This window comes from Pelophylax lessonae (assembly GCF_965119305.1).
Source record: "Pelophylax lessonae genome assembly, chromosome: 9".
NCBI lineage: Eukaryota > Metazoa > Chordata > Amphibia > Anura > Ranidae > Pelophylax > Pelophylax lessonae.
The window spans coordinates 250874388-250946476 of record NC_138776.1 but is presented as its reverse complement, the minus strand read 5'-3'; the positions used below and the strand labels follow the sequence as shown (position 1 = coordinate 250946476).

At 42.8% G+C, this 72089-nt stretch overlaps 1 protein-coding gene, 2 long non-coding RNA genes and 1 pseudogene across 4 annotated transcripts; all 4 read right to left on the bottom strand.

Moving 5' to 3' along the window:
* Positions 1 to 43440: 43440 nt before the first annotated feature.
* Positions 43441 to 48746, bottom strand: LOC309563375 (pulmonary surfactant-associated protein D-like; the record flags this gene model as incomplete). The annotated part of the gene is made up of 3 exons (XM_082267769.1): positions 43441 to 43883; positions 46859 to 47060; positions 48717 to 48746. The coding sequence occupies 3 exons, from the start codon at positions 48744 to 48746 to the stop codon at positions 43486 to 43488; spliced, it is 630 nt and encodes a 209-aa protein (XP_082123895.1). The 3' UTR covers positions 43441 to 43485.
* A 459-nt stretch (positions 48747 to 49205) lies between these two features.
* Positions 49206 to 53159, bottom strand: LOC309563001. Its single transcript, XR_014225649.1, has 2 exons — positions 52868 to 53159; positions 49206 to 49245 (listed from the first exon to the last, which is right to left on the bottom strand). It is a non-coding gene; the product is annotated as an uncharacterized lncRNA (long non-coding RNA).
* Positions 53160 to 53173: 14 nt separating this feature from the next.
* LOC309563029 lies at positions 53174 to 56161 on the bottom strand. The gene is made up of 3 exons (XR_014225690.1): positions 56038 to 56161; positions 55912 to 55957; positions 53174 to 53336 (listed from the first exon to the last, which is right to left on the bottom strand). It is a non-coding gene; the product is annotated as an uncharacterized lncRNA (long non-coding RNA).
* Positions 56162 to 64046: 7885 nt separating this feature from the next.
* LOC309562867 (large ribosomal subunit protein uL13-like) lies at positions 64047 to 64871 on the bottom strand (annotated as a pseudogene). The gene has a single exon. The product of its transcript is annotated as a large ribosomal subunit protein uL13-like (transcript).
* Positions 64872 to 72089: the final 7218 nt, after the last annotated feature.

Genomic DNA, 72089 nt, shown 5'->3' with positions numbered 1-72089 from the left:
ATGCCATGTGTATATGTGAAATGACACCCCAAAATACATTCTGCTGCTTCTCCTGAGTACAGGGATACCACATGTGTGAGACTTTTTGGGAGCCTATCTTTGTACGGGACCCCGAAAACCAATCACCACCTTCAGGTTTTCTAATGGCGTAAATTGTGCATTTTACCTCTGCACTACCTGTCACAGTTTCAGAGGCCCTGAAATTTCAAGATAGCACAAGCCCCCCAACCCCAAATGACCCCATTTTTGCAAAGTAGACACTTCAAGCTATTTGCTGAGAGGCATGGTGAGTCCATGGAATATTTTATATTTTGCCACAAGTTTCGGGAAAATAATTTTTTTTTTGTTTTGTTTTTTTACACAAAGTTGTCACAAAGTTGTCACTCCGAAACTGTGATAGGTAGTGAGGAGTGAAAACAACAATTTACGCCCTTAGAAAGCCTGAAGGTGGTGATTGATTTTTGGGGTCCTGGACGCGGCTAGACTACAAAAAAGTCTCACACATGGGGTATCCCCATACTCAGGAAAAGCAGCAGAATATATTTTGGGGTGTCATTTCACATATACCCATGGCATGTGTGAGCAATATATCATTTAGTGACAACTTTGTGTAAAAAAACAAAAAAAAAATAATAATTTTCCCGGAATTTGTGGCAAAATATAAAATATTCCATGGACTCACCATGCCTCTCAGCAAATAGCTTGGAGTGTCTACTTTGCAAAATTAGGTCATTTGGGGGGGGGGGGTTGTGCTATCTTGAAATTTCAGGGCCTCCTGATAGGTAGTGAGAAAATGCAATGAAAAATATACGCCCTTTGAAATTCTGAAGGTGGTGATTTGTTTTCGGGGTCCCGTACACAGCTAGGCTCCCAAAAAGTCTCACACATGTGGTATCCCTGTACTCAGGAGAAGCAGCAGAATATATTTTGGGGTGTAATTACACATATACCCATGGCATGCGTGAGCAATATATCATTTCAATGACAACTTTGTGTAAAAAACAATTTTTTTTTTAGTCATTTTTCAAACACCTTTGACAAAAAAATTAAATATTCAATGAGCTCAACATGCCTCTCAGGACATTCCTTAGGATGTCTACTTTCCAAAAAGTGGTAATTTGGGGAGGGGGGGGGGGGTTGTACTGCCCTGCCATTTTAGCACTTCATGAAATGAGATAGGCAGTCAGAAAGTAAAAGCTGCATAAATTCCAGTATTTACACCATAGTTTGTAGACACTATAACTTTTGCGCAAACCAATAAAAATACGCTCATTGAGATTTTTTTTTGTCAAAGACATGTAGCTCAATACATTTTGGCCAAAATATATGACAGAGTATATTGGATATTTTTTAAAAGACAAAGTTGAAAATGTCATTTTTTCTCAAAACGTTCGCTCTTTTTTTATTAATAAATCGCAAAAAATAAAAAGCCCAGAGGTGATCAAATACCACCAAAAGAAAGCTCCGTTTGTGGGAAAAAAAGGACGTAAATTTTTTTTGGGTACAGCATTGCATGACCGCGCAATTGTCAGCTAAAGTCATGCAGTGCCAAGTTGAAAAAAGGGGCCTGGTCATTGAGCAGCCAAATCCTTCCGGGCTTAAGTGGTTAAGCTTGCCGCACTAATTTTGAGCATTTGTATTATTGGCTTAGTAAACTGCTGATGATTATGAGCTGTGGACTTCAGTAGCATAGGTTGGACCTCCAATCCTTTCAGCTCTCCTCCCCCTGCTGAAGTGTCCAAATCAACCGTCTTTTCTGCCTATCTACCTACCCATTGTCCCCAAATAGAAAGATATACATTACCCAAGTGAAAGTAACCCCCCGTATAAAGCATCAGGCTAACCATTGACTAGATTCTCAAGGTTTGATTGCAGATCTCTTATCCATGAATCCATAGCAGTCATTAGCAATTTAAGACTTTCGATTACTAGGAAAAAAATTGACACCATTAAGGCAAAAGTATCACATGCTAAATAATTATTATTTTTTTTTTATAATATGCTCAGGACTAAACATTAGAATATATTTCTACTTCTTTTTGGTCAGGAGACATTGAGAATTGAGAGGAAACTTTTCATTCCAGTTTTCCAGTGTTTGGAGCTGGTGCCATAAAATAATAATTTGCCTCTATGTGACTGATGGCCAAAACAAAGGAGCATTTCCACCGTATTACCCAACACAGTAACCCCCTATAGACAACTTCAGACTACCAACCATATGACTTTTTACTAAATCAAACTATTCCATTTGACTTTTTTGGTTCCCAAGATCTGAGCATTTACCAAATGGACTGCATGTGTTCCTAGGGCTTTACCATGAGCAGTGGAAACAAACAACCACCAAAATAAGAAGAAGGGTCCTTGTACCCAAAAGTGATGTCTCAGATGTTCTGAAAAAGTTCCAGAAAGTTTCTGCTGGGGAAAGTCTCCAATGAAGAGCCATCAAAAGAGAGCTGAGCTACTAAGGCTAGTGACCCTTGCTGAGTACCAGTGCTTAAATGTGTTACTGAATCAAGGGTACACTGGTACACCTGGTCAGAGACCATCACTGCTACAGGGACCACAGAGGACTACGCTCTGGAGAGAAGGCTGCTTCTCGCATTCTTTCCCAGGTAGGACCTCGCTAATTTTGCAGTATCCAGGTCTGTGTCACTATAGGACTGCAAGACCCAGTGAGTTGCAAGAGAGAACTTCTGAACTCAGAATATCTTTTGCTTTTAATAAACTGTGTTTTGGTTCAACCCTGATTTGCTACTGTTTTCAATTGTGTAGCACCCTCCTAGGTAGATGTTAGTGAGAGAGTATAGTTTTTGGCTCTGTCTGCCTATCAGAGGAGCAGCAGGGAAATGTATATGGCTTTCTGCCTACCAGAGAGCAGGATCTACTTAGGTCTGCTCAGTGTGCTCAGTGTGTGATTCATTGGGTCTAGAGAGTGTTTTACACTGGTCCAATAGGGAGGCATGTTGGACAGTGGGAGGAAACCTGACAAATGGGTACACAGGCTTTGATACAGTCCCAGTGGTTGGTAGAGACTGGTTGTCTCAGGGCGTTATGGAATACTGTATAAAAGCCAGGAGCACATGTGCTGTGGGGTCTTTTGCTGGTGAGCAGAGTCCCGGAGGGAGGGCGGTGGCGGCCTCCTCCTCTGTAGCAGTGGCATGTGGTCACAGGCACAGGTAGTTGGCCTGGGGACCAGAGGAAAAGAACTAAACCCAGAGGTCCAGGAGAACTGTCTGGAGGAGTAGAGACACTGGAGACCCTCGAAAAACAGTATCGTGAGTACAGGGGATCGTGTCTAGGGGCCTGACCTGAGGGGGGCCACCCCAGTGTAGAATAGTCAGAGGATGGGTGTCAGTCTGTGGAGTGAAAAGGGGATACTAGGCAGGTTGTCACAGAGCTTACCTTTGTCGGAGTCTGTAAGGCAGAGATGTATGCTCACCCTTGCAGATATCCACAGTCCAAGGTGACCAGGTTAGAAAGCCACCTGAGCTGTGAATCTGTGCATGGGGGCTTGGCAGAGAAGGTGCTCCAATAAGCAGGACCGGCAGGAATACAATGGGAAGGGAAGTCCAGGAATAACTGTAGTCACTGGATGACACAAGTCTGGATAAGGATCACAGGAACAACAAGGAGCGAAGGTAAGGATGGAATCCGGGGTCAGTCTGGAACACACGCTTAGGAAACAGGAACAAAGTCTGTCAAACAGGAACAATCTGGAACAAAGCTCAGCAACACAGGAACAAAGATCAGCAATGAACTGACATGGCTCTAGCCCAGAGGCAGTGTTATATAGCTTGCTTAATTGAGCAATTAGCTTCAGGTGGTCAATGAGAGACAAGAGCACACTCAGGTGAAGTCCAGCCCCCTAGTGTTGCAGGCAATACCAGATTAACAAGACTGGATCCGTATGAGCTGAACTGTGGCTCAGAGGCAGGACAACAGGACAGAATGTCAAAGCACACAGGTTCAAATCCCATGTCAGGCACAGGCACTCAATGGTGGCCACACCTGGCTGCCTGTAATACATGGCGAGAACTGTGACACAGGTATCCCGAAGATAATCTATCCAACTAAGTCATCTGAATAGAGACTTGACCTAAATTAATCTAGTGGCAAGGTGAATCTGCAGCCTGGCTGTATGTTCAGACAGATGGCCTCATCTATTGTGGATAGTTCAATTTGGAGTATCCCACTCTTCCCTTCTCCCATCCCTAAATTTAAATAAAATACCAAAAACAACTTCATCCCCTAGACTGTTCATTGACTGAACCAAGGAGTAAAATGTTAAATTGTGCATGCTGCAGTTGCTAATTGCAACCCAGGGGGACCCCAAAGTGAAGAAATCAGCAGTCCTTAAGGGGGCAGTGCTACAATTGTTTGTTAATATTGTTGCTGTTATATGCCCCGCTTAACATGCTGCCCAAAAAAAACTATTTTCCTTTAGCCTGAATGTCAGAGATCACGGTACTGCATGAAGAGTCGTTACCACCAGGAGCCAGGGAACCCTAACATCAATGGCTCTTTTGGGAAAAAGCACTACAAGTTTAGACTATAGGCGCTAAAAATAACTTGTCTCATTCAACTAGCTATGGTGAACCAAGAAGCAGGGAGACCCCTGCAGTAATCTTTAGGAAACACAAAGAGGGAATCTGATTGCCTAAAAGAAGGTGAGCTTCCTTCTCTGACAAAGTGAAGAAGGAAACTTTCTTTAAATGTTTTGGAGCAGGACATAAGGAAGGAAGAACAATGTTCTGGGTAAGGTGGAAAGCAGGACCCATCTATGGGAGGACGGTCTTAGGCCGCAAGACACCTTTGTCCATTTTACATGGCTTTTGGTGCTTCCTTGATAATGGATGTAGGCCATGGCTATAGTACTGTCTGACTTGATTGTCGTCTGGTGTCCTCGCAATAGGGGAGACAACCAAGTTTTTCTTAGATCTGGGAAGTTAATGGTAAGGTTAGCTTCCTTCTCTGACAAAGTGCATTGAGCATCCAGAACTGCTCCTCAGTCCAAAAAAGTTTGGGACACCCATGCTCACTGTGAACAGAGCATCTGTTAGGATGGAACTAGAATCTTGTGCTATGAGCTTAATCCAGAGTCAGACACAATAATCTTGACAGACTGCCATGGAAGCAATGTCATGTTGCATGACAGGGCCCTCCAAGGAAAAGAGAATTTTGCCCATAGGCTTATCCCCCATGAAGACCACAAGGATCTGGTTAAGACAAGAAACAGCAGGATGTACAGTAATACAGGATTTGGCCACGTCAGTAGGAAACATTCCTTGATAGGTAGGATAGCATTGAGCAATGCAGGTGAGTTTTTTCTGATCCAAACTCCCACTCAGAAAGAGGAAGAGGTGGGGTGTGCAGCCGCAGTAACCCCATTGAAAACAAGGTTTTCCTCAATAGGATAGCATTGAGCAATGCAGGTGAGGTTTTGCTGATCTAAACTCCCACCCAGAAAAAGGAAGAGGTGGGGTGTGCATTGAAAACAAGGTGGCTCAGGAACAGTGTGCACGCAGGCCATGTAGTAAATACCTGGTTTGCGCAGGTACTCTAGGCATCACAGTGGGGAGGCATGTAGACCCAGTAGTGCCAGCAGAGTCACACCATTGATGCCTACATTTACTCAAATAAAAAAAAAAATAGAACAAGGGATATTACTTACCTTCAGTGTGATGTGTCCCTTGTGCTGCTGTGTCTTGGTTTATTAGAAATCTTCCTCCTCTGATGTCCTCCCCAACCCCACTGCCATAATCTGCCAATGTGGTGGTGGGAACTCGGACATCTAGAGTGCCCACCTATGCCAGCCCTTTCTGCCCCACTCCTCGATTCTTAGAAGCCATAGCTAAAGGTTCTATGAATGAAATGTGATCTATGAATGGAAGATTAATGAATGATTGAAAGGTTGGCCCCCTCTATTCATAGACTCTGTTTAAATTATAGAAGTTGTAGTACAGCTTTTTGAATGGGGGTGGATGGAAAAAGGGGGAATAGTTGGGCACTCTTGATGAGTACCTGTCAAAACAGCCTCAGTTTTAATAACCCCCACTACACTGGAAGAATACAGTGCCCAGGGTGGGACACAGGAGCACAAGGGGGATATCACATTGAAGGTAAGCAATATCCCTTGTGCCTATTATTTATTTTATTTTTTATGTGAACTTGGGATTTAAGACAAGGATAGTGTTAAATTTAGAGAAACCCCAGTGCTCCCAGCTCTCATCTGCGACCACCGAAAGGGTGATCAGCGACCCCCACACATTCCACACCCTAAAGGGGATGTAATTACACCCTGGCCTAAAAGGGCTTCCACCCTGTGCTAACCATTGGAGATCTTGTAGGCAGGAGTAATAGAATAACCCCTATCTTGGTTGCATGCTCCACCATAGTCATACCCTCATAGAGCTAATCAGAGACAGGGGTCTGCTGCTGCCAGATTACAGCCCCGGGCCTGTAAATCACACTTTGGCTAACTCAACTAATTGTATTACTTGCCAAAAAGATCACCAACAGCAGGATCCAGTGCATGGCAGCAACATTACAGGCCAGCCCCATTTCTTCCATATGTGTACAGCCTCCAAGGCCCCCATAGGTTTTAAAAGAGGGGGCTTTAGGGTAGAGTGATGTCTGTAAGAAGTAAAGTCTTAAACAACATGCATGAACTTAAGAGGATAGGTTGACCCTCTGGGCTACCCAAGTTGGAGTTGAAGGTCTCAGGCCCGATCATGGGACAATACTGTCTAGCTTACATCAGGTTTCTTACTACTTATGTGTGATTATCACAATACCTGTCTTCCCCTGCATATTTGCTTTCTTTTAACCCTTATACAGAACCTATTGTCAATTATATGGACCAAGAACTTGTTGACTACAATTTGTCTTTACAGTGTATATGGAGTTTTGCTATTATACCAACTGTTTGGATAATTCATGTTACGTTTCACTAAAGGAAATTATTCTATAAGGATTTATGTGTGATTTGGCTTACGCCCTACATGTGCATCAAGTAGATGTACTTGGGAACATATTTAGGCAAGACAGTCCAATTGTTTCAGAATTGGGATAGCCACTTAATTATCCACATCTTTTACCAGGAGAGAGAAGGAAGCAGCCAGCTCTGGAGAAGGAGTGGTAGTATAATGGTGGAATGATTGGTCTGGGATGGTGGACAGTAGTCATCCCTTGTCTTACCTCTTTTGCCCATAGGTACTAGTGTTTTGGACCTCCATGTGAATGTAGTCAACAGCCACATTGCACCTGGAACCAAGTGTATACTAAGGCCTTGGATAAAGTATAAGTCTTCTCTTTGCCAGGCTTAGCACCATCAGAGAAGCAGAACTATGTGGTAGAGCCCGTTGGTAGGCAACTCATCTGGATCTTGTCCATGCAAAGCACTAGGACTGGAAAACTGGCTTAACAACTCCAGTCACTGGAAGGCCAAAATAAATCCTACAAATATCTTTTAGTCGAAGATCTTTATTTTAACCATAGATGTTGATGACAGCCTGATGCTTTACTTTCCACTGATGGATGTGTGAAGGTGTCAAGGAAATCCTGTACCTACAGCCCAATAACTGTATATCTGCAGTGGGCACTTGGGGGTGGACCAGACTGAGGCACAGGAATGAGGTGAAATGAGCCTTCTGTAAATGTACAGCCTATTCTCCACACAAGGTCACCCCAGAACACACAGCCCTTTTATCCATCATGAACCCCAGAACCCTTCGTACTAGTGACTATGGACCTAATAGTGTCAGCCTCCCCATCCGGGTTCTGCTATGCCTTGTTGTTCATAGACCGCTTCTTGAAATCTGCAATAGTGGACCCACAAAAGACCAGACTGCTGTAACCGTCTCTAAGCTGTTGTGGAATCACGTGGTTCAGCCCTACGAGTGCCCCAAGAGCATTCTGTCGGACCAGGGCCCCAATTTCGAGTCCCAGGTATTTTCAGAGTTTTGTTGATGAAGCCCTGCAAGCCCTGGACCAAGGTCACCCCACAGACTAGGGGGCACCTTCAAGGGCCACCAATAGCCTCCATCCTCAGCATTCCAACTCTATCTTCCACCACACTGCGCCCTGCTGGCATGGCTAATGTGTATTTATGAGGCGAACCTGCTCCCTTCCAGACCCTTTTTGCTGGGGATTGGTCGAGGTCCTCATAAATATTCATGGAAGCCACTCCTCACTCCCACCCTCCAGCTCTGGAAGTTTCTTCAAGCTTTCAGACCAGGGGGAAGTGCCAGAGAGAGAGCTGCCTGATGAGTCATCCAGCCCTGACCTTAAGTAACCCTGACCCAGATTACACAGCTCAGGCTTAGCCCCGAGCCAACTATGTTTTGCCTGTCCTAACAGACCTACACTAACTCAAGCCCACTTACTAGAGGGTGCTACAAAACCTTGACAGCTTATCAGTTTATTTACCATAAATGATGGAGCTTGTGCACTCTATGCTCCTCGAGAACATAAAAGTGGTCGGGCAGCTCTACAGTTGCCCAGACCATTTTTAAAAAAAATCCCAGAGCCTACTGAACAAAACCGACACAGTTTTACCATTTTAGACTTCGAATGCACTAGCCATGTCTGAAGATCCAAAAAGGTTAAACTATGTTTTTTTGAAGAACTACAAACAGCAATTAGTTTTCGGAGGATACTCTAGATCACTCTCGATTTTATACAGCCCGAGGAAGACTACATTAGTCATACAGCGTAAATTTCAGTGCTGGCTGGGATGATCACAAGATCTGAGGACAATAAACCTACACTACTAAGACAGGTAGTCAAATTCTTCTTACTGCATAGCCTGCAATGGCGGGTTCTGTTACCAGTAACAAAAATTCTGAAGACTCTTCCTGTACTTTTGACATCAACCCTTGATTAGAAGTGTCGGGGTGGGGGGAGGGGTGGTACAGGGTCACAGCAACTTCTACAATCCATAATGATTCAGTACTGAATCTGTGTTATCTATGTTTAAATGACTTTAAAACCCCCTTAACAGTGCCACATCCACCTAAAATTGTGTTCATTTTTACCTTGTTCACCCTTTTCCCCCTTTGATCCATTTTTCTCATCAGGGTCTTTGCATATCTGTGGTGCTGGAGTCACTAATGCCACATGGAGCAAAAGTAGAACAAGAACCTTCATCACTGACATCTTCCAAATACAGCTGGTCTGTAGGGGAGAAAGAAACATTCACTGTAATAGTGTAACGTTCATGCGTTTTTGTTAATGGATGGATTTTCAGCTGCAGAATTATCACACTCAGTAGCCTTGCAGAGATACTGTTGAATAAACCTATCCAACTCTCAGGACTTCATCACGGTGTACAGCCTGTTATGCAATATACATATACTCAATCAGATGTTTTAGTGGAGGGATAGAACATATGAGAATGTATAGATGAGAGACAGGTTTGTATGGTGATTACTAGGAGTAGTATAGGAGAGTTGCAGATGATGGTAATGCAGATAGGTTCTGATGTCTAGTATAGTGCGGATGGTAAGAGGACACAGATGGAGTATACTTAGACAGAGTAACCTAGTGCAAGGATAGTTCAAGGTAGTCCCAAGAGCTAGCAATCTATGCAGATGGTATGGAATAGATAGATAGATAGTCCAGGTAATTGTAGTAGATGACAGTAGGAGATTGGTTAGTAAGGAATCCCCTGTGGGGTACTTATCACTTAGATAGTTAGTAGTACTAATGTCCATAGAGTGAGAGATGATCCCGTAGCGAGATACGGATCAACGGCAAGGTTCCGGCGTCAGTTCAGCAAAGGGAATGTCAGCAGCTCCGACTTCACAGGAGAAGGTGCGGTGAACATGTGGGTTTGAACGAGCGATGAGTGAGAGAAAGCCGGCGATTGAAGTAGCCGCTCATAGCGGCGCTCGGCAATGATGTCATCCGGTCTTAAAGGTATATGTGTCTCATATGTAAGAAGATGGGACGCAATTTAGTAAGGAGAATTATGGAATAAGGGTACCAGAGGTACCAGAACATTACAGTACCCCCCCTTAAGGCCGGCTCCGGAAGGCCTCTAGACCTGGTTTTTCTGGATATTTCGAGTGGAAATTGCGAATTAGTCTAGGGGCATGTATATCGGAGGTATCCAGCCAGGTGTCATCTTGGGGCCCATAGTTCTTCCATCGTACAAGATACTGGAGTCTTCTTCTATTAAAACGGGAATCCAAAATTTATTTTATCTCAAATTCTTCTCCACCTTCCACTTGTAAAGGAGGTGGAGGTGAGATAGTAGGCCTTATTCCTTGGTTAGGAACATGGGGCTTCAGTAGAGACGCATGGAAGATAGGATGTATCTTGAGGTCTGCTGGCAATGTGAGTTGCACTGCAGCTTTTCCAATAAGCTTCTCTATTGGGAAAGGTCCCAGAAATAGCGGTCCAAGTTTTTTACTAGGGATTTTTAATCTCAGATTTTTTGTAGAAAGCCAAACAAGATCCCCAATGGTATATTGGGGAGAGGGTTTCCTACGAAGATCGTAGTACCTCTTTTGTTGGCTATGAGCATGTGATATAGTATTGTTGAGTAGTCCCAGAGAATCCTTTATCTGGGCAAGATAATCAGATGCCACTGGATTACTGGATGGCAAGATACGTGGTGGAAGGAGTGTGGAATGAAACCCGTAATTTAGGTAAAATTGACTTTGTTTAGTAGTGCTATGAGTCGCGTTGTTATAGGCGAATTCCGCCAGCGGGAGGAGATCTGCCCAATCGTCCTGTAGATACGAAGTATAGCAACGCAGATACTGTTCAATGCACTGGTTAACTCTCTCTGTCTGTCCGTTGGTTTGAGGGTGGTATGGAGAAGTAAGTTTAAGCTCTATTCGTAGTATCTGACATAGAGCTAACCAAAACTTTGAGATAAATTGTGAACCACGGTCAGACAGCAGTGTTTTTGGAATACCATGTAACTTAAAGACATGTTTCACAAGTAATTCCGCTGTTTGTTTGGACGAAGGTAGTTTTCGGATAGGAGTAAAATGTGCCATCTTGGTCAGATGGTCCACTGATACCAAGATGGTGTTGAATCCTTTGGAAGGTGGTAGTTCCACTATGAAGTCTAAGGATACCACTTCCGACGGAACCTGGGGTATCGGTAAACTACAAAGTAACCCCGATGGTTTCGTGTTGTCGATTTTAGACCTTGCACAGATATCACAAGATGAAACTAACTTTTTTTAACGGTTGTCTTCATGTCTGGCCACCAAAACTGCCTAGTAAGCAGATTTAAAGTTTTAGTCATACCCATATGTCCTGCCATAGGTACGTCATGCGACAATTCCAAGATCTTGGTTCGCATAGTAGGGGGTATGTATAATTTATTGTTGTAATAGAGGAAGCCTTCTGCGTCGGTAGTTAGTTGTGGTGGAGGTGAGTCCAGTCCTATGCTATGCAAAATCTCTTCCTTCAGGGAGCGAATGACACCGATAATACGTTCAAGTGGTATTATAGGAACTGAGGGAACCTCGGTAGAATCCTTCTCGGTTAGTCGTGAAAGTGCATCCGCTTTTTTATTTTTGTCTGCGGGCGTATAAGTCACTAAAAAATTAAATCTCAGAAAGAATAACGACCACCGAACCTGTCGGTGGGAAAGAGTTCTATTAGTCTGAAGGTATTGAAGGTTTTTGTGATCAGTATATATCAGGATTGGCAATTGAGTGCCCTCAAGTAGATGTCGCCAATTCTCTAATGCCAGTTTTATGGCTAATAGCTCCTTCTCTCCTACTGGGTAGTTCACCTCGAGGCTGCTTAATGACTTTGAGAAGAAAGCAACTGGGTGAAGAGGTGAGGTGTTTGTTGGTCGTTGTGAGAGAACTGCTCCTACTGCCATATTTGACGCATCTACCTCCAAGATGTATTGAAGGGATGGGTCTGGATGACATAGTATGGGGGCAGTAGTGAAGCTTGATTTCAGCAGACAGAATGCTCTATCTGCTTCTTTTGACCAATTAAATGGTTTCTTCGTGCTTGTAAGTTGTGTGAGAGGTTTTACAATCGCAGAGAAGTTTTTAATGAATTTCCTATAATAGTTAGAGAATCCTAGGAACCTTTGCAATGCTTTGCGAGTGGTTGGCACAGGCCAATCTAGAATGCAGGATATTTTGCTCATGTCCATCTTGATTCCATTTTTTGATATAATATATCCTAGGAATAGTACTTCCTCTTTATGGAACAAACATTTTTTTGATTTAACATATAAGTTATGTGCAAGTAGTCTTGACAACACAAGTCTCACATGTTTTATGTGCTCAGATAAGGAATGAGAATAGATGAGTATATCGTCCAGATATACTACAACACAAACGTCAAGCAAGTCTCTGAATATCTCATTTATAAATCGTTGGAAGGCTGCGGGAGCATTACATAGCCCAAAAGGCATCACAAGGTACTCAAACAGTCCGTATCTGGTTCTGAATGCCGTCTTCCATTCATCCCCTTTACGGATTCAAATTAAATTGTATGCCCCTTTTAGGTCCAATTTTGAAAAAAGAGAAGCTCCACGCACCTGTTCGATAAGTTCAGGAATAAGAGGCAAAGGATAACGATCCTTTATTGTAATGGCATTTAATTGTCTGAAATCAATGATAGGCCTAAGGCTAGAATCCTTATTGCGGACAAAGAAGAGTCCAGCAGCAGTGGAGGAAGTAGAAGGTCGGATGAATCCTTTTGCCAGGTTCTCATCCAGATACTCCTTAAGATGAGAGAGTTCATCCTGTGAGAGAGGATAAACATGTCCGAAGGGCAACTTGCTATTAGGGAGTAGATTGATACAACAATCATAGTCCCTATGAGGAGGTAGCATTTGAGCGTTTTTTTTCCAGGAAAACCTCCGATAAGTCCTGATAACATTTGGGTATAATGTCATCCGACACTACTGACAGGATCCTATCATGTGTGGGGAGATTACACGTCGTTTCACAATAGTGAGAAGAGAACGCTAGCGTTCTTGTTTTCCAATCGATAATTGGTTGATGTATGTGTAACCAGGGAAGTCCCAAAATGATTGGGAAATGTGGTGATGTTAACACATCAAAGGTGGTGGTCTCCACATGACACTCTTCAGCAGTTACAAGGAGTGCCTGTGTCTGACTGGTGATAGGACCAGAGGATAGGGGGGTACCGTTAATAAAACTAACGGAGACAGGTTTGGGTTTAGAAACAATAGGTATTTTATTAAGGGAGACAAAACAAATGTCAATGTAGTTTCCACAAGATCCTGTGTCGATCATAGCCTGGTTGGTAATCCTAGTTTGGTCCCACTGCAATGTTAAATGAACAAAAAGATAAGGATTAGAAAAGGAAGTTGTGAGTCCGCCTAATAGGACATTTGAACACTCACCCTCTTTTCTGCGGACAAGGGGACAGCCGTTTATCAAATGATTCGGGGATGCGCAGTACATGCAGAGATGTTCGGTCTTCCTTCTGGCACGTTCAGGAAGGGTCAGAGGTGGGCGTATCATTCCTACCTCCATAGGAGTAGGGTCAACAGGCAACATCCGGGAAGGACTGGAAAATGGTGAGCCCATCTTCTCAGCCTTTCTTTCTCGTAGTCGTCTGTCAATATTGATACTGGTCTGTATCAGTCCCTCCAGAGTGCCAGGTAAATCCGCTCGGGCGAGCTCGTCTTTAACGGCCTCAGACAGGCCGAGTCTAAACTGCGTTCTCAAAGATGTGTCGTTCCACCCTGAATCAGGTGACCATCTTTTAAAATTTGCCACGAAATCTTCAACGGGTCTCCTTCCTTGTTTCAAGGCCCGTAACTGGGTATCAGCGGTACTTTGCTTATTGGGGTCTTAATATAAACTAGCGAGTTGTGCTAGGAATAGAGGGTAAGAATTAAGGAGTGGATCATCCTTTTCAAAGAGGGCATCTGCCCAGGCCCGGGGTTCACCCGTTAAATAAGAGATGATTGTACAAACTTTAATTTGCTCAGTGGTGTAGGTTAAAGGTTTTAACAAAAAAAGTAAACGACATGCGTTTTTAAATTCACAAAATTTGCTCCGATCACCAGAAAACACTAGAGGAGGGTTTATCTTAGGCTCACGGGGCTGAGTAGCAGAAAGCTGTGTGAGACGGCCAACCTGCTGTCTCAAGGTCTGATTTTCGTTTTGTACCTCTGCAAGCGCAAGGATCAATGCATCTACTTGCTGTTTTAATTGTAGTACATGAGTGGGTAATTCTGCTGAATCCATATTTTTTTTAGGGCTCGTTCAATCTGTAACGTTCATGCGTTTTTGTTAATGGATGGATTTTCAGCTGCAGAATTATCACACTCAGTAGCCTTGCAGAGATACTGTTGAATAAACCTATCCAACTCTCAGGACTTCATCACGGTGTACAGCCTGTTATGCAATATACATATACTCAATCAGATGTTTTAGTGGAGGGATAGAACATATGAGAATGTATAGATGAGAGACAGGTTTGTATGGTGATTACTAGGAGTAGTATAGGAGAGTTGCAGATGATGGTAATGCAGATAGGTTCTGATGTCTAGTATAGTGCGGATGGTAAGAGGACACAGATGGAGTATACTTAGACAGAGTAACCTAGTGCAAGGATAGTTCAAGGTAGTCCCAAGAGCTAGCAATCTATGCAGATGGTATGGAATAGATAGATAGATAGTCCAGGTAATTGTAGTAGATGACAGTAGGAGATTGGTTAGTAAGGAATCCCCTGTGGGGTACTTATCACTTAGATAGTTAGTAGTACTAATGTCCATAGAGTGAGAGATGATCCCGTAGCGAGATACGGATCAGCGGCAAGGTTCCGGCGTCAGTTCAGCAAAGGGAATGTCAGCAGCTCCGACTTCACAGGAGAAGGTGCGGTGAACATGTGGGTTTGAACGAGCGATGAGTGAGAGAAAGCCGGCGATTGAAGTAGCCGCTCATAGCGGCGCTCGGCAATGATGTCATCCGGTCTTAAAGGTATATGCGTCTCATATGTAAGAAGATGGGACGCAATTTAGTAAGGAGAATTATGGAATAAGGGTACCAGAGGTACCAGAACATTACAAATAGTAACCGCAGGTAAGTTCATGTTCTGCTCTAGGACATCTAGTCTGACCTCTAGGGCTATTTTAGAATAAGAGCCATCTCAGAACATCTAGGGCTAGTCTAGGACATCTAGGGCCCCTCCAGGTCATCTAGGGCTACTCTAGGACATCTAAACTACTCTAGGACATTTAGGGCTACTCTAGAACATCAAAAGTTACTTTAGGACATCTAGAACCAATCCAGGACATCTGGGGCTACTCTAGGACACCTAGGCCCACTCCAGGACATTTAGGACCATTCCAGGATATCTAAGGCTACTCTCTGACATCTAAAGATTCTCTAGGACATCTAGGGTGCCCCCAGGACATCTTGAGCCACTCCAGGATATCTGGGGCTACTCTATAACATCTAGGGCCACTCCAGGACATATAGGGCTACTCTATTACATCCAGGGCCATTTCAGAACAACTAGGGCTACTTCAGGACATCTAGGACTACTCTGTGGCATCTAGGGTCACTCCAGGACATCTAGGGTTACTTTAGGACATCTAAAGTGACTCTAGGACCAATCCAGGACATTTAGGAATACTCTAGGAAATCTAGGCAAGTTCTCTCTAGCTGCTTACATTCACATTTCCTTTGCTCCCCTGCCATACTGTTCGCCCACCCAGGCAAGGTGAAAAATCTGGAACTTTTGTTGTTGCAGAGTATGGGAGCTCCGCCCCCCCCCCCCCCCCCCCCCAGTGTCGCCTTCCCTAAATATCACCGGGCATGAGCGCCATTAAATTCTGTTAAGGTTAAAGCCCATATCAAGGGCTTAAAGCTAAAGTTTGGGAATAGCAGATTTTCTATTGTTATATTGGTCCAGATAGGACCAATATAAGTATGCATGTTGTCCATTGGACACAAATACATTTCTGCTGTGGGAAAGTAAAATAATCAGGGAGTGCCTTTCCAGAACATGAATAAGGGACAAGCAGGGGTGCAGTTAAATTCACACATGATTGAGGAACTGTGTTGGGTGTGTATGTACAAAAACATTTACCGTGTGGATTTCTTGAGCATTTGCACTGGTGCAAATAAACTATTGTTGCATTGCTTGTAATATCATTATCTCCTATGATTATTCACTCCACCTATTGGCCATAATACAGCATTTTCCTAAAATACCTTAATCAAAAAAAAAATGTAATTAGGGCCACTAGACAGAGCTAATGATCTTAGGAGATAACCATTTTACAAACAATGCAGCTCTTATATGTTGGGTCCTTATGTATGGAAGAGCCCTGGGGCCATCATAAAACCTTTTTTCAAAGATTTCTGAGCTTGAATTTTTTTTTTTTTTTTACAGAATTCTGAGTTTGAAAGTCAAAATTCTGGGTTTGAAAGTCAGAATTCTGAAATTATAAGTCAGAATTCTGACTTTGCAAGTCAGAATTCTGAGATTACAAGTTTGGACTATGCTAACATTTACTAAACACAAATTCTGAGTTTAAAAGTCAGAATTCTGAGTTTAAAAGTCCGAATTCTGAGATTAAAGGTCAGAATTCTGAGTTTAAATGTCACAATTCTGAGATTAAAAGTCAGAATTCTGAGATTAAAAGTCAGAAATCTGAGTTTGAAAGTCAGAATTTTGAGTTTAAAAGTCAGAATTCTGAGATTAAAACTCAGAATTATGATTTTTAATCTCAGAATTCTGACTTTTAAACTCAGAATTCTGTAAAAAAAAATTTCAAGTTCAGAAATTTTTTAAAAAAATATTTATGATGGCACCAGGGCTCTTCCATAATAGGCAGCTAGACTTACCAATACATAGAATTAAATAAATTAAGACATATAAAAAAGGTTCTCATTCAAATGGTACCTGATCATAGAGTGGCACTCACCAAGGTAGACACAAGAGAACTGACCAAGGCAGACACAAGAAACCTGACCAAGGTAGACACAAGAGACCTGACCAAGGTAGACACAAGACACCTGGAGCAGATGAAGCAGAAGACCCAAGGTGGTCATCTATATATACTGATTTATCTGACTACGTGACCATTTCTACCTGTAAACTAAGTAAATCATAAACAGGAAAAGTAAAAGTTAATGTTTCCAGAGAAATGTTTTGGGTTTACCTTGAAATGGTAGCAGATTTTTTTTAAAAGAGGACAATACCAGAGAAATGGACTTTAGGAAACTTGTCACTGTCAAAATTTACTGTACAGTTTTGCACAAGTAATCACTCTTTTTGGTAACGTACAAACTGTCATGCAGGACAGATAGACAACAAAAAAGAAGAAAGATAGGACCAAAAACATAATTGAGCATGTAAAGTTCCTTATATAAATGTATAAATCACCCAAAAACTTTGGTGTAATTCTTTAAGCATTCAGTTTAACCACAGTTGGCATTGAAAGCAAGATACTTAACAATAAGCACCACATTGCATCAAATTTGCGCATTGCATTGCGGAGGAGGTACTTATGCTTACCAAATGAAATACATCTATTCAATTTAGATTTCCAATCTTCTTTGGTTGGTGGAATAGCAGATACCCCTTTTGGAGCTAGCATATTCTGTGCTATAAAGAGTGATCTTGAAATCTCTAAGGTTAAGTTATCATCCAACACAGTGGAGTTAACTTGGCCTAGGATATATGTTAGAGAGGATTCAGGGTAATACTATAAAGGAAATTTAAAGCAGAACCTGTCTAGGGGCACACTGAAAGGCTATACTTACCCAATCCTTCGATCCCTTGAAAAAGCACGCTCCCCCATGCCCAAAAGTGGACTGTCCCTGCCATCCTCACGTCCAGAGCTGATCTATGGCCGTGTTGACTTCAGGAACAGTCCATTCAAAAGACTGCTAGTGTGTGGGGGCAGGAATGGTAGGGACCACTATTGTGCTTAGAGAATCAATGGATTAGGTAAGTATATCTCTGCTCTAAAATCCCCCAGACAGAAACAAGCAGTTAGCTAATGCAGTTCGGGTACAGCCCCGCTGCATGGGAAAAAAAACATTTTTTTGCTCAGAGCTCTTCTTTAGGGTTCTGATGACCTTGTCCCAATACTTCCTAAAATTTGGATATCTCCATAATAAATGTATAAGTTAGATTCCGTTTGAGTTAGAGTATCTAATAGGGCAGTCATGGCGAACCTTGGCACCCCAGATGTTTTGGAACTACATTTCCCATGAGGCTCAACTACAATGCAGAGTGCATGAGCATCATGGGAAATGTAGTTCCAAAACATCTGGGGTGCCAAGTAGGGATAGAACGATTATCGGCAAGGCCGATATATCGGGGGACGATATGCACTTTTCCCGATATATCGGTATCAGCCCCAGAACTGGCCGATGTTGCCGATATTTTTGTGACTTCATTCTGCCTTCTTAGGCCAACTCCCTTGCCTTGGACAGCCTCGTCTGGAGTTGGGGCTATTCTCACGGGAGTGTATCACAGCCATACACTCACCCACAGCAGCCCAGGGCCAGCCAGCCACCCACATCCACAGGCCCTGTACCAGCCAGCTACAGGAACTGTAACAGCGAGCCAGCCAGCCACCCACAGGCCCTGTACCAGTCAGCCAGCCACCCACAGCCCTGTACCTGCCAGCCACAGGCACTGTACCAGCCAGCCAGCCCCCCACAGGCACGGTACCAGCCAACCACCCACAGGCCCTGTACCAGCCACCCACCCACCACAGGGTGCCATCCAGCCAGCCACCCACCACAAGGTGCCAGCCAGCCAGCCACCCACCGCAGGATGCCAGACAGCCAGCCACCCACAGGACCTGTACCAGCCAGCCACAGGCACTGTACCAGCCAGCCGCCCACAGGCCCTGTACCAGCCATCCACCCACAGCCCCTGTGCCAGCCACCCACCTACCGCAGGGTGCAAGCCAGCCACCCACCATAGGGTGCCAGCCAGCCAGTCACCCACCACAGGGTGCCAGTCAGCCAGCCACCCACCCACCACAGGGTGCCAGCCAGCCAGCCATCCAGCACAGGGTGCCAGCCAGCTACCCACCACAGGGTGCCAGCAAGCCAGTCACCCATCACAGGGTACAAGACAGCTAGCCACCCACTCACAACAGGGTGACAGCCAGCCACCCACCACAGGGTGCCAGCAAGCCAGCCATTAAACAAAAATTATCATGTTCAGTACCAGATTTGTGTAAAAAATTGGCTTTATTTTTCAAAACTTTAAATGTACAAAATATCAGCCCATATCGGCCGATACCGATACGTTGTGACCAAAATATTGATATCGGTATCACTCTGAAAAAAACATATCGGTCTATCCCCAGTGCCAAGGTTCGCCATCACTGTAATAGGGGCACAGAAGAGAAGGGGATGGAAGGAGTCAGACTTTATCTATGAAAAGCATGGTGTAAGTGTAAATATTTAAAAAAAAAAAACATTTTTGGTTTTTAGTTTAATTCTAAGCGAAATTGTTGAAAAAATGTAAACTTTCTTCTGAATAAAGTCGAAAAAGTGTCATGACTCCCATCCTCTCACACCTCTAAAAGCCCCCATGTGTGTGGGGTGCAACTCTCCCAGCCAGCCATGTGTTGGGATTGGACTGTAATAAAGTATACCCATGGGTTAGTGGGTGACAGTCCTCCCTGGTATTTAGGTTTTTGTAAGAATTCTAACTTAATCCTAGGGGTTTAAAAATTGCCAAAGTTAATGGCTAGATCAGGTCTCTAAAAACAGCAGGAAACATAGTTACATAGTTGGTAAGAATGAATGAAAACAATACTCCATCCAGTTCCACCTGTGTGTGTGTGTATTCGTGTGGATAATCATTTCCCGTTACCCTGTATATTGCGTTCGATTAGATGCATGTCCAAGAGTCTTTTAGAAACTGTCAATACTTCCTGCTGACACCACTGATTGTGGAAGAGAGTTGCACATTCTTATCGCCCTGACAATGAAAAACCCCCTAAGGTTAAATACTAATGAAAAATTGCAAAAAATGCGCCACCAGGTGGCGAGCAACTGGGCGCATCTATATTATGTAAATGTGCCACATCCTAACAGCTGAATTAGAATTGGAAAAAGGAAACATGGACTTTAACGGCACAGATAAATAAAATATAACATTTATTGTCGATATTAAAATATAAAACATACAAATGTCAACAATGGCCAAAACGTACAAAAAAGAAAATACATTTTTTTAGTCAACACAGAAAACGAAGAAAAAGTAGGTGATTTCCAAACTACCACATTGGTGTAATATGAGCATAAATATATGTAGATTCTGTGACAATAACCATACTGTGTTTTCCCCACGGGAAGGGGGGAAGAAAGAATACCACTTCCCCTCCTTGGGAACCGTAGAAAGAGTAGTCACAGATGTCTAAAATGAGCGGAGTGTGAATTAAGCTGACATGTTTCGTGGGTATCCTTCATCTGGAGCTCTGGTTCATCACTCTGCAAGGGTGCTTGCAAAAAGGATAAATCAAGGGGGTGATCGAAAAGGCCAACAAGATTAAACCGAAGAAACCAGCAAAGTTTTGCCGGGATGCACTTGTTAGTGTCTATGGAAACTTCGATCCTTGTCCAGTTGAAATTGTAGCTACACAATGTATAAGATTGGCTTCTGAGAGACCGTTCGGTAATAGAGTTGAGCGGACACCTGGATGTTCGGGTTCAAGAAGTTCGACCGAACTTCACGAAAATGTTTGGGTTCGGGATCCGAACTCAACCCAAACTTGACCCCGAACCCCATTGAAGTTAATAGGGACCCGAACTTTTGGGCACTAAAAAGGCATCACAATGTAGGTAAATCCCCTGCAAACAAATGTCAATAGGGAAATGACTTAAAAAGCAAGCCTCCAACTTTAGACAATAGCCCCCTCTTGATCAGATGCTCAAAAAAAGAGGGAAGGAGCCAGACATCGTGAAGCCCCACACGACGTCACTTCCGCCAATTCGTGGAACGCATGCCGGCTAGCGATCCCGGAAGTGGACGCAAGTTATGCTGATGTGGTGTTTTAAACGCTGTCTGTTACTTCTACCTTTTGTGAGTAGCTTTTTATATGATATTGATTTAATAAATTCTTGCGGGCTTCACAATGTCTGATCAAGAGGGGGACTATTGTCTAATGTTGGAGGCTTGCTTGTTGGTGTGCTGATCCATCCATTCCCTGGTCCACATTGGAGATATCATTTCTTTTGAGGCTTGATTATTCCCAGTATCTGGTGAGTGGATCCCCAAAAGGGTAGTTTTTGGAACACTTATCACTGTGTGGAGCACTTCAAGCACTTTTTGTCCAGCACCTTATTTTGGCAATTCAGTGGACTTATATATTTCTGGACTGCACTTTATTTTTGCACTATTTCACTTTAGCACTTAATATTTTTGATATATTTGATATATTGTGAATTTTTTTTATACATATTTATTGGTATTTATGTATATATATAATTTCTTTTCATCATTGAGTGCACTTTATATTTATGAATTCGATTTCCACATATTTAATTATTGAAGTACTATATTTATCACTTGTATCACTTTCCTGGTAGCGCTGTGTTTTCGTAATTTTTTAGTTATAAATATCTATTCTGCACAAGGTGCGGACAAGTCCTGTGGGATCCATGCCTGGTTCATTTTAATGAATGTGAGCTTGTCCACGTTGGCTGTGGACAGGCAGCTGCGTTTGTCTGTAATGATGTCCCCTGATGTGTTAAATACACATTCAGACACTACACTTGCCGCAGGGCAGGCCAGCACCTCCAAGGCATAAAGGGCAAGCTACGGGCATGTGGACAATTTGGAGACCCAGAAGTTGAATGGGGCAGAACCATCAGTCAGTACGTGAAGGCGTGTGCACACGTACTGTTCCACCATGTTGTTGAAATGCTGCCTCCTGCTAACACGTTCCCTATCAGCTGGTGGTGCAGTTTGCTGTGGCGCGCTGACAAAATGTTTACACATCTCGGCCATGCTAACCCTGCTGTCTGAGGAGCTGGCTGTGACATAGCTGCATTGGCGACCTCTTCCTCCTCCTCCTCCTCCGCCTCTGCCTTCGCCTTGTGCTTGCACTTGTCCCCCCGTGTAAGTTGGGAATGCCCTCAGGAGTGTGTCTACCAGTGTGCGCTTGTAGTCGCACATCTTCCTATCACGCTCCAGTGCGGAAATTAAGGTGGGCACGTTGTCCTTGTACCGGGGATCCAGCAGGGTGGCAACCCAGTAGTCAGCACTAGTTAAAATGTGGGCAACTCTGCTGTCATTGCGCAGGCACTGCAGCATGTAGTCGCTCATGTGTGCCAGGCTGCCCAGAGGTAACGATAAGCTGTCCTCTGTAGGTGGTGTATCATCGGTGACCTGCCTGAAACCCTGTGAAATGGCCCCTCTTCCTCCTCTTCCTATGCCGCATCCTCTTCCATCATCGCCGTAATATTTTTTTCAAGGAGTCATAGAAGGGGTATTGTCATGCTAACAACGGTGTCATCAGCACTGGCCATGTTGGTTGAGTATTCCAAAGACTGCAACAGGGTACACAGGTGTCGCATGCAGGCCCAGTCACTGGTGGTGAAGTGGTGCTGATCTGCAGAGCAACTGACCCGTTCATACTGCATCTGAAACTCCACTATCGCCCGCTGCTGCTTGAAAAGTCTCTCCAGCATATGTAAGGTGGAGTTCCACCTGGTGGGCATGTCGCATATGAGGCGGTGAGCAGGAAGGCCGAAGTTACGCTGCAGCGCAGACGGCTAGCAGCAGCAGGGTGAGAACGCCGGAAGCGCGCACATACGGACCGCACTTTCAGCAGCAGCTCTGACATGTCTGGGTAGTCTTTAAGAAACTTCTGCACTACCAGATTCAGCACATGCGCCAGGCAAGGGATGTGCGTCAAACCGGCTAGTCCCAGAGCTGCAATGAAATTTCGCCCATTATCGCACACCACCAGGCCTGGCTTAAGGCTCACCGGCAGCAACCAGTCATCAGTCTGCTGTTCTATGCCCTTTCCAAAGCTTCTGTGCGGTGTGGGGTTTGTCACCCAAACACATGAGTTTTAAAATCGCCTGCTGATGTTTACCCTTGGCTGTGCTGAAGTTGGGGGTGAGGTTCTTTCGATGACCGGATGTGGGGGTGGTAGAAGAGGAGTAGGAGGAGGATGCAGAGTAGGAGGAGGAAGCAACAGGAGGAAACGAATAATGCCCTGCGATCCTCGGTGGTGGAAGGACATGCGCCAAACCGCTATCCGCCTCGGGCCCAGCCGCCACTATGTTTCCCCAGTGTGCAGTTAGGGAGATATAGCAACCCTGGCAATGCTTACTGGTCCATGTATCTTTGGTTATGTGGACCTTTCCACAGATGGCGTTGCGCAGCGCACACTTGATTTTATCCTCCACTTGGTTAGCACACATTTGCAAAAGCATGCATAAGTTGCAAGGCCCCTTTACAGCACCCTGTATCACTTGCAGTCCTCCTAACCCTTCTAAATTTATGAGAGTTTCCACAGTGGAAGCACATGCATTCTAATATATAGATAGAGGGCAGGTGGGTCAGGGGGTAGCCCAATCCTCTTCAAAGGCGCAGGGACACCCTGACACCCAGCACATAGCACAATGGCAGTAAAGGTGTCCAGTGTGTCCCCTTACCAATATCTACAACAGTAACAAAGAAATGGCCCCTCACCAACCAACCAACCAGTCTGCTTACCAACCAACTTAACCTGTCCAACAGTATGTGTTAAAAACAGGGGTTTAGTTGGTACAAATTTGCAAACGCATGGGTAAGCTGCAAGGCCCCTTCACGGCACCCTGTATCACTTGTAGTTCTAACCCTTCTAAATGTATGAGTCTCAACAGTGGGAGCACATGCATTCTAATGGATAGATAGAGGGCAGGTGGACCTGGAGGTAGCCCAATCCTCCTCAAAGGCGCAGGAGCACCCTGGACACCCATCACATAGCACAATGGCAGCAAAGGTGTCCAGTGTGTCCTCTCACCAATATTTATACCAGTAACAAAGAAATGGCCCCTGCTCCCATCATAAAGTTAAAAACACAACATTGGTCAAAGTCACATTGTATGAAGATAGATACAGCATAAGGATTCCACTGTGGCCGCACTTCTAAAACCACCTCAAGATCCCGATAGGGGAGGTGGGAGCCGTGGACGTTCAACCTAGCTGCCCGGATCCTGGCAGCATATCTGAGGCTATCCACCACCATGTTCAATGTGCAGATTTTAATTCACATAAGCCCGGTCCAGCCAGGGGAAAGGGGGCCATGCAGAGCTGGGTACATATAAATATTGGGCAAACAAACAATAAATGCAAAAAATCAAATCAAATCTCTAAACTATTTGCTATAAAATATTAATGAACAAGTGAAAGGAGTACAATGTTGCACTAAATCGGTATCTTTACAAGGGGGGATCAAAGTCAGCAGTGATGAAACACGTCAGACCCATGGTTAAATTATCACTGAATTTTACCTCTATACATACTAATACGTTATGTGCATATATTTATCATGCCTACAAACTTGAACTCTTTTCCACACAATTTAAATTTCCAGTTACCGATAGTTCAATGTTCCCAGAGTTACAGTAATGATGTTCCAGTAAATCTACATTACAGCACTTTTGTGTAACTAACGCTTTTGTTAAAGTTAAGTCAATAAATGAGAAATAGACTTCTGTAAACATGGCATTGTCAAAATTGCATTTAATTTTAATAAAGTTAATAGTACTGCACAAATAATTACTTTTTTTTTTTAAGTCCGCGGTGGTGCAAAAACCTGAAAAGGAAAAAACCCATAAGTGAACAAAAATTGTGCATGTGAAACACACAGGGATAAGGATAGAACCTCTACCCTGATCCCCTGACAGGGTCCTGACAGGGACAAAGGGTTTACAATGGTATGCATAGCCAGAAGGCCTGGCAGACCCCCCCGTTCTTCTAAGTCATACCTAAGTCCTAAGTCATATCTAAGCTGACCATCAAATATTTGGTCGAGGGACTCTCCTGAAGAGAGACCCCCCCAGGAACAGGGGAGGAAGGAACCTGAGGGCCAAACATCTTCCTCTTAGACATCAGGGCAAGCCTGAGGACTCACACCCTTCATCCAGTAAGGAAAACAACCCCAAAAGTGAAAGTGAGACAAAACGTGGGAGAAAAGTAAATATTGGCACTTTTCCACTGCAAGTACCGGCTCGGCTCTACTCAGCCCTGCTTGGCCCTGCTTGGCCCGGTTTGCTTTTCCACTGCTGGTACCGCATGGTACGGTGTTGGAACGGTTCAGTACGGTACGGTATGGTTTGCTTTTCCACTAAAGTAGTACCAAGTTAAGTGGGTGGTATAACAACGGGGTGGGTGGGATTCTCTGACCAATCAGTGGCTAGTAGTGACTGCATGCAAAGGATTGTGGGATATGGTACCGGGTATGGTACCTCTTGGAACCACAATCGAGTAGGTACTGTTTTTGAGAGCTGTACCGTTTGGTTCCAAGCAGTGGAAAAGCGCCGCCGTACTGTACCGTACCGAACCGTACCGAACCGTTCCTACACCGTACCATGCGGTACCAGCAGTGGAAAAGCACAAAAGCGAGCCGAACCGTTCGCTTCCATGCAGTGGAAAAGCACCATAAGTGGACTACCTGAGGCCTGGTAGACAAACATTGCCATGGACTTTAGCCAAAAGACCCAGCCCTAAAAGGCGCAGTGCAAAAATAAAGCAATTTGGTGACTGTGACCATGTGTCTGTTCACACCGTGGGGTCCAACACCCAAGTAGTACTAGGGGCACCCCTAGGGCAACCACTATTATTGAGCACTGACACCGCAGACCTTCTGCCTTCCCTGCCCATGGACAGACAAGGTAGATCGCTCAAATCTGAATGTAATGGGCTTTTCCAGCTTACTTTCATACCCCAACTGCCTGTGGGTGCCCCGGTTTTCTGTCCCAGCTGGTACTAACCTTCCAAGTCCCCATCACTCCAGCAGAGATACAACGCCAGCACTCCAACCTTGGTCAGGTCAAAATGACAGCACAGCAACCCTGCTGGATCACTGATAAGAACAGATACTACACTTGATCTTAGATAATTAAATTTTGATACACTGGACAGAATCTTGTATCAGAAGCCCAAACCTTTTTTTCCAGGTTACACCCCTGTAACATTTTTTATTGCTCTTTGTGGCTCTTTGGGAAGATTGCAATTTAATTTGTGTGGCAAAAATACAATAGGAAGTGAGAGAAATTCTCCCCAAACTGCTCCTTTAGAAAGTTGTCACTAGAAAACGTGTTCCCATTTTAAAATGTTTTCCCTTAGGCCCGAAGATTACTTACATCTCTCAGTATATAGATTCTTAAAGCAGAGACCCTGGAAAATAAAATGGAGGTAGTGCCAATTTTTTTTATATCACACAATAGCGCAACAGATTAACTAAAATATTCACAAAAATTAATTATGGCAAAATATAATGATGGGGTTACGCCGAGTTACCCAACATGTCAAGCTCTAAATTTGCCTGCACCTGTAAAATGAAAACAAACTTCGATACCCTACAGATCACATCAATTTAAAGTAAACAGTGAATAATGGGCCAGGAATTAGTGATATAAATGTATGTGGTAATATGTAACAAGTGGAACTAAATAAAAATGTTTGTATGTAGATGCCCCCAACGCATGTGTTTATGTTCCTATGTGTGTGCATGCATGGGGAGGGCTCAACATTTTGGGGGGTTTAAGTGCTTTCATTTTTTATTTTTATTTTTTTTCACTAAACTTTATTTTTTAACATAGGAGACCAAAAAAACCCCTAGGTGATGCTATTTGGTTGTGACAGTATTTCTTTAACCACTTCAATACAGGGCACTTTCACCCCTTTCCTGTCCAGGCTAATTTTCTGTTTTCAGCGCCGTCACACATTGAATGACAATTGCGAAGTCATGCAACACTGCACACAAATTAAGTGTTTATCATTTTTTTTTAGACAAATAGAGCTTTCTTCTGGGTTTTACCTCTTGGGTTTTTGTTTCTTGTTAAACAAATGAAATAAGACCGAAAATTTAGAAGAAAAAAAAACAGTTTTCCTTGTTTCTGTTGTAAAATTTTGCAAATAAGTAATTTTTCTTCTTCACTGATGTGCGTTGATGAGGCTGCACTGATGGGCACTGATAGACTGGATTAATGGGCACTGATGAGGCTGCACTGATGGGTACTGATGAGGTTGCACTGCTGAATACTGATAGGCTGCACTGATGAGGCTGCAATGATTGTCACTGATGAGGCTGCATTGTTGGGCACTAATGAGGCTGCACTGATGGGCACTGATGAGGCTGCACTGCTGTACACTGATAGGCTGCACTGAATAGGCGGCGCTGATGGGCACTGATAGGTGTCACTGATATGCTTCAGTTATAGACACTGATATGCTTCATAGATGGACACTGACATGTAGCACTGATATGCGGCACTGATGGGCACTAATATGCAGCACTGTTGGGGCTGCACTAATAATCAGGGCACTGTTGATTAGTGCCCTGATTATCGATGTAAATTTTCAGAATGTAGATAGCCCAAGGTGTTTAGTAGGGGGCATGGTGAGTTAAATAAAGTTTTTAATTTGTTTGCCAAAATTTTGTGGAAAATGAAAAAAGTAAGTACAGTCAAATTTGATTCTGTTTTGTGAAGTTATCATTTTAAAATTTTGTCACACACAGCATGGACATACTCACCAATACACCCTAAAACACATACTTCTACTCCTCCCTAGTATGGGGATATCACATGTGTGAGTCTTTTTTTGCTACCTAGATGCATAGAGGGACCCAAAATCCAAACAGCACATTTAGGATTTCAATAGGCTTAAATTATGCATCTTATTTCCTGACTACCTATAATATTTCTTCTTGAGGCCCTGAAGTGCCAGGACAGGCAAAACACCCCAAAATGCTCCAACATACAGTATTTATTTAGAGTCATTGTGAATTTTTGGAAGATCACATTTTTGCCACAAGTTTTGGGAAAATGAAGAAAGAAAAATGTATTGTGTCTTTTTTTACTCACAACAGTCAATTAGCAAGATATTTGTCACACACAGCATGGGCATACCTATAATTACATCCCAAAACACATTCTGCTATTCCTCCTGAGTATGGGGATACTACATATGTGAAATTTTTTGCAGTCTAGCCGCATAATGGAGCCCAAAATCCAAAGGGCACCTTCAAGCTTTCAAGGGGTGTAAATTGTAAATGTAATGTTTGTTTATACAACATTGTTAATTAATAGGATAGTCCTAACACACAGTTTTGGCATACTTAGAATTACACCCCAAAACACCTTCTGCAATTTTTCGTGAGTATAGGGATACCACATCTGTAAAACTTTTTTATTCTTTGGACTGATTATGTACCAGATATTTATTTTGTGCATCACAAAAATTGACCAATTGGAACAGTGCACTGTAATGGGTGCCCACGTAAGAGTGGTCAGGGAGCAGACTGTAGCTTAGTGTGACATCACCTATTCCAGTCCCTATTCCTGTAAACCAAGCAAGCCTAGCCTACGTGTACAAAGCTACCCTCTAGAATGCCATGTTCACTGGCCAGGCAGTACAGGAGGCTGAACAAAGCATGGAAAAAAAGAGTTCCTCTGGTTCCAGGAGTGCAGTTGTCCACAGGGAATGAGAGGGGCTGGTGTCTTGCAGGAATGTAGTCAGTGGAAAGTGCAGATAGGTCAGTTCAGGCTGAAGGCAGAGACATGGTTAGCCAGCAGGCATAGGACTGGTCCAGGCAGCAGGCAGAAACCTGGTCAATAAACATGCAAGAGTAAGTACAGACAGCAAGCAGAAGCAATACTGGACTGGTGTGGAGATAATCAGGAGCACTGTTGCTGACTGCCCTGGCTTTGGTGACACTGTACTGATGTGGCAGTAATCCAAGACACTGTTGATGGATGCAATGTCTCTGGTGACACTGGCACCGGTATGACTAGCGATCAGGAACATTGCTGATGACTGCACTGGTCTGGTGACACTGGAACTGGTGTGGCCACGATCATGAACTAGATAGGGGGAGGCCCGTAAATGTGGTGTATCTAGATTTTGCAAAAGCATTCAATACAGTTCCCCATAAATGCTTAATCTACAATATGAGATCTGTAGACATGGAACCTACAGTTTGTTCTTAGATTGAAAACTGGTTACAGGGGATTGTCCAAAGGGTGGTGATAAATAACGTGTACTCAGACAGTAGTAGATGGAGTGGTAAGTGGGGTACCTTGAGGTTCTGCCTTGGGACCAATTCTGTTTAATCTATTTATAACTGATATAAGGGATGGAATAAATAGATCAATCTCAGTTTTTGCTGACAACACAAAAATAAGCAAGACAATAACTTCACATCAGGATATAGACATTTTTCAGAAAGACCTGAATAAAAAAAATGGGGTGGGCAACTACATGGCAAATGAGGTTTATTGTAGAGAAATGTAAAGTAATGCACAAGGGATCTAAAAAGATAAAGGCAAACTATTCATTAGGGGGAGAACCTCTGGAGGAATCAGGGATGGAGAAAGATCTGGGTGACAGATTGAGCAATAGCATGCAAAGTCAAGCTGCAGCTACCAAATCCGGCAGAATATTAGCATGCATAAAAAAGGGGATATATTCCAGAGATAAAACTATAATCCTGCCATGTTATAAATCTCTGGTTAGGCCACATCTGGAGTATTCCGTCAAGTTCTGGTCACCAGTCCTCAGAAGGGATGGGCTAGAAATGAAGAAAGTGCAGAGAAGGGCAACAAAACTAATAAGGGGACTGAAGGACCTCAATTATGAGGAACGATTACAGGCACTAAATGTATTTTCATTGGAGAAGAGACCCTTTAGAGAGGACATGATAGAGATTTACAAATACCCCAATGGTGATCCCAGCATAGGAAAAAAGCTATTCAGTCTCAGGGAGTGTAAGTGGACACGTGCCCACACAATGAGACTGGAGGAGAAACGATTTAACTTTAAACTGTGTGAGTTTTTCACTGTCAGGCCGATAAGGATGTGGAACTCTCTTCCACAATTGGTGGTATCAGCAGGGATTATTGATATTTTTAAAAGACTCTTGGGCATGCATCTTAGAGAACACAACATACAGGGATATGGGAAATAATTACCAACACTGACACGCGTACACCTACACAGGTTGAACTAGATGGACTATTTTCTTTATTGAGCCTTACTTACTATGTAACTACAGTATCTCACAAAAGTGAGTACACCCCTCACATTTTTGCAAATATTTTATTATATCTTTTCATGTGACAACACTGAAGAAATGGCACTTTGCTACAATGTAAAGTCCTGAGTGTACAGCATTATAGTGTAAATTTGCAGTCCCCTCAAAATAATTCAACACATAGCCAATAATATCTATATCACTGGCAATAAAAGTGAGTACACCCCTAAGTGAAAATGTCCAAATTGGGCCCAACTAGCCATTTTCCCCCTCGCCCCTCCCCGGTGTCTGAAAGTTCAAAATGGCACCTCATGGCAAAGAACTCTCTGAGGATCTGAAAAAAAGAATTGTTGCTCTACATAAAGATGCCCTAGGCTATAGGAAGATTGCCAAGGCCCTGAAACTGAGCTGCAGAATGGTGGCCAAGACCATACAGCGGTTTAACAGAACAGGTTCCACTCAGAACAGGCCTCGCCATGGTCGACCAAAGAAGTTGAGCTTCAGCGTCATATCCAGAGGTTGTCTTTGGGAATTAGACGTATGAGTGCTGCCAGCATTGCTGCAGAGGTTGAAGGGGTGGGGGGTCAGCTTGTCAGTGCTCAGACCATACGCTGCACACTGCATCAAATTGGTCTTCATGGCTGTCCTTACAGAAGGAAGCCTCTTCTATGGATGATGCACAAGAAAGCCCACAACAGTTTGCTGAAGACAAGCAGACTAAGTACATGGATTACTGGAACCATGTTCTGTGGTCTGATGAGACCAAGATAAACCTATTTGGTTCAGATGGTGTCAAGCGTGTGTGGCGGCAACCAGGTGAGGAGTACAAAGACAAGTGTGTCTTCCTACAGTCAAGCATGGTGTTGGGAGCGTCATGGTCTGGTGCTGCATGAGTGCTGCATGCACTGGGGAGCTACAGTTCAGTGGGGGAACCATAAATGCCAACATGTACTGTGACACACTGAAGCAGAGCATGATCCCCTCCCTTCAGAGACTGGGTCGCAGGGCAGTATTCCAACATGATAACGACCCCAAACACACCTCCAAGATGACCACTGCCTTGCTAAAGAAGATGTGGGTAAAGGAAATGGACTGGCCAAGCATGTCTCCAGACCTAAACCCTATTGAGCATCTATGGGGCATCCTCAAATGCAAGGTGGAGGAGCGCAAGGTCTCTCTTATGATACTGAGTAAATGCCTCCAGAACCAGTAGGGATGTATGGGCTAAGATCACCTGTTGCAGCAGGACTGTCCTTTGTGTGTCTTAGTGAAGACATGTTTCATGGTAATGCAAATAGGCTTAATTTGAGACAAGGCCTTGGGTACTCCCAAATATAGGCAGCTTAGTGCTGATGAGGATTTCAAGCAGTTGGAAGAAACCAAGTCACAATAGGAAGGCAGTGGAGACAGACCAGGGACCAGAGATCCATATGGTGCTCAGGACCAGGAACAGCAGCATGATGGTGCTTCCTCCAAGCTGAATGGTTGAAAAGAGAGTTTAAAGCTCATGCGTGCAGCACTATACTAAGCAGAAGACATCAGTACTTGGTCCCTCAGGCTACAGTAAAACCAGCAGTGGTGGAAAATGTAAAAAGGCGCTCAACAGTGCAAACAGTAAGGTAGCTCCCAGTACTTCAGCCCAACTGGCTTTACTCAGTAAGTGAGTCTTCAGAGACAGGGACTGTGCCACAGCTCGGGATTCGCAAGGTACTATCGCAGTACAATCATGTCTAGAAGTCACCACAATGCAGTGCCGAATGTCCTGCTAGTCCAGTCTAGCATGGTCTGGCTATAGGCTCCAAAGCTAGGCTGAGGAAATACTGATCCAAACAGAAATATAATTCACTATTTCAGCCGAAGAAAAGCATTCAATTTTCTAGCATACTAGCTAAAAACTGAGGTATACTGGGTAAGGGGGTTATACAGAGGATAGCTAATGGGTTTTCTGTTTGCCAGTGCCAAAAATCTCCTGTAGGTGGCACAATAACCTGACCATTTCTGACTTTCTGTGTCCCTGGATGAGAAAGAAATAATACATTTGCTTGTGACAATTTTTCCAGGTCAAGAAAACACAGATGTATGTTATGAGATCTTTCTGTAATTGTAAGTGTGTACATGTACTAAACCGGACTGCAACCAAAAGCACATTCATGTAATTTAATATTTCATATCCCGCACAATGGAAAATATATCCTAATGATGTAATTAGAAAGATGATTGAGCTGCTGCCGGCCCCCCAAAAGGGGAAGTCTAGCAGTTAGGAAAAAATGATGTCATCAAGCCGCTCCGGATGACATCAGACTGATAAAACGCGTAGGGTGGGAACTGAGTGTAATTTCGTCACTTCTGGTTGTGTGGTTTTGGCCTATGGAATGCACAGAACCCAAAAATCCAGCGCGAACGCCGTTCTGTTTGTCTAACGCTGCCTAAACTGAACCAGCTTACTGTTGAAAGGCACAGTACCCCTATATAGGGAAGGAGTTGTACACCATTCCATACAATACCCAGTGGAAACATACGGGGACCCAGGAATCTACCTACTGTTGAAAGGCTCGATACCCCTTTATGGGGAAGGAGTTGTGGTGAGTTTAACACCATAGGGGGAGATTAAAACACCGCTGTTGAGCACGGCAAGAGCACAGGAGCACCTTATATAATTTCTCATAGAATGCCAGCACTGAATACTGCCGCCAAGTACACATATGTCATTGGACTGAACATTCTAAGTGGGGACAATTTGCACTCGGCACTTTACTGTATATATATATATATATATATATATATATATATATATATATATTATGATTTTTGCATAATATTGTTTTTTTGATGTTATCACTTTTTTTTTACATAGGAGTGTGCACCAAGACATACCACTCCCTTTAGTGGCAAATATTTATTATTATTAATATTTTTTAGCACAGTATTAACATTCCAGGTGGATGGTTGAGCACAGATCACTTTATCACAAATTTAAATTTTTTATATATTCTTTATAATTTATATCTATCAGTGATTGTGAAATTGTTTATATGGCTGTTGAGTTATGGTCATCATCTACACGCATATATAACACAAGAAGTCACTTACATTTTTCAGCACTTGTCACTTTAATACATCATTTTTAAACAAGGATTGTGATATTGTTGAGTTGTGGTAATTAATTCTCAAGTATATGTCCCTATAGAGTAGCGCCATTGCTCTATAGATTTTTTCCCAACATTCATGACTTGCATGCATCATTTTTTTTTTTAATTATGTTTTTTACTTTTTTTTTTTTAATTTACATTTTTGGGAAAAAGGCAATTTTATTTTTGGGCAGTTTTTTTTTTCTTTTATAGACACTTGGAGTTGAACTAAGGTAAGATTTTAATTTACACCATAAGGAAAAGGAGGTTAGATTTGAAAGAAATGACAGTGAAGGCTGCAGTCTTGAAATCTTCCACAAGGTGGTGATATATTATTCCAAGTGGAAGGTAATAAGATGTGTATTAGGTATGTGTGCCTGTTCATTCAAAGAGAAAGGGGGGGGGGGGGGGTTACCTGAAAGTACAAATCATACGTATAACTGCCAGTACAAATTGCTTAAATTTGATGATCATGATATAATTATCATCAGTTTGGAGTAAAAATGTACAGTGTATGTCCAGAGTATGTCAGCACAGTGGGGCAGCTCACATTTGGCAAAGTGTATAGAAGTAGGCATCCCAGTGAGTGATATATACAGCACATTCTACAGAGGGATTCAACACAGAGTATGTCCTATACAGCACAATGTATAGAGGGGGGGCAGCCCAGAGTAGGATGACCACATTTCCATACTTCCATTCAGGGACCCCCCCCCCCCCAACACAACTCCGGTCGGTGGGGGGCGTTCACAATGATTGATGCTGCATTTACTCATTTACTTCAGGGGACATTGTTTTTTTTATTTTTAATAAAGGAATTCTCAAAAACTGTGAGTGTGTTTTTATTGATTTTTTGACAGTGTTTTTTAGTGAATGAGTAGGGGTACAATACTCATTCACATGGGGGGTGGGATCTGGGGGCCCCCTTTTTCATGGGGGCTTCCATATTCTTATAAGCCCCCGCCCTACCACAGCCCAGGGTTGTCAGCAAGAGGTCCTTGTCCCCATCAACATGAAGACAAGGTGCTTTGGGATGGGGGGACCCACCCATGTTGAGAGCATGTGGCTTGGTATGGCTCATTGCCCCCCCCCCTTTCCTGGCCTGCCAGGCTGCAGGCTCAGATAAGGGTCTGGTATGGATTTTGGCAGGGACCCCACACTGTTTTTTTATATTATATGGTGGGGTTCCCCTTAAAATCCATACCAGACCTGAAGGGCCTGGTATGTACTGGGGAGGGGACCCACATGTTTTTTTTAAATTGTCCTTTTTATTTGTATTGCTGGGTGCCAGCAATAGCTTGATGCCGCAAACTACATTTAAATGCATTATATTTCTTTAGAAATGTCAGTTTTGCTGCAGCAGGTTCTATACATGGTAAAGATGTGCAACTTTACAGACAGACTAAAGGGAATTGTTAAAGGGGGCTTCCAGATTCTGATAAGCCCCCTGCCTGCCGACACCCACAACCACCGATAAGGGCTGTGGGGAAGAGACCCTTGTCCCCATCAACATGAGGACAAGGTGCTTTGGGGTGGGGGGGCGGAGCTCCCCTGCCCCAAAGCACCCCCCAATGTTGGGGGCATGTGGTCTGGAATGATTCCTGGCCTGCTGGGCTGCATGCTCGGATAAGGGTTTGGTATGGACTTTTGGGGGGACCCCATGCCACTGTTTTTTAAATTTTGGCATGGGGTTCTCCTTATAATCCATACCAGACCTAAAGGGCCTGGTATGGATTGGAGTGGGGGGAGTTACACATTTTTTTTTTTTTGTATTACTGGCAATTGCCGGCAATTTTAAATGTCTTTTTTTTTTTCTTTTTAAATGTCAGTTTTGCTGCAGCAGCTTCTATACATGGTACAGATGTGCCACTTTACAGCCACACTAAGGGGATCCCTCAGACACTTTGAAGGAATTTTTCATTTTTATTTATTATTTTACTTTAGGCAACATTAAAATCGCTGCTCATTAAAAAAAAAAATGTTTTGCATTGATACATGTTCCCCAGGGCAGTACCCGTGGAGGAGAGCTAGAGGGAAGGTAGTACAGGGTGACGCGAGCAGTGTTCATTACATGTGTGCAGTTACGTAACTGAAACACACAGTGCGCTGCTTGGGTCTTAGTAGGGTGGTTGTGTCAGTTTCATTAAGGAACACTGTATTGTCCCAGAATGAAGGTGCCCGAGACCCGGGACAGATCTGCAAAATGCAGAACTTCCGAGGCAATTGGGGACACGTGGTCACCCTAGACCAGAGTATGTCACATACAGCTCAGAGTTCAAAGGGAGGCAGCCCAGGCCTTGTTTCATACAGCTCAATGTACAGAGGGAGTCAGTGCAGTTTATATCACATACTTTCCAGTGTATAGGGGAGGCAGAGTTTTTCTGCATACAGAACAGTGTATAGGAGGGGGGGGGGGGAGGGGATTTGTTACATATAGCAGTGTACAGAGGGAGGCAGTCAAGAGTTTCACACACAGCACAGTATACAGAGTGAGGCAGCCCAGAGTATGTCACATAAACCACAGTGTACAGAAATTTGGAAGCCCAGTGTGTGATGCATACAGCACATTGTGTCAGCCCACAGTATTTCCATTCCATGTACAGCCCAGTGTCACATTCATCACAGTGTACAGATTTGGGCAGCCCAGTGTATTGCACATAGAGCATATTGTACAGAGGGAGGCAGGGAAGTCCACAGAATATCACATACAGCACAGTGTGCAGAGGGGGGGGGGGGGGGGCAGCCTAGAGTATGTCACATACAGCAGTGGTCCTCAACCCTGGCCCTCAGGGCCCACTAACAGGCCAGGTTTGCAAGATAACTGAAATACATCACAGGTGATATCATTTGCTGCTCAGTGATTGCAGTACTCTAGTCTGCATCTCCCCAGGGTAATACTTAAAATCTGGCCTGTTAGTGGGCCCTGAGGACCGGAGTTGAGGACCACTGTGTGTGTGTATGCTTGCCTACGTCATTACCATTCTCAATACCCCTGTACATTGTGTTCAGTAAGAAATAAATTGAAAAGTTTTTTGAATTTATCAAAACTCCACCACCAACTGTGAAAGGGAGTAACACATAATTATGGCTCTTACAATAAAGAACCCCTTTTGCAATTTAGGATTAAACCACTTCTTACCCAACATTGCATGGCCATGTGTCTTCTTTAGAGACCTTGGGTTAAATAGTTTCCTCCCAATGCTGGAGTCACCATTCAAATTATGTCTATTGGTTGAACTAGATGAACTTGTGTCTTTTTTCATCCAGACTACCTATGTAACTATATGTAACTAGATATATCCCCTCTTAAGTGCCTCTTCTCCAGGGAGAAAAGGTATAATGTTTGTGGTTGCTCCTCATAACTAAGGTCCTCCAGACCTTATTAGTTTTGTTGTCTTTCTCTGGACTCTCTCCAGTTCAAGGACATCCTTCCTGAAGACTGGTGAGTGGTGAACAAAACCAATCCACATACTCAAGATGTTACCAAACCAAGAGTGTAAAATTATAGAATTATAGTTTTATCTCTGGAGTAAATTCCTTTTTAATGCATACTAATAGTCTGCTAGCCTTGCTTGCTGCAGCTTCACATTGCATGCTATTGCTGATCCCGTGATCTACAAGGACCCCTAGATCCTTTTTCATCCTCAATTCCCCAGAGGTTCTTTCTCTAACTTCCATTTATATGTAGAACCCCCCTAGATTAGATGCTAGAATGTATATAGATTGGTGTCATTTGCTCTTCCACCTAACGGTGGGGCTAGAGGCAAATCTATCTTCAGCAGGTCTGCCTAACAGAATGCTGCAATTCATTAGTTAGGGTTGATCCTGTGTTCTGATGTTATTAAGTTTGCTTGGACTCCTCCTTCTTTCTAGAAACTAGCAAAGCTTTCTGGAACATGGGTGGGAGTTAGGCAAATAGGCAGTATGAGTATGTAGACAATATCAGGGGAGGTGCGCCTGAGCATGCTGGGATTGGCCTAAATAGGTAGAAAGGTTAGGTGGAGGTAGTCACTATTTCCACCTTGGCCAATGAGGATTCCTGGAGTTCTTTTTAACTTTGTAACAAGAAGCACTTTATTAAGAATCAAGATAAGTATAAATGAGACAACAAGGAATGTCCTCAAAATTCCCTGAGACCCAAATCAAAATTCAATCTAAGTGTATGGAGTGGACTACCATTATCTGACACTGCAGACTTATTCTCTACTCTCTCAGACTGTCTCCATGCTCCCCTAGTGTTGGTCTCGGATTGCATGCATCATACTTTTGAGACTAGAAGAAAAGCATTGTGGGAACTGTAGTCTTCAAAAAAGGATATTACTGCACTGCTGAACTGTTTAAGAACTACACCACCCAGCAGGACATGTGCTCCAGGGGAGAATTGTGGGAGAGACTATAGGGGATCTGCTGAACAGGCCCACGATCTCTTGCTTCCCAGAATCCATTGTGTGTGCATCGGTCTGTGGCAGAGAGAGAGGACTGCAGCCTACTGCACACCACCCAGCTGTCTGCAGACTCAGCCCAGGCGGGACGGAGGACAATCACTATACCGTGGACATCCCTGCAGCATCATGGGACTCACTGAATCAGCAGAGCGCAGCCATCTCAGTGTCTCACAACGTGGAGAGTTGCCATTGCCTCTTCTTCCAGAACTCATAAGAGGGACATTAGGATTGGTGAGAGAGCACCTGCTCAGAGTCCAGTTATCAGTTGCTACAGTTTATCTTAGGCCAGGGTTTCTCAACCAGGGTTCCTCCTGAGGTTGCTAGGGGTTCCTTGAACAATGGGCAATTTCTGCCTCTCAGATAAGTTTCTAATGACATTATTGTTCCTTTTAGCTATCTGTAAGGGGGAATTCTTCACACTGACTGTCACACTAATGTGTCATGAGTTGTAGATTTTTAATTTTTAGCAGGGGTAGCCCGAGACCAGAAATTTATTTTAAGGGTTCCTCTGTGTTGAAAAGGTTAAGAAAGGCTGTCTTAGACACTGAACACAGACATTCTGCACTTGGATCAGTTAGTGGATCATCATTAATCAGAACCAGCTATTCTACATTGCTTATCTCACACTGTGCTACACTAGGGAATTATCTGTTTTTCGAGCTCCATCTGCCGGTGAAGATCATAGCAAGGCCTTGCATACTGAATATTGATAGATTATTGCTCTTAAAAGGGACATGTTACTGGTATCTAGATTACCTCATCTCTCATTAGGATACAGGTACTATAGGCCGGCCCGGGGTTCCCCTTTGGTCATAGCAATCTATAGCTTCTGAGAGATTTATTCACTTACTGTAAGATACTGAGTATGTTTGGTGTGTTTACTTGTTACTATAAATGGTTATTAACTGTTCTTTAGTGTTATTTCAACTGTGCCCTGGCTGTTTATCCTAGTAAATTAATACTCTTTTCAATTCTTCTTGAGTAAAGCCAAGCTAAAGAGTTAAAACCTATCTGCATTGTGTCAGTGTGTCATTTAAAGGTATACACAACATGTCTGAACCTAGAGTGTCAGGAGGGCTGGATGGTTCACAGGGTCAAAGTAGCACAGAAGAACATACAACTACATGCAACCCCCAAGGGGGCAGTGCTAAGTAACTAATAAAGGGGGTGAGAGAACAGTTTCATTTGGGGAACCTGGTATACAGAAAGTACAGAAAATAAATGTGAATAATTAAATCCATTTGGTTTAAATAAATATAAGAAACGAGCCATACAGTCTTTATGTAAGATGAACAATTGATAAGATGCCCTACAGATAACAGGGGTGGAATTGTATTATTATATGCTACATAAAGTGATGTACCAGGGACTGAGTTCAGATCAGATCAGATAATATTTTGAATCACACTAAACTTTTGGATGTATAATATGTTCTTTTTTTCCAAATTTCATAATGATTCAGATATACATTACATTTCCCTGAAGAAGCAGAGAAAGTGTTCTGTGAAACGCGTTGGCCCTTAATGTACTTATGAAGCAATCAATGTATTTACTGGTATTGTGCAACAATGTAAGCTCCTGTTGTTTTGTATACATGTTTTTTTTATCTAATTGGGAGATTTTTAAACAATGTTTGTACAATAAATATCTTTTGTATACGTTATATTGTGTATGTGCTCATCTCAGTGACAACTCCATATCCTATAAAGTCCTGTCCTTTTGTGTAGGGGGTTCTTTTCTTTCCCCCTTTGATTATACCTTTATATATATTTAGGATGTGGCTATGGGGAGTTGTCCCTAGAACTGGTATAATATAAAATTACGTTATATACATTTGTTATCTTAGATCTTTATAAAGGATTGGCAAATTATGACTAAAACTTACAGAAAACCGGTCATACTGATGAAAACACGCATTATGTATGTAACTACGTGTGACTATGTAGAAATTATGCTCTATATCTACCAGTGCCGGGACAAGGTCATCCAGCGCCCAGGGCAAGGATGCCAAACTGCACCCCCCCTTCCCTTAGGGTTAGGGTCAAGGTGCCCCCCCCCTCCCCATCTCTGCAATAAACCATTGCGCCCAGGGCAACCTGCCCACTTATTGTCCCGGCCCTGATAATCTAAATCTCCACAGTGAAATGTATTATACCATTTTTCTTCCTCTTGAAATTAAAGAATAAAAAAAGTTGTTGCTGAAGTCACATTTTAATGTGCAGCATTATCTGCATGGAGTTTGCATGTTTTTCCTGTTCCTGCGTGGGTTTCCTACGGTTACTCCAGTTTCTTCCCACACCCAAAAATATGGTGGCAGGTTAATTGGCTTTTGTCTAAATTGGCCCCCAGTATGTGTATGTATGAATGTGAGTTAGAGACCTTAGATTAGAAGCTACTTGAGGGCAGGAACTGATGTGAATGTACAATACATATGCAAAGTGCTGCGGAAATTGACAGTGCTATATAAGGACTTGTAATAAATTAATTAATTAAAGCACAATAAAGAATTTATGTTCTATTAACCACTTGCCGACTGCGCACAGTATATTTACTGCGGCAGTCGGCCCCGGCCAGGCAGAGTGACGTAGGTCTACGTCACTCGCCTGTCACTCCTTCTAGAGCCAATAGCGGGCGGGCGCGCGCCTGCTGAGGCGCGCGCCCGCCTCGGCTCGTTCACGGAGGAGTGCGGGAGTGTGACTGGCGGACCCGATGTCCGCTGTTCACACTACGATCGCCGGTACAGCGGGAGAAAGACAGAGCGGCTTATGTAAACAAGCCGCCTGTCTGTTCTCCCTGTGTAAAAGTGAAGATCAGACAGTTCTACTATGTAGAACTGTTGATCTTTGTTTTTACACTAGTAGACCTGTCCCTGCACAGTTAGAAGCACGCCCCTAGGACACACTTAACCCCTCCCTGTCCAATACTGTTAACCCCTTCCCTGCCAGTGTCATTTTTGCAGTAACAGTGCATATATATAGCACTGATTACTGCAGTAATGTCACTGGTACCCCCAAAAGTGTCAAAAATGTCAGTCAAGGGTCCGATCTGTCCGTCGCAATGTCGCAGTACCGCAAAAAAAAACGCAGATCGCCGCCATTACTCGTTAAAAAAAAAAACACCAAAAATGACAAAAATCTTTCCCTTTGTTAGTAAACGCGATAACTTTTGCGCAAACCAATCAAAATACGCTTTTTGCGATTTTTTTTACCAAACATAGGTAGCGTAAAACAAATTGGCTGGAAATGTTAAAAAATTTAGATTTTTACATTTTTTTGGGGGGGAATTTCATATAAAAAAAAGTGAAAAATATTGTTGTTTTTGCAAAAATTACGCTCTTTTTTTGTTTATAGCGCGTGATCAAAAAATCACACAGGTGATCAAATACCACCAAAAGAAAGCTCTGTTTGTGGGAAAAAAAGGACGTGAAATTCGTTTACGTACAGCGTCGCACGACCGCGCAATTGTCCGTTAAAGTCACGCAGTAAAAAATCGCAAAAAAACCCCTGGTCTTTTAGCAGGAAAATCCTCCGGTGGTAAAGTGGTTAATCTAAAACTTCCTTTAGAATATTAAAATATTCATTGTTACATAGGCTTACAACTGCTCTTTTGTCATAAATTCCCTTTGCTCTTTCCTATAATATGGAAATATATACAGTTGATTTTTTGTAAAAAATGAACATAGTATGTTCATTTTTTACATTTTTTAGAATTCATATTTTTCTTCATGCAATCGTTTTTATTGAATTTTCAGAGAAGGTACAGAATTTGCAGCAGTAATACATAGTGGTGTAGAGCAGTGTTTCTCAACCTTTTTTCAGTCAATGCACCCTTTAAAAATGTATGGACAGTCTTGAGGTGCCCCAGTCTAAAATGTAAAAACTATTCTAATAGTCCTACATAATGCAGCAACATCCACAAGTCCAAGTAGGACACCCAACGCTGGACGGGATTTAGTCTTCCAAAGCAAATACACTTTTGTAAACTGGTACTGACTAGTATTGCAATGTTTCTCTTCTCCCTTAGTTTTTTTCTATCTTTCAGCTAATTTGAGGGGCAGGGAGGGTCAAACAAGGATGCTATGCAGGCGACTGACATCCTCCTTATCAACTGATTATGCCAATGGTCGTTAGGATGCTGGCAGTTAGAAGGTTGAAATTATGCACGATGAAAACCTTTTTTTTTAAAACTATTTTTGGGCAATTTTTAACCATTTTGCCAAGGCACCCCCCGAGCAAACCTCAAGGCACCCCAGGGTGCCTGGGCACACTGGATGAAAAAGGCTGGTGTAGAGTATACAGAAGACAGCGGCAACCACTGACAATGAGTAAATCTTAAGCATGAATTAAAATGACAAAGGAAGCTGATTACATCGGTGGTGCCTTAGTCATGTAAATCTAAACTTCCATTGACCACATGCCGACCGCCGCCCGACTATATACGGTGGCGGTCAGCCCCCCCCCCCAGGCAAAGTGACGTATCGGTACGTCACTAACCTGGGAGCGAATAGGGGGCGAGCGCGCGCCGCCGGAGGCGCGCTCCCACCGCCGCTCATACCCGACGAAGCCGGCGCGTGTGACCGGCGGACCCGATGTCCGCCGGTCACTCGCGATCGTTGGGTAGAGAGGGAGAAAGGCAGGCGGCTAATGTAAACAAAGCCGCCTGCCTTTCTCCCCTGTGTAAAAGTAGAGATCACTCGGTTCTGCTATGTAGGACCGTTGATCTGTGCTGTTACACACACAGCCACATCCAATGACAGTAAGAAACACGCCCCTAGGGACACACTTAACCCCTCCCTCTCCAATAAAGTTAACCCCTTCCCTCCCAGTGTAATTTTTACAGTAACAGTGCATATGTATAGCACTGATTACTGTAGTAATGTCACTGGTACCCCCAAAAGTGTCAAAAATGTCAGTCAAGGGTCCGATCTGTCCACTGCAATGTCGCAGTACCGAAAAAAAATTGCAGATCGCCGCCATTACGCGTTAAAAAAACAACAACAAAAATGACAAAAATCTTTCCCTTAGTAAACGGAATAACTTTTGCGCAAACCAATCAAAATACCCTTATTGTGATTTTTTTTTTACCAAACATAGGTAACAGAAAACAAATTGGCCAAAAATGTAAAAAAAATTTAGATTTTTACATTTTTTTTTGGGGGGGGGAATTTCATATAAAAAAATGTGAAAAATATTGTTATTTTTGCAAAATTGTCGCTCTTTCTTTGTTTATAGCGCATTAAAAAAAAATCAAACACCACCAAAAGAAAGCTCTGTTTGTGGGAAAAAAAAGGACGTCAAATTCATTTGGGTACAGCGTCGCACGACCACGCAATTGTCCGTTAAAGTCACGCAGTGCCGAATCGCAAAATACCCCCTGGTCAGGAAGGGGGTAAAATCTTCCGGGGCTTAAGTGGTTAAAATAGTCAAATATTTTTTGTTACGTAGGTTTACAACTTCTCTTTTCTCAATAATTTCCTTTGTGCTTTCTTATAATATGGAAATACATAATGATATATATATATGGTATGTTCTTTTTCACATTTTTTTAATTTGACATTTTATTTTCGTTCACAAGATTTTATTGAGTTTTCAGAAGATGTACAGAGTAGCAGCAGGAACACATAGTGGCGTAGAGTATAAAGAAGTTAGTGATAACCAATGTGTAAATCTTAAGCGTGAATTAAAGTGACAAAGGATATAAATAATTACTCTTTAGTAACAGAAAACTCGCAGATGATAAGACGTTTAAATTCACAAGAAATGTCATTCCATTGTCCTGTTCTTTGCAGCTCTACACAGTAGTCCTGTCTGGCCTCATCATTCTTTGGTGCATCCTTTTTCCAGTTGGCGTAGGAGATTGCGTCACCCGATGGACATCTGTAAATCCCATTTGTCTCAAGTTTTTTTATTCCAAGAAAAGCAATTTCGTCGTACTGATTGGTGATGGACCGTATGGCTTCATTCTCTTCAGCATTCTTTGGAGAGGCCACATGACCTCCTGCATTTGTGCACCTTTCTCTAGCATCGGTGAAACTGCCTTTACCACCATCTGAGAGGTAGATTGTATCACCACTTCTAGCTCTTCCTTTGAAAAATAAAAATGCTGCAATGGAAAGAGAAGAAAAAAAAATGATGTCATCGCAAGACCTACCATAATGTGCAGGTATCTTCACTGAGAGCAAAATATATTGTGGTGGTGGGCTGGCACTTAAAAGATAAGTTCACCTTTGTTAAAAAAAATAATAAATGCACATTTTCTGCAGGAAAGAAATGTTTTTTTTTTTTCACAGGAGCTTACAGAGCATTGCACCCACGATTAATGGATCAGGGAAGCAATTTCAGTCTCCTTCAGAGAAGCCCTACAGATTAGTGATCAACCGATATTGTTTTTTTTTAATGCCGATACCAAAATTCTGGTCATCACATATCGAAATCGGCCGATATCTGCCGATATTTTCGGACATTTAACCACTTAAGCCCCGGAAGATTTTACCCCCTTCCTCACCAGGGCCTATTTTGCGATTCGGCACTGCGTGAATTTAACGGACAATTGCGCGGCCGTGCGACGCTGTACCCAAACAAAATTGACGTCCTTTTTTCCCCACAAACAGAGCTTTCTTTTGGTGGTATTTGATCACCTGTGCGATTTTTTGATCATGCGCTATAAACAAAAAAAGAGCGTCAATTTTGCAAAATAACAATATTTTTCACATTTTTTTTATATGAAATTCCCCCCAAAAAAAATTAAAAAATCAAATTTTTTTAACATTTTCGGCCAATTTGTTTTATGCTACATATGTTTGGTAAAAAAAATTGCAAAAAGCGTATTTTGATTGGTTTGCGAAAAAGTTATCGCGTTTACTAACAAAGGGAAAGATTTTTGTCATTTTTGTTGTTCTTTTTTTTAACGCGTAATGGCGGCGATCTGCGATTTTTTTTGCGGTACTGCGACATTGCAGCGGACAGATCGGACCCTTGACTGACATTTTTTACACTTTTGGGGTTACCAGTGACATTACCACAGTAATCAGTGCTATACATATGCACTGTTACTGTAAAATTACACTGGCAGTAAAGGGGTTAACATTTTTTGAGAGGGAGGGGTTATGTGTGTCCCTAGGGGCATGATTCTAACTGTGATTGGCTGTGGCTTGAGGTGTGGGAACAGTGATCAACGGTCCTACATAGTAGAACCGTATGATCACTGTTTCTACACAGGGTAGAATGACAGGCGGCTTGTTTACATCAGCCGCCTGCCTTTCTCCCTCTCCACCAACAATCGGCGAGTGACCGGCGGACATCGGGTCCGCCGGTCACACGCACGGGGGGTCCGTGAACACCTTCTCTGCACTTAAAAGCATTTAAAACGCCAAGTTTGGCTGTTTTGAACGCTGTCATTTTTTTTAATTTGGCACCGAGTACACGGCAGTGATGTCATGATGACATCACTTCCGGGTTTTTACACGGAGACCCAATCAGAGCTGAATGCGGCTTTAATTGGGTCTTCTCTTCTGGTGGGACGGGAGACCCAGGCAAGGCGCGGAAGGAGGCGGGAGGGGGGGATGTCCCCTTTTCAGCCGCATCGGTTGTCATTCCAAGACAGCCGACCGACGGCTATGGATGCCAGTACCGGGGTAATGCCTCTAGCTGTAGGCTTCACTCTGGTACATGCACTTTCCCTGAAATATCGGCAATATCGGTAACCTCAGGGGCCGATTCCAATATATCGGGGAAAGTGCAGATCGGCCCTCGATATATCGGTTTTGCCGATAATCTGTCGATCCCTACTGCAGATTTCTACCCACACCTCCTAACAGGTTGTCAGTTTGAAAGCTACAGAGCTTGTTAATGAACTATGAGGATGTTTATTAGCACCCTCGCAGTTTATTGACATCCTCGCAGTAATATGGATGCAACATAACATGCTTGTAAAGATTACCCTATTCTAGGTCAACGTGTTGTTATGATCTGTTTTTCTGTTTTTAGCCAAGTCATGGCCCAGCAAAAATCCATGCAATATACCACTTATTTATTGTCTTTAATCTATGAACTCCTCACGGCACCACCAGAGGATTATGTGCCTCCGGACCATTTGTTTAGAAAAAGGGAATCTGACATGCAAACTTCATTTACCCTGCCCAGATCAAGAGGACAAATTTGTTTGCACATAATAGTGAACTCGTTCCAGGAACAGTGGTATAAAGTTCTATCCCATTGGTGCAGATCCAAAGTATTTCATAAACTTTTTCCACAATTGCTGGATGTGTGTTGGAGATGTTGAAATCCACCGAGTACTGCATATTCGATCATTGTTCGACTTACCTCCATCACCTTAGGAGACCACCCCATTACCTATTTGTTACACATTAATCAGGTCCCAACTTCTCTATTCAAGTCTTCCTTGACGGTCCATGTTTTTAATGCGGCCAGGGCCTGCATACCCACCACTTGGTAAAATACTGGTCCCCCACCTATGGCATTGTAGTTCGCTAAATTTAATGACATAGGTTAAATGGAAGAGCTCAAGGCCTCTTTATACCACTGGGAAGATACAGTTAATGATGCCTTGTGCCCCTGGTTTGCTTTCACTCATTCCACACACTACCAGAACTTGTTGGCCCCCTTGGACACTAGTGAAGGTGGGACTATTCTATACTAACGTTGATTCCCTATGAATGGATGGAATAGAGCAGTGTATTGGTTGAATAGCTCCTGTGCTCTGTCTGAGAAATATAAGCTTGTTTATCTTTTTGCAAACTCACCTGTATTTTATGTCCTAAATAAGGACATTTTTAAAAAAAGCCATGGCCAACACATTACTAACAAATGCTAAAATCTGCATGAAATTCCCACGAGATGCATAAAAAGTAAAGTCATCCAAACATAAAGAACCCGACATATCAACATATTCTTACTAAGAACGAGATAGGTCTCCCTAATACAACTCAGATTCAGCCCCTTGGCTCAGACTCAAATCTGATTGGTTCCTGAGGGAGAAAGCTCTCAGTAGAACAGTTTGGTATATCAGGCCCAGCTGCCCATGTAACTTTTTTCCAACCGTTCTTTGTTTCTTCTTACCTGTTTGCAGTTCTTTTAGTTGTCCATTCAAGGCTTTGTTTTTCCCTCGGATATCTTCACATACTGAGGAAAGAGAAGTTGATACTGTTGAAGGATTTATAGTAAGGGCAATGAAGTATCTTTTATGCCTCCTGAATAAATGTATTCCTTGATTGTTATTTAATTTAATAATTTGTGGTTTTTCAAAATTCGGGAAGCCCCTCTTAGATTAGCTACCTATCAACTTATTTCATCAAACCTCCAAAACAGGGTCGGGCAATTATTTATCCCAAAGGCGCCACATGAGAAACTCGGACTGTTGTGGAGGACCAAAATGATTTATGCTCAATATTAATTTTGGACCTTGGAAGGCCAATAAGTACGTAAACATATAGAAAAGAAACACCTGGCACTAGGACTAATAGGTAAAACTGCCCATGAAATAGATCTCTTTTAGATGGATGGTTGGAGGAGTGGTAAAAACATGCATGAGAGCAGGGCACATTACATGGGAGCAGGACACATTTTGGGACACATTATGGGGCATACTACATGAGGCGCATTATAGGGCACACTACATGAGACACATTATAGTCCATATTACATGGGGAACATTATGAGACACACTATATGGGGCACATTATGGGGCATACAACATGGGGCACATTATGAGGCACACTACATGGGACAGGCAAAATATGGAGCACACTACCTGGGACAGATTATAGGGCACACTACATGGGGCACATTATAGTGCATACAACATGGGAACATGGGGCGCATTATGAGGCATATTATATGGGGCACATTATGGGGGCATACAACATGGGCACATTATGGGGCACAATACATGGGGCACATTATGAAGCACACTATTTGAGGCACATTATAGGGCACACTACATTGGGCACATTATGGTGCATACAACATGAGGCACATTATGAGGCATATTATATGGGGCACATTATGGGGCATTCAACATAGGCACATTATGGGGCACATTGTGAAGCACACTATTTGAGGCACATTATAGGGCACACTACATGGGGCACATTATGATGCATACAACATGGGGCACATTGTGAGGCATACTATATGGGGCACATAATGGGACATACAACTTGGGCACATTATGGGGCACACTACTTGAGGCAGAATTTAGGGCATACAACATGGAGCACATTATAAGGCATACTCAATGGGGCACATTATGAGGCATACTATACAGGACACAATTTGGGGCATACAACATGGGGCACATTATGGGGCACACTACTTGAGGCACATTATGGGGCACACTACATGGGGTACATTATGGTGCATAGAACATGGGACACATTATGGGGCATAGAACATGGGGCACATTATGGGGCATACTACATGGGGCACATTATGGGACACTCTCCTTAGGGCACACTGCATGTGGCACACTACTTGGGGCACACAGCACATACTGGTTTCTTATGCTAAGCATAGCAGGAAAGTGGCTGTGATCGTTCTTCTTCTGGCAAACTGTTCTTCTCTGACCCCTCCTCCCTTTCTGTCTATCCCAGGTGATGTCCCATACAAGAACCTTGGATGGACAGGGGTAGGTGGAGGGCCTGGTGGGGAAAAGTGGAGAAACTCTGAACTGCATGCTGGGGATGCAATCTACCTGTCAGCTGCCCACTGCTGAAGGGCAGATTGCGGCAGAACCCCTGGGGACCTCTTGCAGAACCCTAGGGTTCTAGGGAACCCCAGTTGAGAAACTCTGCTTTAGAATCAGTGACCAAGGGCTAAAAGGATTACATCTTTATTAGCAGCTTCCACTTTACAGCTGCTGCACAATGGGGGGTCACACAAAGGAAAACCCCCCTCCCTACTCTCTTCCTGACCTTACCATTTTCAAATCAAACCATTGGGCTCCCATGGCTGTACACAAGCTGCTTCAATGCACAGCCGGTGCTGGGCCTTTCCTTTTACAGAATGCTTTGCAATATATCTTGTATGCTGATCCCTGTATCAGACGTTTAGTTGTAAAATATAGGAAATGTTTTTCAGAGGAATTTTTGCAAATAGGATTCCATAGAAATAGATTTGAAAATATAAATTTTTTTAACATCCATCAAGAAAATAGAATTATACCAAAGGGGACACAGCATTATAGACCTAACAGAGGTTCTAACCTTTCCCTATATTTTAAAACTAATAAAAAAAAATAAAAATAAAAAGCTTTACTTTAACCATAAAAACAATATTGTCTTGTTATAGGCCTGATTTTAGGTATATAATTAAAAGCAAAAATTATTGAGCACAATGTTTCATCTTACCCGAATCCTTGCAGTTTCCTGGTATCCCCGAAAATCCTGGTGGTCCTGGTGGTCCTTGTGGTCCTGGTAGTCCTGGTATTCCCGGAAATCCAGGCAGTCCTGTTTAATTATAGAATAGAATTTAGCACAGTATGGAAGTGAGGTGACCCTGGGCTCACTTTAAACATCTTTTTTTTTTTTTTTAATTAACCTCTGGACTCACCAGACCCCCATTATCCCTCACCCCACTTTGAAGCCCCAGGAAGCATTGCATTAAAAAGATCTGTCTGGGTTCAACCACAGCACAGGCCCTCTTTGCCACTTCATGCAAACAGTAATATGCTATATATATATATATATATACAGTATATATATATATATATATATATATATATATATATATATATCCTGATCAGCCATAACATTATGACCACCCACCTAATATTGAGTATGGTCCCCTTTTGCTAAAATAGCCCTGACCCATTGAGGCATGGACACCAAAGTACCATCCACATGAATAGAAGGACCCACGGTTTCCCAGTAGAACATTGCCAAAAGCATCACACTGCCTCTGCCGACTTGCCTTCTTATACCGCATCTTGGTGCCATCTCTTCCACAAGTGATGCACACGCACCCACCCATCCACAAAATGTAAAAGAAAACGTGATTCATCAGATCAGGCCACCTTCTTCCATTGCTCCGTAGTCCAGTTCTGATGTTCATGTGACCATTGTAGAAGCTTTTGGCTGTGGACATGGGTCATCATGGGCTTCTAAGCCCCATACACAACAAACTGTGATGCCCATTTTTTTCTGCTTTCATTCACCAGATCAAGCGGCTGCCATTACAGCAGCAAACAGGCCTCAAAATACCTATGGAGATCCCCCTGGAAATCGCACAGCAGATAATGTCCCCATTCATTTAAATCAGGATCTATGTTGTTGCTGGCGACCCGGAATCGCTCAGCAGCAGGACGTTAATGCCAAAGCGTCACGCCCGACATGTTTCATCCGAAAGGACGTTGTCAAGATGTTTACGTCCTTACGGATAAAACGCATCGGGCCATGACTCTTTGGCATTGACATCCCACTGCTGAGCGATTCCTGGTCACCAGCAGCAACATATGTGAGTTTTATGTTTTTGCACTTGTGTCTTTTTATCTATGGAATAAACCATACTACACCATTAAAATACCTCTGGGCTCTAGGGGAGCTTTTTTTTCTCAGTGATATCCCGATTTGAATGATTGGTGGCACCATCTGCTGTGCGATTTCCAGAGGGACCTCTATAGGTGTTTTGAGGCCTGTATGCTGCTGTAATGGCAGCCGCTTAATTTTGTGAGTGTGCATACTTTCCATTGGCGGTGGTACGTTTGTCTGGACACCATTGCATAACTACCTACTCACTGGATTGGTGATCTTATCCTAGACCATTGACCGTGCATAGGAACTGCCTCTTCCATACAATATATATGGACTGTCGTTGTAATCTATGCATAACATTTTTTTTTGTGTTTCTAATTGTTTATGCTTATATTTAGTTATATTTCCATAAGGCATGACATGTTTTTTTTTATTATCAAAAAATGACCTTACATTCACTTTAAATCATTTTTATACTTTCAGTAAAGAAAATAATGCTTTTTTATGTTTTTTAAATATATATATATATATATATATATATATATATATATATACTATATTACCAAAAGTATTAGGTCACCTGCCTTTAGACCCACATGGACTTTAATGGCATTCCAGTCTTAGTCCGTAGGATTCAATATTGAGTTGGCCCACCCTTTGCAGCTATAACAGCTTCAACTCTTCTGGGAAGGCTGTCCACAAGGTTTAGGAGTGTGTCTGTGGGAATGTTTGACCATTCTTCCAGAAGCACATTTGTGAGGTCAGACACTGATCTGGACAAGAAGACCCGGCAAGCAGTCTCCGCTAAAATCCATTCCAAATGTGTTCTATCGGGTTGAGGTCAAGACTCTGTGCAGGCCAGTCAAGTTCCTCCACCTCACACTCGCTCATCCCTGTCTTTATGGACCTTGCTTTGTGCACTGGTCCAAATCATTTGGTGGAGAGGGGATTATGGTGTGTGGTTGTTTTTCAGGGGTTGGGCTTGGCCCCTTAGTTCCAGTGAAGGGAACTCTTAAGGCGTCAGCATACCAAGACATTTTGGACAATTTCATGCTCCTAACTTTGTGGGAACAGTTTTGGGATGGCACCTTCCTATTCCAACATGACTGCACAATAGTGCACAGAGCAAGGTCCATTAAGACATGGATGAGCCAGTTTGGAGTGGAGGAACTTGACTGGCCTGCGCAAAGTCCTGACCTCAACCTGATGGAACACCTTTGGGATGAATTAGAGCGGAGACCTTCTCATCCAGTGCCTCACCTCACAAATGTTCTTCTGGAAGAATGGTCAAACATTCCCATAGACACACTTCTAAACCTTGTGGACAGCCTTCCCAGAAGAGTTGAAGCTGTTATAGCTGCAAAGGGTGGGTCAACTCAATATTGAACCCAAGGACTAAGACTGGGATATCATTAACCACTTGCCGACTGCCTAAAGACGATTTACGGCGGCAGTCAGCCCCTCACAGGCAAAGTGACGTAGGTCTACGTCGCTAGCCTGTGAGGCTCTAGGGACCGAGCATGCGCCGCTGGAGGCTCCCACTCACTCACGTACCCCCCCGCGCGAGTGACCGGCGGACCCGATGTCCGCCGGTCACTCGCGATCGTCGGTTACATCGGGAGAAAGGCAGGCGGCTAGTGTAAACAAAGCCGCCTGTCTTTCTCCCCTGTGTAACAGCAGAGATCATACGGTCCTGCTGTGTAGGACCGTAGATCTCTGCTGTTACATCACAAGCCACATCCAATCACAGTTAGAAGCACGCCCCTAGGGATACACTTAACCCCTCCTTCTCCAATAAAGTTAACCCCTTCCCTGCCAGTGTCATTTTTACAGTAACAGTGCATATGTATAGCACTGATTACTGCAGTAATGTCACTGGTACCCTCAAAAGTGTCAAAAATGTCAGTCAAGGGTCCGATCTGTCCGCCGCAATGTCGCAGTCCCGCAAAAAAATCGCAGATCGCCGCCATTACTCGTTAAAAAAAACAATAAAAATGACAAAAATCTTTCCCTTAGTTAGTAAACGCAAAAACCTTTGCGCAAACCAATCAAAATACGCTTTTTGAGATTTTTTTTACCAAACATATGTAGCAGAAAACAAATTGACATAAAATGTTAAAAATTTTAGATTTTTACATTTTTTTGGGGGAATTTCATATAAAAAAATGTAAAAAAACGTTTGCAAAATTGTCGCTCTTTTTTTTGTTTATAGCGCATGATCAAAAAATCGCACAGGTGATCAAATGCCACCAAAAGAAAGCTCTGTTTGTGGGAAAAAAAGGACGTCAATTTCATTTGGGTACAGCGTCGCACGATCTCTCAATTGTCCGTTAAAATCAGGCAGTGCCGAATCGCAAAATAGGCCCTGGTCAGGAAGGGGGTAAAATCTTACGGCTTACGGGCTTAAGCGGTTAAAGTTCATGTGCACGTAAAGGCAGGCATCCCAATACTTTTAATAGTATAGTGTATATAAAAAACATAAACACATTTTTTATTTTTACAAAAAATATTACTGATTTTAAAAAGTATAAAACCATATTGATGCCAAAAGTTTACCCCAAACTATTACAGATTCCCTTTAGGATATAAATATTTATACCTCGTTCTCCCACTTGTCCATCTGTTCTGCCTGGCGTCAATAGAGCCACATAGAGGAAAAGTAGACCGAAAGGCAGAGCTTTCATATTTTCAACAACGGTGGATCTACAGAGAAAGAGAAAAATGAATCTTTTAATACATTTCTGCTGATGTCCCCACCTCATTATTTAAAGAACTTGCCTTTTCCTGATCCAAAATAATACTACTTGTCTTGCCGCTATGAGAATTAATTAGCAAGTTAGCATGTGTTCTAAGTCATTGACCAGTTGGGGAGTTTTCTACTTTCCGTCCCAGAGATGCATCTAGCTGTTGGTGAAATGGGTGTCCCTATTGGATGATCTTTGCTAATTTGGATCTCATAATTGCTTTATGTTCTGGTTACAATGACCATCATAGCTGATAGAGTGAATCTCCCCAAAAGGTATACAGCAGTAAATCATGACTGAGGATTTCACCCTTCCTGACTTAAACTAAAAATAAAGAAAAAAATTTCACGGAAAATTAAAGCATTTTTCCCACAGTCCTAAGAGCGGTGAACTGAAAAAAAAATCTGAATTAATTTTGGCAGCTGGACCTATCAATACATAAAAATAAATTAGTTAACATAAGTAGGTTGCTCGTCAAATGGTACTTAGTCATAGAATGGTACTCACCAAGGTAGACACAAGGGATCTACAGCAGATTAAGAAGAAACCCAAGATGGTCATCTACATATACAGTGCTTGCTAAAGTATTCAGCCCCCTTGAACTTTTCGACCTTTTGCCACATTTTAGGCTTCAAACATAAAGATATAAAACTGTAATTTTTTTGTGAAGAATCAACAACAAGTGGGACATTTATACAATATTGGATATTTCAAACTTTTTTAACAAATAAAAAACTGAAAAATTGGGCGTGCCAAATTAATTAGCCCCTTTACTTTCAGTGCAGCAAACTCTCTCCAGAAGTTCAGTGAGGATCTCTGAATGATCCAATGTTGACCTAAATGACTAATGATGATAAATAGAATCCACCTGTGTGTAATCAAGTCTCAGTATAAATGCACCTGCACTGTGATAGTCTCAGAGGTCAGTTTAAAGCGCAGAGAGCATCATGAAGAACAAGGAACACACCAGGCAGGTCCAAGATACTGTTGTGGAGAAGTTTAAAGCCGGATTTGGATACAAAAAGATTTCCCAAGCTTTAAACATCCCAAGGAGCACTGTGCAAGCAATAATATTGAAATGGAAGGAGTATCGAAACACTGCAAATCTACGAAGACCTGGCCGTCCCTCTAAACTTTCAGCTCATACAAGGAGAAGACTGATCAGAGATGCAGCCAAGAGACCCATGATCACTCTGGATGAACTGCAGAGATCTACAGCTGAGGTGGGAGACTCTGTCCATAGGACAACAATCAGTCGTATACTCCACAAATCTGGCCTTTATGGAAGAGTGGCAAGAAGAAAGCCATTTCTTAAAGATATCCATAAAAAGTGTCGTTTAAAGTTTGCCACAAGCCACCTGGGAGACACACCAAACATGTGGAAGAAGGGGCTCTGGTCAGATGAAACCAAAATCAAACTTTTTGGCAACAATGCAAAACGTTATGTTTGGCGTAAAAGCAACACAGCTCATCACCCGGTACACACCATCCCCACTGTCAAACATGGTGGTGGCAGCATCATGGTTTGGGCCTGCTTTTCTTCAGCAGGGACAGGGAAGATGGTTAAAATTGATGGGAAGATGGATGGAGCCAAATACAGGACCATTCTGGAAGAAAACCTGATGGAGTCTGCAAAAGACCTGAGACTGGGACGGAGATTTGTCTTCCAACAAGACAATGATCCAAAACATAAAACAAAATGGAGTGGTTCACAAATAAACATATCCAGGTGTTAGAATGGCCAAGTCAAAGTCCAGACCTGAATCCAATCGAGAATCTGTGGAAAGAACTGAAAACTGCTGTTCACAAACGCTCTCCATCCAACCTCACTGAGCTCGAGCTGTTTTGCAAGGAGGAATGGGCAAAAATTTCAGTCTCTCGATGTGCAAAACTGATAGAGACATACCCCAAGCGACTTACAGCTGTAATCGCAGCAAAAGGTGGCGCTACAAAGTATTAACTTAAGGGGGCTGAATAATTTTGCACGCCCAATTTTTCAGTTTTTTATTTGTTAAAAAAGTTTAAAATATGCAATAAATTTTGTTCCACTTCATGATTGTGTCCCACTTGTTGTTGATTCTTCACAAAAAAATTACAGTTTTATATCTTTATGTTTTAAGCCTGAAATGTGGCAAAAGGTCGAAAAGTTCAAGGGGGCCGAATACTTTCGCAAAGGCACTGTATATACTGATTTGTTCCCTAGGTGTACATACAGTAATATAACTGGGTACTACTAATATCTATAGGTAAAGTTGATCCAGGGAATATCTGACTGCCTCTTGGGGGATCAGGAAGGATTTTTTTTCCCCTTCTGTAGCAAATTGGATCATGCTTTGCTGGGGTTTTTCTCCTTCCTCTGGATCAACTGCAGGTATAGGATTGTGTATATGGGTTTGTATGGTTGGGTTTTCTTTACTGAGCCAGATGGACTTGTGTCTTTTTTCAACCTGACTAACTATGTAATTATATGTTATCTGACTACGTGCATATGTCTAGCTGCAAGCTAAATAAATCAAAAACAGAAAAAAGCAAGTCTATTGTTTCCAGAGACATGTTCTGGTTTACCATGAAACAGTAGCAGACCTACAATTATTACATGTCTGAGTGCATAACCCTTTAACAGTGAGGACAATAAATGAGAAACGGACTTCAGAAAACTTGACACTTTTTAAAATATACAAAACTAAAAACAAAAATATATATATTTTCTACTGAATTTATTTTTTTCCATAGAAAATTGAAAAATGTTCTCACCATCCAAAAACTGGTGAAATAAAAAAACAAAAAAGATCTGAAGTAAATTTTTTAGCTGAACCTACCAATACTTAGAAATGAATGTATTCAGAAATAGAAGTAAGGTGTTCATTTAAATGGTACTTGATCGTTCAATGGTACTCACCAAGGTAGACACAAGAGACTTGACCAAGGTAGACACACCAAGAGACCTGGAGCAGATGAAGCAGAAGATCCAAGGTGTTCATCTATATATACTGATACGTTATCAGACTACGAACATATTTTTTACCTGAAAACGAAGTCAATCAAAAACAGCAAACACAAACTTTGATCCCAAATCTTGTCCAAAAAAGTAAATGACTTCAGTAAGCAGATTTTCAGTGTTTATAGAGACATGATTTGGTCTACCATGACCTACAATTATTTATCGCCTGTGTACGTAACCCTTTTTTTTACAGAGATGACAGTAACTGAGAAATAGATTTCTGCAAACTTGGCACTGTCAAAATTTACTTTAAAGTATTGTACAAATAATCACATTTTTAAAATCAGATTTTATTTAAAGGTAGAAAAGTTTTCCATTTACATAGTAACATAGAAACAAATTGTCACACAGGAGAGATAAAATAAAATAAAAAAAGAAGAAAGAAAATAAAACCAATACCTTTTTTACCTGGATTAAAACACTTAATAATAAAAACTGAACCAAAATTTAAACAAAGTGAAGCAGTTGGTCTTGAGCCATATTAGGCCAACCAAAGTGAAATGTGAATATTGCTATTTGGTAGACAGCGCTCCACTGGTAATGAATAATATTGTTCTATTATATAATAATGATAATATACTAAAAAGGATAAATAATAACAGCGCTTGCTAAAACAACTGAAAATGCATACATTTTTAAAAGGTGAATAAAGTGCTAGGAGTGCTATAATAAAAGGTGCTAAATGCAATAAATCCACATTTGATTATAAGTGCAAAAATAGATAAAGGATATATAATATATGTAGCCCTGCTCCCAGGGGAGTGGCTTAAAGTTAGTATATCTTCTTCACTTCGGTTGCCCTGAACCACCTCCAACCCAACTGACACTATTGATTCTGTCATTATAAATGATCAAGACCACAAGAATAGGGTTGCAATAAAGGATCAAATTTACTGATCTTTGATGTGCGGTTTTTGAAATGCACAAACAAGGTCAATGACCAGTAACATAAGAACATCAAAAGCATAAAGATCCTGAATCCCCAACCTGTGACTTATGCAGGGTTCAGCAATCAGGATCAAGGGTACAATCCCCACATATATACATATATGTATACCTATATATGCTAAGGGATTAGTACCCTATAATGCTGTAAATACACTGTGTTTCAAGTAAAAGAGAGAGTGACCAATGATTAATATTGACAGTTTCCAAGGAATAATTGTATCATTAATAACTCCTTAGCAATATAGTATCTCTGCACCAACTAAATATCAGAGTGCACTCTGTATACTAATGGGGCCCCCTTTACAGCTAGATTGCAAGAGTCTTCGGGATGAGTGGGGCCTCACTAGTCTTCACTGGTAGGGATGGCCTTGCGGTTCGCCCGGCAGGCGGTTCGCGGGCAAGTTTGCGAACACATGATGTTGTTCGCGGCTGCCATATTAGTTTACATTGGGGAGAACTTTCACCCATGACACAGCCGTCAGGTGGAACGGGACAGCCAATTGAAACATTTCAGCACATGGACATGCCCCCTACCTTATAAATAGACCAGAGCTGGCAGCCATTTCACATTCTGCTTTTTGTCAGCATAGGGAAAGGTCTGCTGTGTTCATCAGGGAGAGATTGCCAGACACAAATAGCTCTGTTAAGATCCACAAAAGTCCTTTTCAGGGCTGGTATTTTGGTATAGGTCTACTACAGTCTCTTTTCAGTTTAGGGACAGGTATCCAGTCCGTGCTTTAGGGAAAGATAGAGATCGGCAGTGACACAAATCGCTCTGTTAATGTACACAAAAGTCATTTAAAGAGCTGCAATGTATTTGGTATAGGTGTGCAGTGGTTCCACTTGTCCTCAAAGTTGTGACACAATGGTTCTCCCGATTCCAGTGTAAATCTCCTCAATGGGACATTAAAAATAAAAGAAAGCAAACACCATAGTGTAAATCCGAAAGATAAGTAGGGAATAACACCCGAAATTAAAATTAAGCCTTGTGCAGGTACCGCTTACCAGAATTAAAAAAGAAAATGGCCAGATAATATAGGGTAACTCCAACCCGCCTCAGAAATTGGGGATCAGGGGACCTCACGGTTCCGATGTGGATCTCCAGCAGTGTGTGCGTTGAGTTATATGAAATAGAAAAGGGCAAGCGCCATAGCGTAAAACCACAAACAAAATTACACAGAAAGCAACACCCAAGTGATGTGAACACAACGGGTCTCGTGCAAAAGTGGGTCAGTGTAGATAGATGAAACACCAACACCATCAGACTTCGTAGGTACCCCTTACCAAATGCTGTATGAGAGATAGCAAAAAGTATGTAGGACACCTTCCCCAGTGGAAATGGCTGCTTACCAGAAAGACCTTATGGAGAGCGTAGAGAGAGGGGGGGCACCCCGATCATGCAAACCAGGTGAGCGATGATATGTATAAATACTCTTACCAACTCCACAAATAAGTAGGCAGGGGTTCGAATAAACTCAGCTAGGACCTCCACTGTGAACTCCACCAACTCCACAATTATGTAGGCAGGGGATCAAATACACTCAGCTGGGACCTCCGCTCTGAACTTCACCAAAGGGTTTGAGTTGTAAGTCAGGGGTTAACCAGGGAACACAGAGGAGAGAGCCATAGTGTAAAACCCAAGATAAAATTTATTGCACAAAGGAAAAACACTTACAAAACGTCAGAAGACAGGTGCATGGATGGAGAGGGATGTGTAAGCCGCCGGCCGGACGGCCCCGCTCGCCCGTCCTTCGTAGACAAATACGTAGGTCTCAAAGGTGGACCTTTGAGAATGTAATCTTTGATGAAATGCGTCAGGACGCGGCGTGCTGACATCATCCCTACGTATCTGTCTACGGAGGACGGGCAAGCGGGGCCGTCCGGCCGGCGGCTTACACATCCCTCTCCATCCATGCACCTGTCTTCTGACGTTTTGTAAGTGTTTTTCCTTTGTGCAATAAATTTTATCTTGGGTTTTACGCTATGGCTCTCTCCTCTGTGTTCCCTGGTTAACCCCTGACTTACAACTCGAGCCCTTTGGTGAAGTTCAGAGCGGAGGTCCCAGCTGAGTGTATTTGATCCCCTGCCTACATAATTGTGCAGTTGGCGGAGTTCACAGTGGAGGTCCTAGCTGAGTTTATTCGAACCCCTGCCTACTTATTTGTGGAGTTGGTAAGAGTATTTATACATATCATCGCTCACCTGGTTTGCATGATCGGGGTGCCCCCCCTCTCTCTACGCTCTCCATAAGGTCTTTCTGGTAAGCAGCCATTTCCACTGGGGAAGGTGTCCTACATACTTTTTGCTATCTCTCATACAGCATTTGGTAAGGGGTACCTACGAAGTCTGATGGTGTTGGAGAGCATATTTAAAAGAAGAAAAACTACCACAAGAGGACACAGTTTTAAATTAGAGGGGCAAAGGTTTAAAAGTAATATGAGGAAGTATTACTTTACTGAGAGAGTAGTGGATGCATGGAATAACCTTCCTGCAGAAGTGGTAGCTGCAAATACAGTGAAGGAGTTTAAGCATGCATGGGATAGGCATAAGGCTATCCTTCATATAAGATAGGGCCAGGGTCTATTCATAGGATTCAGATATATTGGGCAGACTAGATGGGCCAAATGGTTCTTATCTGCCGACACATTCTATGTTTCTATGTTTCTATCTATCTACACTGACCCACTTTTGCACGAGACCCGTTGTGTTCACATCACTAGGGTGTTGCTTTCTGTGTAATTTTGTTTGTGGTTTTACGCTATGGCGTTTGCCCTTTTCTATTTCATATAACTCAACGCACACACTGCTGGAGATCCACATCGGAACCGTGAGGTACCCTGATCCCCAATTTCTGAGGCGGGTTGGAGTTACCCTTTATTATCTGGCCATTCTCTTTTTTAATTCTGGTAAGCGGTACCTGCACAAGGCTTAATTTTAATTTCGGGTGTTATTCCCTACTTATCTTTCGGATTTACACTATGGTGTTTGCTTTCTTTTATTTTTAATGTCCCATTGAGGAGATTTACATTGGAATAAGGAGAACCATTGTGTCACAACTTTGAGGACAAGTGGAACCACTCTCCATTTGGCTTTCCTTTATTCAGCTTTTGGTAAACGGTACCTGCACAAGTCTCCACATTCATCTTTGTTTATTGGACATTTATGGACTATTTTATTTGATGGTTCAACTCACAGCGCAACTTATTTCTTTATATTCTGTTTTGGGGTGTCGGTCGCACTTGAAGTTGCTGCTTTTTTGTTTTTTATTTTTTGAATTAGCGCAGTTGTTTCCCTTTTTTCCTTTATAGGTGTGCAGTGCACTATATAGGGGTGTAATCCACAGTATAATATACTTTGTTATATAGAAAGCATATTATAGTGGATTTGTATTGTGCACTGTGCAGCATTGTGACTGGTGTGGTGACTGAGCGTTGCTGCAGCAATAATACAAATAGTGACAAAAGAACTTTTAATGTAATATAACTAGTGTGATAGACCAGTGGCCCCCCAATACCACTTATTGAAGTGGGGTGTTATCTGAGTATACTTTAACAAGTGTATTTGTGTCCTGCAACAATATTGCCTCTTTTGCGGTGTTAACTCTGCTACACACAGTGCCAAACTTATTGGCCAATTTTTTGAACAACTGGTGTGATAGACCAGTGGCCCCCCAATACCACACATTGAAGTGGGGTGTTATTTAACAGTATACTTTTCTAAGAGTGTATTTTAGTCCTCCAAAAATGTGACCTCTTTTGCTGTGTTAACTCTGATACACACAGTGCCAAACTCCATGGCCAATTTTTTTATACAACTGGTGTGATAAACCAGTGGCCCCCCAATACCACATATTGAAGTGGGGTGTTATCTGAGTATACTTTCATAAGTGTATCTGTGTCCTGCAACAATGTTGCCTCTTTTGCTGCATTAAGTCTGATACACACAGTGCCAAACTCACTGGCCAATTTTTTGAACAACTGGTGTGATAAACCAGTGCCCCCCCCCCCCCCAATACCACATATTGAAGTTGGGTGTTATCTGAGTATATTTTCATAAGTGTATTTGTGTCCTGCAACAATATTGCCTCTTTTGCTGCTTTAAGTCTTGATACACACAGTGCCAAACTCACTGGCCAATTTTTTGAAAAACTGGTGTGATAAACCAGTGGCCCCCCAATACCACATATTGAAGTGGGGTGTTATTTAACAGTATACTTTTCTAAGATTGTATTTTAGTCCTGCAAAAATGTGGCCTCTTTTTCTGTGTTAACTGTGCTACACACAGTGACAACAGTTTCTGGCCAATTATTTGTAGAACTGGTGTGATAGAACTGTGGATCCCCAATTCCACATATTGCAGTGGGGTGTTATTTAACAGTATACTTTTCTAAGATTCTATTTTAGTTCTGCAAAAATTATGCCTCTTTTGCTGCGTTAACTGTGCTACACACAGTGACAACAGTTACTGGCCAATTATTTCTATAACTGGTGTGATAAAACTGTGGCCCCCCAATACCCCATATTGAAGTGGGGTGTTATTTAACAGTATACTTTTCTAAGATTGTATTTTAGTCCTGCAACAATATTGCCTCTTTTGCTGCATTAAGTCGGATACACTCACTGGCCAATTTTTTGAACAACTGGTGTGATAAACTAGTGGCCCCCCAAAACCACATATTGAAGTGAGGTGTTATCTGAGTATACGTTCATAAGTGTATTTGTGTCCTGCAACAATATTGCCTCTTTTGCTGCGTTAATTCTGATACACACAGTGCCAAACTCAATGGCCAATTTTTTGAACAACTGGTGTGATAGAACTGTGGCCTCCCAATTCCACATATTGAAGTGGAGTGTTATTTAACAGTATACTTTTCTAAGATTGTATTTTAGTCCTGCAAGAATTTGGCCTCTTTTGCTGTGTTAACTGTGCTACACAGTGTCAACAGTTACTGGCCAATTATTTGTAGAACTGGTGTGATAAAACTGTGGCCCCCCAATACCACATATTGAAGTGGAGTGTTATTTAACAGTATACTTTTCTGTATTTTAGTCCTGCAAGAATTTGGCCTCTTTTGCTGTGTTAACTGTGCTACACACAGTGACAACAGTTACTGGCCAATTATTTGTAGAACTGGTGTGATAAAACTGTGGACCCGCAATACCACATATTGAAGTGGGGTGTTATTTAACAGTATACTTTTCTAAGATTGTATTTTAGTCCTGCAAAAATGTGGCCTCTTTTGCTGTGTTAACTGTGCTACGCACAGTGAGAACAGTTACTGGCCAATTATTTGTAGAACTGGTGTGACAAAACCTGTGGCCCCCCAATACCACAGATTGAAGCGGGGTGTTATATACCTTTTTCCAGATATACTGCGATTCTCTAGAGACTTTTGTCACAGGGTAATTTAAAAACATGAAAGGCAGAGGAAGAGGCAGACACTTACGCAGGGGTGGTAGGGGTAGGGCTTGGTTGTGTGGCTCACTCAGCCTTCCTCTTCTGCACCCTCCTCATCATCTCTATATGCACCCTTTTCACTTTCTGCTGTGTGCACCCCCAAAGACACCACCACAAAAACCACCACCACATACCCTCCACTGGAATTATTTTCCGATCCATCACAAGACGTTTGCGATACGCAGCCATTGTTGGCATTGGATCAGGAAGAGGAGGTAGCAACAGCCGCCACTCAGCAGTCTGATGACAGTACCCAGATCAGCCCAAGGAGGTTGGTCCCTGCTGTTGCTGCCTACTCTGAGATCTTGAATGTTAGTGGTGGGGAAGGTGACATGGATGATGACGTGTCTATGGACGTCACGTGGGTGGCCACAAGAGAGGAAGAGGAGGGGAGTTCAGAGGGAGAGACGGACCGGGAGATAGGGAGGAGAAGCAGGCAGAACTTGCATTGCACAAGAGGTACAAAGCAGGATGCAAATTTATCGGGAGCGAGCCATCAACCATGTACAGTCACATCTGGCGCTCCCAGGACGCCGGCACATGGCTCCGCAGTGTGGGCTTTTTTTAATGTGTCCGTTGCTGACAACAGTGTTGCCATCTGCAGCCTTTGCAGTCAACGCATAAGTCGTGGTAAGCCCAACACTCACCTAGGGACAACCGCCTTAAGAAGGCACCTGAACTCCCATCACCGAGCCCAGTGGGAGCAACACCGTCAGAACCCACAAAGCCACACTCCAGGCTCTCACCGTCCAGCCTCTTCTCCTTCTCCTCTCTCCTCACAATTGTCCTCCACTCCGCCTTCCATGATGCTGTCAGGAAAGAGCTCACCTGCTGGTGGCACTGTTGCTCCCAGATCCATAGGCTGCAATTCCAGTGTCCACCAGCGGGTGTCTCTCAGCAGTCAGAAGCTAACATCTCATGCTATCAGTCATCACCTGATGCTGGTTGCAGGAAGCGTATTTAAACCCTGTGTATGCTCCTCCTCACTGCCTTGGTGTTGTCTCCATGTGCTCCTGACCTGCATTCCTGTGTCCCTGCATCCTGATCCTGGACTCTGATCCTGACCCTGCAGCCTGATCCTGGACCCTGATCCTGACCCTGCAGCCTGATTCCTTTCTTTCTGTTTGCTTACTCCATCTCCTGTAACCCTCTCCCTGTTCTGTCTTGTTCCCAGCTCCCTCTGCTTGATCTCCCGTGTATGACCCAGGCTCTGTTTCAATTACTATTCATTTATCCTGTTGTTTGTATATATTTGATTTGAGCAGTTGTTTGCTGTGTGTCACTATTGTTTGGTTATCTGGTTGGAATTACACAGTTGTCGTTTTCTGGATGTGCGTTTACATTTGTGTTATTCACTTATTTTTAAATAAATTATATTCTTTACACTTTAATCATGCCTGATATTTTCTGTGTTCGTCCACACATTTCTGGTCACACCTGTTGCTGACAGATGCCGTCGTCACGTTGTTATGGAAAAAGGCAGGCTTCTGTGGCCCAAATGTTGGAGTGGAAAAAAATGATGACGCCGGATAACCCTTTTGCCCAACGTTTGACTTCTGGCTTGACGGAACTGATAGCCCGCCAACTACTGCCATATAAACTGGTGGACTCGGAGGCCTTTTCGTAAATTTTTATTTTTTTTTTAGTTTTTCAAATATTTTATTCCAAGTCTGTGGGCATATTTAAACAAGGACACCGTATTTCTTCAGGACGTCTGTGTACTTTACAATTTTACTTTCAACATTCTTCTCTGCTTGCTTCTTCAGTTTCATGACCAGCTTCTTTTTGTTATAGTGCAGCTTGGCCTTTGCCTTCCTCTTCTCCTCCAGGGTGGCAGTGACTGCCTGGTACTTCCAGCCAACCTCATGGGCAAGGCAGCCAAGGAGAGCAATCTTGCGTGTTGGCTTCAAGCGCACAATCTTTAGGGCAGTAGGGACCACCATACGCTTCCTCTTATCGTAAGGAGGTGGGATACCGTCAAAGACCTTCAGTCACTCCAGAGAAGCCTGTCCTCGCTTAGTCTTGTGTGGCAGCATACCTCTTACAGTCCTCCAGAAGATGCGGCTAGGTGCTCTGAAGTGGTATGGCCCATGGGAAGGGTTTGTGTTCAAGCGTTTACGCAGGAAAGAAAGGTATTTGAGTTTGTTGCGGTAAAAGTTGCCAGAAATGTTGATGCCTTCACATCTGATGACAACCACTTTACGTCCAAGCAAAACTTGCTTAGCAACAATGGTGGCGAGATGACCAAGGAGATGTCCTCTGCCATCTAGGACCAGAACATGACTTGAAGCCTTGAATCCACCCCCCAAGTTCTTGTAGAATCCTGGAAAACCTCCTTTAGTTAGTTCTGAAGGTATCTTCTTGATCGGTGCTTTTCCCTTTGGTGGGGCCTTGGCCTTTGGTGGGGCCTTAGCCTTGGCCTTAGAGTCCGCCATCTTGTGCTGCCGGCTGAGAAAGAGCAGGCCTTTCGTAAATTTGTGGCCATTGGAACTGTAACGGACCGTTTCGGCAGACAAGGGGTTAAAATCCGTTTAGGCGATATGCCCCTTTCTGAGAGACAGGCACGGCTACTGCAGAACACCAAACTCCCGAACTGGATACAAAATAGCACTCCAACCTGGAACCTCATGAATAGCTGCTAGCAGACGAACAGGAAAAGCATACATCATCTTACACTCCTAGCAATCAGTCTCCAACAGCATACAGTGAATCCCCCCAAGAACGAGACAAAGCTCCGAGTTGAGGGTAAAACAGGAACAACATTTATTGGAAGAACACAGCACACTTTTATACAGAATTTGGAACATCCTTCCCCCAACAACCGCTTTCCCATTGGTCAATTGCACAGTACCTGCAGTTCCCAATAAGGTCCTCTCCAGCCATGCAAACGAGGGCTTGAAAATGAGTCAGCAGTGATTGGTCAGATAGCTTGACCAGAAGGACCGCCATGCAAATGAGGACTTTAAAATGAGTCAACAGGGATTGGTCAGATACAGAACAATGGTTCCCTAACGAGCCCTCAATACACATTACTCTGAGTGTCAATACATCCCTTAGCAGACAACAGGTGAGGTCATTAGCACACCTGACAATAGGTGAATGGAGAGCCACCTCAGACAGTCCGTCTCCTCAGAACTTCCTGTAATGACCATATTAGGAGTTGACTTCCTGTTCAGAGACCTCATGGCAAATGGGAACAAAAATCTTCATATTACAAGGGAGACATTATTCCTGAATATGACTGTCCCATTTGTAGTAGTCCAAACCCTATTTTCAGTGTTCACCACCCTCCTGGTCACCCTGCATCCATAACAGATGCAGGGTGACTTAAACATAAGAAAGCCACACAAGGCTGGACATAGTGCCTCCCAACCTCTTTAAAAGAATTTGGGGTCCACAACCCCCATGCCCAAAGTAACTCCTGTCACAGGAACACCATAATGGAAGGTCCCAGGCAGGAAATATTTTTCGCAGAAGGGAATCCCAGAGCTGTATGGCCATGTTCAGCGGCAAGTGAATATATTTCTGGCACACAGTATGACAAGCACGTCATCAATGTAGCTCCCATAGAAAATGATGTGTTGTAAGAAGAGATTGTTTTGCCAGATATTAAATTCCTCCCAAAAACCCATGGTGAGATTAGCATAACAGGGTGCAAAACCAGCTCCCATAGCCCTGCCCTTAATTTGCAGATAGAATTTATCTTGAAAAATAAAATAGTTGTGTTCCAAACAAAACCTCAGTCCTTCTGCCAAAAAAGATGCCTGTCGGGAGTTAAACTGTGCATCCTTAGTGAGAAAATGATTCAGTGCTCTGACACCCACATCGTGTAACATTGATGTATAAAGCGCGTACACATCCAAAGAGGCCCACAGATAATGGTTGTCCCAGGAGTATTGTTGAAGTATATCCACCACCTGACAGGAGTTACAGATAAGCAATGGAAGTTGTTGAACGATTAGTTGAAGAAACCAATCAATTTACTGGGACAACCCACTGGTAAAACTGTCTGTACCAGCCACAATGGGCCTCCCAGGGGGATTCAGCAACGATTTGTTGACCTTAGGGAGATGGTAGAAGTATGGAGTACTGCATACAGTTGGTAGGAGGAATAGGCTCTCCCTCTTGGTGAGTACCATGGACCCAACTGCTGCTTGCAGCTTCAAGGAAGGGACCTCTGGATTGAGAGGGATAGAACGTAGAGTGTGGACAGAAGGAGGTATGCCTGACAGGGGGATCAAACCAAGCCTCAAGGGGTTGGCTGTTGATGTGGCCTTCCTCCCAAAGATCCCAAAGATCCTGTAAACATGCAGGATCTAGGGTATCATCAGGAGGATTTGCATCCGAAAGAGAGGTATTGTCTGGAAGCCCAACGGGCTGGGTGGAGATGTTGGTGGGCTGAATGTAATGCCGCTGTACAGTAAGATTCCGAATGAACCGATTAAGATCTTTGAAAATGTGAAACTTATTGGCCTTAATGTTGGGTGCAAAGCTGAGACCCTTGAAGAGAAGGGAATGCTCAGCCTCACTCAGAACTTGTGAGGACAAATTATAGATTTTGATCGTACTATTATTCAAACAGCCACTTCCTTTGAGTCTATTCTCTCTTTCTTGTTCCTGCTCCCTTCGTTGGCGACCCCCACATCTACATTCTTGTAGTTTTCTTTTTCCTTCGAAAGGATAGGTGGGGGGAAGTCCTAAAAAAGGAACACTAGAATCAGGACCACTAGGGACGGAACAACTGGCCAGAGGTGGAGTGGGGGCCTGTGATGCCACAAAGGCATCAACTGGCGCTAAAGGCAAATCGCTTTTTCATTCACATTTCCATGCCTTGCCTGAGTTGCTGTTGGGAGCATATCTCATTGTCATCTATTGTTGCCCCCCTTGTCTCCTGTTCATATGGTTGGCTTCCTTCCTCCCCTTCCACCCCGGGAGCTGCGATGCACTCCTGCCGCCCACCTCCCCTTCCCCTTCCATCCTATGGTTGTGGAGGTGGGGGGGGGGAATTGGCCGCGGCGCATCAGCGCCACGCCCCTTCCGTCCTGGTTATGACGCCACTTTTTGGCTGTCCTACTAGCACATCGATTGGTCATCTGCGTTCCTCCACGAGGTCGTTTGGGCGCCAGCTCCTGCTCGGCCACGCCGACAGCAGCTGCACGCACTCCCCTCCTGGAACGGCTGTGTGACGCTGGGAGCTCTCCCGGTGCACGCTCGTGGTGACACTTGTTTGCCTCTTGACTGGGTTCATTGCTAACTTCCATTCCCTTTGGGCTTCACTTTTTCATGCTAGTGGTCTGCCCATCCATGCAGTCCCCATACCTCATGTCTTCCTTACTCCCTTTTGATCACCATGTGTTTTCAATCCCACTAGTTTTGGCTTTTTATTTTTCACTTCCCTCATACTGGTGGTTGTTCACGTTGACTATCTGTTCACCATCATTCACTTTTAGTTTTTATTTCTCATTTTCATTTTATCACTGCATGCACATTTCATGCGGCATCCATTGTTCTCTCTTGCCTTCATTTCTCTTTTGGTTTTGGGATTTCATTAGTCTCTCCAATCTGTCACTGAGTTACTATGTAAGTATTTTTTACTTTTTACTGCATACTTTTACAATGTACGAATCCAACCCTATTTTAGAAATCTCAGTGGACAGACAATTGAGGAGATGGCTATCCCTACAGTTATTATGCTTCTCTTACCCCTATGCGTGCCTGGTATTGATCCCTTAGCTCCCGGGTTGGACGACTTGGTAGGACCTTCCATTACCGGTCTCATGATGCAACAGCTTGAATCAATTTGTAAGCCATTTTGTTATTGTGGTAGACATTGCTCATTATGGGCGTTTTTACTTCTATGCATTGTTTTTTATACACATCTTTTTTATAGATAATCAATTGCATCAGCTCCTGAGGAAGTGTACTAACACGAAACGCGTAGAGCATACAGGATGCAATTTCTATGGATCATTTGTTTATTATGTGATACAATGTTTTTGTCTATACTACTATTGTAATATTTCTGCTATACTCATTTGTACAGCTCCAAAACATGCTCTGGTTATTGGGACTACATGTATGATATTTATTGCCTGTATTATGTTAAAAATTTTGCATTCAATGAAATCAATTTACATTTTGAGGATACCTCATGTCTATTGTCTCAATATGCATGCACCTTTTACAGTTCATGGTCATGGTTAACCACACGCCTCACTCAAAGTCCCAAACCCTCTCCTTGTTTTCATTATATTAGGGATGGAGATACAATGTTCTTGTAACCTCATTTCAAGTCCCGACCTTTCTCTCTTTCTCCCCTGCAGGTATTGTTCCATTGTCCATGTTTCTTATGGTGACCTGCGGATGGGGTTATTTCTTTTTTCCATCTTCCCATAGGAGCTTCCGTGGACAAGTTTTTAATAATTTTATCACATTAAACTGTGACATTGTATTCCAACATGTTTAGCCTTGGTGTATTTTTCTGTGTTGGTGAGCGCTAAAACTCCTTCTTTGTTCAGTGCTTCTATCATTTGGGATTGATTATGAGACAGCTGCACCTCTGACTCAGGACCCAAGGCAATTTCTTCCTTTCAGATTTTTCCCCATGCTATTTTTTTCACTATGTTTTTAACACATTTTTGGCCATATGTTAACTTTTTGGGTTTCTTCTTTGGTAATTAGTTCTCAGCGCCAGGTTTTTCTTTTGTAAAGATACACAGGGTGCCTTGTTGTTGGCCTTGCAGCTTATACATGCATTTGCAAATGTGTGTTAACTAAACCCCTGTTTTTAACCTATTTTGTTAGACAGGTTTATTTGATTTGTTAGCAGACTGGTGGGCAAGTATATCAAACTAAGGACCGGCTGGTTTCTACACACCTTCTTTAATCCCCCTTGCTTTTCACTTTTGTTATATACAGGGATGGAGACGCTGAGCAGTGCTCGCCAGTGTCTCATCTAACGTCCCAAAACTGCCCATTTTTTGTATTTTGCCTGATGCTGATTTAACTGAATTTGCTAGGGGTCTGGGATCCCTTGAAGACTGCAAATGCTAGCTTCCAACAATGTTTTTGGTTTAGGGCACCATCAACACTGAAGGCCTAATTTTTCTGTACTTCTATGACAGGTGCATGCAGTTTCAATTTATTATCTAATTTTTTACAGCAGGGCTCGTTCCTACGCCCAGCAAGAGTAACTGTGAAGGGTTGTGGTGTTCAGGCACCACCAACACCCAAGGCCCAATTTTTCTGCACCTGTATGACAAGTACATGCAATTTCAAATCTCATTTTCAACAGCAGGGCCCGTTCCTGCACCCAGCAAGATTATCTGCGAGGGGTTGCGTTGTTCAGGCACCACCAACAACCAAGGCCCAATTGTTCTGCACCTGTATGATGAGTATTTTATCTAATCTAAATTTGTATCTAATTTTTGAACAGTAGGGCTTGTTCCTGCGCAGTGCGTGTTTTTTTTTTTTCATAATTTTGGTGTACCAGATCCAAATCCATACCAGATCCAAAGGTACAGGGGGGAACCTACGCCGTTTTTTTTTTCTTTTTTTTTTTTATCTGTATTGTGGGGAGCCGAAAATACATTACAGCCGCAAGCAAGTTTAAATAACATTTTGTCCTTTACAAATGTCAGTATTGCTGATCTATACATCGTACAAAATGCGTCGCTTTACAGGCACATTTAAGGGGAACCCCCCCAGACACGATATTTAAATTTAATTTTTATTGTTTCAACCGGTTGCCGACTGCGCACAGTATATTTACTGCGGCAGTCGGCCCCGGCCAGGCAGAGTGACGTAGGTCTACGTCGCTCGCCTGTCACTCCTTCTAGAGCCAATAGCGGGCGGGCGCGCGCCAGCTGAGGCGCGCGCCCGCCGAGGCTCGTTCACGGAGGAGTGCGGGAGTGAGACTGGCAGACCCGATGTCCGCCGGTCACACTACGATCGCCGGTACAGCGGGAGAAAGACAGATCGGCTTATGTAAACAAGCCGCCTGTCAGTTCTCCCTGTGTAAAAGTGAAGATCAGACAGTTCTACTATGTAGAACTGTTGATCTTTGTTTTTACACTAGTAGACCTGTCCCTGCACAGTTAGAATCACGCCCCTAGGACACACTTAACCCCTCCCTGTCCAATACTGTTAACCCCTTCCCTGCCAGTGTCATTTTTGCAGTAACAGTGCATATATATAGCACTGATTACTGCAGTAATATCACTGGTACCCCCAAAAGTGTCAAAAATGTCAGTCAAGGGTCCGATCTGTCCGCCACAATGTCGCAGTACCGCAAAAAAAATCGCAGATCGCCGCCATTACTCGTTAAAAAAAAAAACACCAAAAATGACAAAAATCTTTCCCTTTGTTAGTAAACGCGATAACTTTTGCGCAAACCAATCAAAATATGCTTTTTGCGATTTTTTTTACCAAACATATGTAGCGTAAAACAAATTGGCCGAAAATGTTAAAAAATTTTGATTTTTACATTTTTTTTGGGGGGAATTTCATATAAAAAAAAGTGAAAAATATTGTTGTTTTTGCAAAAATTACGCTCTTTTTTTGTTTATAGCGCGTGATCAAAAAATCGCACAGGTGATCAAATACCACCAAAAGAAAGCTCTGTTTGTGGGAAAAAAAGGACGTCAAATTCGTTTAGGTACAGCGTCGCACGACCGCGCAATTGTCCGTTAAAGTCACGCAGTAAAAAATCGCAAAAAAACCCCTGGTCTTTTAGCAGGAAAATACTCCGGTGGTAAAGTGGTTAAGAATCATTAAAATCACTGCTCCTTTAAAAACGATTGTTTAAAAAATAATAATTTGCATTGGTACTTGTCCCCCAGGGCAGTTCCATGACCCCCATAAACTTTTTTGGGCAATAACTTGCATTTAGGCCTTTAAAATGAGGACTTTAATGGATTTCGAATGTTCGAACAAACTTTTCCCCCACTTGCGGTGTTCTTATGCGAATTGAACAGGGGGATGTTTGGGCCATCCCTAATCTTGATGTATATTTAGTATATGGATATGGGGAGTTGTCCCTAGAACTGGTATAATATAAAAATACGTTATATACATTTGTTATCTTAGATCTTTATAAAGGTTTTGCAAATTATGACTAAAACTTACAGAAAACTGGTCATACCGATGAAAACACGCGTTATGTATCTAACTACCCATGCCTATGTGGAAATTATGCTGTATATCTACATACATATCAACAGTGAAATTTATTATATAATTTTTTCTTCTTCTTGAAAATAAAGAATAAAAAAAAGTAGTTGAAGTCACATTTTAACATGCAGCATTACCGGCATGGAGTTTGCATGTTTTTCCTGTCCCTGCGTGGGTTTCCTCTGGTTACTCCAGTCTCCTCCCACAAAACATGGTGACAGGTTAATTGGCTTTTGTTTATAGTTGGCCCCCAGTATGTGTATGTATGAATGTGAGTAAGGGACCTTAGATTAGAAGCTCCTTGAGGGAAGGGACTGATGTGAAGGTGCAATACATATGCAAAGCGCTGCGAAAATAGACAGCGCTATATAAGGACCTGTAATAAATGAATTAAGGACCTGCAAAAAATTAATTAATTAAAGCACAATAAAGAATTTATGTTCTATTAATCTAAAACTTCCTTTAGAATAGTGAAATGACCCTACTCAATCTTGGAATCG